Genomic DNA, 57,500 nt, shown 5'->3' on the forward strand with positions numbered 1-57,500 from the left:
TTACAGAGAGATAGGGAGCGTTGTAGGAGCTGGAGGAGGTTACAGAGATAGGGAGCGGTTGTAGGGGCTGGAGGAGGTTACAGAGATAGGGAGGGGTGTAGGGGGATGGAGGAGGTTACAGAGATAGGGAGGGGTGTAGGGGGATGGAGGAGGTTACAGAGATAGGGAGGGTTGTAGGGGGCTGGAGGAGGTTACAGAGAATAGGGAGGGGTGTAGGGGGATGGAGGAGGTTACAGAGATAGGGAGGGGTGTAGGGGGATGGAGGAGGTTACAGAGATAGGGAGGGTTGTAGGGGCTGGAGGAGGTTACAGAGATAGGGAGGGTAGTCGGGGCTGGAGGAGGTTACAGAGATAGGGAGGGTTGTAGGGGGCTGGAGGAAGTTACAGAGATAGGGAGGGTTGTAGGGGGCTGGAGGAGGTTACAGAGATAGGGTTGTAGGAGCTGGAGGAGGTTACAGAGATAGGGAGGGTTGTAGGAGCTGGAGGAGGTTACAGAGATAGGGAGGGTTGTAGGAGCTGGAGGAGGTTACAGAGATAGGGAGGGTTGTCGGGGGCTGGAGGAGGTGACAGAGATAGGGAGGGTTGTAGGGGGCTGGAGGAGGTTACAGAGATAGGGAGGGGTGTAGGGGCTGGAAGAGGTTACAGAGATAGGGAGGGCTGTAGGGGCTGGAGGAGGTTACTGAGATAGGGAGGGTTGTAGGAGCTGGAGGAAGTTACAGAGATAGGGAGGGGGTGAGCACCATGGAGGGAGTTGAAATTGAGGGTGAGAATTTTAAACATGAGGTGTTGCTGGACTGGGAGGCAGTGTAGGTCAGCGAGCACAGAGGGTGACGGGTGAAACGGACTTGGTGAGAGTTGGAACACAGGGCAGCTGAAGTTTACAGAGGGTGGAAGGTCGCAGGTTGGAGGTCAGTCGAGAGTAACAATGAGAGTTTCAGCAGCAGAGGAGCTGAGGGAGGGCTGAGGTGGATGATGATATGGAGTTGGAAAGAGGTGGTCTTGCTGATGAGGATATGGGATCGGAAGCTGAGCTCAGTCTGATTGGATGCGGCTGTTGTGGACAGTCTGGAGTTTGGGAAGGCAGGTTTGAGGCTCTGATTCCTGTCCCCTGGCCATGTTACAGGCTGACCCGAGACCCTTCGTCCTTCATCTTGCACCACGCAGGTAGGCCCTACAGGGAAGCCTCCCAGACAAGTGTAAAGAGCAGACCCAGAAGCTGTGCTGGAACCTGCGGGTGTGAGCTTGGTCACTGGCCTCTGCCTTACTCTCTGGATGATGGCAGTGAGAAACATTTGGAGAGGGGTTTGTGTGTCTGAGCGTTACCCAGACACGGACACAGAATGACCCCCCTCCCCTGTCTGGGATAGGTGACACCTCCCTGACTGGGCGGGCCAAGGGGTCTGCAGCCACTTTAAGATATGACTCTCGCCCCTTGCCTGACGGAAATCTAATCTCTTGTTTCTCGTTCAGGAGGCAACTCACAGACAGCTATGATTGCAGCTCTCAGTCCGCTGACATTAACTACGAGGAAACCCTCAGCACACTCAGGTACACGCGCATCATCGTAGCCCAGCCCATAATAGTCTCTGCACATCCCTCGTCTCCCCCAGGACAGGGGTCGCTGGGGAGTGTGTGTCAGCGGGTGGGGAAGTGGGTCCAGGAATGTTTGATTTGAATTAAAGCTGTTGTATTTCTTGTTCAGATACGCAGACCGGGCGAAACAGATCAAATGTAACGCAGTCATTAATGAGGATCCGAACGCCAGGCTGATCCGGGAGCTGAAAGAGGAGGTGGCCAGACTCAGACAACTTCTCTGTGCTCAGAGACTCGGCATCATGGACAGTAAGCACCAGGGGACTGTTAATGGGGACAGCTTTATAGGGACTCCAACAGAGGGAGCTTTACTCTGTATCTAACCCCCGTTTTTTTTTGATGGGGACAGTGTAGAGGGAGCTTTACTCTGTATCTAACCCTATGCTGTACCTGTCCTGGGAGTGTTTGATGGGGACAGTGTAGAGGGAGCTTTACTCTGTATCTAACCCTATGCTGTACCTGTCCTGGGAGTGTTTGATGGGGACAGTGTAGAGGGAGCTTTACTCTGTATCTAACCCCGTGCTGTACCTGTCCTGGGGAGTGTTTGATGGGACAGTGTAGAGGGAGCTTTACTCTGTATCTAACCCCCCGTACTGTACCTGTCCTGGGAGTGTTTGATGGGACAGTGTAGAGGGAGCTTTACTCTGTATCTAACCCCCCGTACTGTACCTGTCCTGGGAGTGTTTGATGGGACAGTGTAGAGGGAGCTTTACTCTGTATCTAACCCCCCGTACTGTACCTGTCCTGGGAGTGTTTGATGGGACAGTGTAGAGGGAGCTTTACTCTGTATCTAACCCCCCGTACTGTACCTGTCCTGGGAGTGTTTGATGGGGACAGTGTAGAGGGAGCTTTACTCTGTATCTAACCCCCCGTACTGTACCTGTCCTGGGAGTGTTTGATGGGGACAGTGTAGAGGGAGCTTTACTCTGTATCTAACCCCCCGTACTGTACCTGTCCTGGGAGTGTTTGATGGGACAGTGTAGAGGGAGCTTTACTCTGTATCTAACCCCCGTGCTGTACCTGTTCTGGGAGTGTTTGATGGGTTTTGTGCTGCTGGATCTAGTTGAATATTTAATGTTTTAATTTCTTTGATTGCTGTTTGATTTTTTCCGCTCTGTGACTATCTGCTAACATTTTGATTTTCTTTCTCTCTCTCTCCCACTCTGTCGACCTCCACTGGCCAGGTTTAAAATTCGAGGACAATGCTAATCTGCAGCCGAGCACTGGACCAGTGTTGATTGATGGGGTTGAACATTTCCCATTAGCTTCGCACTCCAGTGGAGATGGGAATGTTGTGCCCTGGTCCAGCCCCGAGCACTGCTGTTCCCGGGAGGAGATTGAGAAACAGCTTTACTCAGAGCAGCTCAATGGTCACATCCTTTCGAGTGAGGAGGCAATGGACCGTCTCCAGGTGAGATCAGGGTGACCGCCATTGTCCCCACGCTATCCCCAGCTTCCCGCTCACGCTGGACCCCAGCCCGGCGACCCCCCCCTTCACCCCGGCCCCCCCCCTTCACCCCGGCCCCCCCCTTCACCCCGGCCCCCCCACCTTCACCCCGGCCCCCCCCACCTTCACAACGGCCCACCCCCCCCCCCCCCTTCACCCCGGCCCCACCCCTTCACCCCGGCCCCACCCCTTCACCCCGGCCCCACCCCTTCACCCCCGGCCCCACCCCTTCACCCCGGCCCCACCCCTTCACCCCGGCCCCCCCCCTTCACCCTGGCCCCCCCTTCACCCTGGCCCCCCCCTTTACCCTGGCCCCCCCTTTACCCTGGCCCCCCCTTTACCCTGGCCCCCCCTTTACCCTGGCCCCCCCTTCACCCCGGCCCCCCCCCCCCTTCACCCCGGCCCCCCCCCCCCTTCACCCCGGCCCCCCCCCCCCCCTTCACCCCGGCCCCCCCCCCCTCACCCCGGCCCCCCCCCCCCTTCACCCCGGCCCCCCCCCCTTCACCCCGGCCCCCCCCCCCTTCACCCCGGCCCCCCCCCCTTCACCCCGGCCCCCCCCCCCTTCACCCCGGCCCCCCCCCCTTCACCCCGTCCCCCCCCCCCTTCACCCCGGTCCCCCCCCCCCCCCTTCACCCCGGTCCCCCCCCCCCTTCACCCCCGGTCCCCCCCCCCCTTCACCCCGGTCCCCCCCCCCCTTCACCCCGTTCCCCCCCCCCCTTCACCCCGGTCCCCCCCCCCCCCTTCACCCCGGTCCCCCCCCCCCCCTTCACCCCGGTCCCCCCCCCCCCCTTCACCCCGGTCCCCCCCCCCCTTCACCCCGGCCCCCCCCCCTTCGCCCCCTCCCCCCTTCACCCCGTCTCCCCCCCCCTTCACCCCGGCCCCCCCTTTCACCCCCGGGTCCCCCCTTCACACCAGACCCCCCTTCACCCTGGCCCCCGGCCTCCCCCCCCCTTCACCCCGGCCTCACCCTCCATCACCCCAGTCCCCCCACTTCACCCCAGCCCCCACCCCCCCTTCACCCTGGCCCCCCGGCCTCCCCCCCCCTTCACCCCGGCCTCCCCCTCCATCACCCCCGGTCCCCACTTCACCCCAGCCCCCCCCCCCCCCCTCCACTTTACCCCAGTGGGACCCTCCCCCCTTGCTGGGAACGTCTCCTCGGTAACGGACGATATTCTTGCTCCGAATATAGGAAACTGAGAAAATCATCGAGGAACTGAATGAAACCTGGGAAGAGAAACTGCGAAAGACGGAGGCAATTCGAATGGAGAGGTGAGGTCAGGGGTCAGTCCGGAATCGGGAGGCGAGGTGAGGGGTCAGTCAGGAACTGGGAGGCGAGGTGAGGGGTCAGTCAGGAATCGGGAGGCGAGGTCAGGGGTCGGTCTGGCATCGGGAGGCAAGGTCAGGGGTCGGTCTGGCATCGGGAGGCGAGGTCAGGGGTCGGTCCGGCATCGGGATGCGAGGTCAGGGGTCGGTACGGAATCGGGGTTGACGGGATGCAGGGTGTTGATCGGATCGATGGTGAGATGAGAGAAGATGGGGAAGGGGAGGAGAGACTGAGGGACAAGACGGAGGGATAGGGGTGAGGGAGGACGGGGACAGGCTGGTGTGGCAGAAGCGGCTGGGGAGAGGGGCGGGGTGTTGGTGGGGGAGGGGCGCGGGAGGGCGGCTGTGGCACAGGGGGCCGCGGAGAGGGGCACAGTGATGGGTGCTGTCACTCGGTAACGTGCCCTCTATCTTTTGGTTTCAGAGAGGCCTTGTTGGCCGAGATGGGAGTGGCCACCAGGGAAGATGGAGGAACTGTCGGCGTCTTCTCTCCCAAAAAGGTCAGTTGAGGTCAACTCACTGCCCCCAGGGGCGAGGAACAGGGTCCCCACACTCTCTTAAACTGGGCATGGATTTATTCGAAATAACAGGAGCGGCTTGTGTGGGAGGCTCTGATCTTATGACAGTGGGATGGGTCTGATCCTGGGGTGGGGGTGAAGGTCAGAGTTGGGCTTTGCTGCCTCAGTCCCCCTTTGCTCTGACGTTGTTTCTCATTGCAGACGCCACACTTGGTAAATTTGAATGAGGATCCACTGATGTCAGAATGTCTGCTGTATTACATCAAGGATGGAATAACAAGGTAAATCCCGAACCAGAGGGTGAACAGTTTACAGCCCGTACCCCAGTGAGAGTCAGTGTGTGTGGAACTATACCCCGGTGCGGCTCAATGGGCGTGGAGCCCCTCCCCTGGCGCAGCTCAGTGGGCGTGGAGCCCCTCCCCGGCGCGGCTCAGTGGGCGTGGAGCCCCTCCCCTGGCGCGGCTCAGTGGGCGTGGAGCCCCTCCCCTGGCGCGGCTCAGTGGGCGTGGAGCCCCTCCCCTGGCGCGGCTCAGTGGGCGTGGAGCCCCTCCCCTGGCGCGGCTCAGTGGGCGTGGAGCCCCTCCCCTGGCGCGGCTCAGTGGGCGTGGAGCCCCTCCCCTGGCGCGGCTCAGTGGGCGTGGAGCCCCTCCCCTGGCGCGGCTCAGTGGGCGTGGAGCCCCTCCCCTGGCGCGGCTCAGTGGGCGTGGAGCCCCTCCCCTGGCGCGGCTCAGTGGGCGTTGCTGCTTGTTGCAACTGGCTCTGTGTTTGACTGGTTGTGTTTCTCATTGTGTTGCCAGGGTTGGACAGGGTGTGGTGGACATTAAACTGAGTGGACGCTTCATCAAGGATGAGCATTGCTTGTTCCGCAGTGAAAGTAATGAGAGTGGAGAAGGTGAGTGCAGGCAGTGAACACACCAGTGGCTGAGCCTGGGCTCCAGGGCAGGGAACCACTCAGCTTCCTTTGTTAATCCCACAGCCCCTTCACTCACTGTCTGTCGAGTGCTGTCCCAAACGAAACCTCTGTCGCCCAGTGAATGACACACTCCCCACACAGACCACTGATTCTGCTCCTGTTTGAGCAGCTCGGTGTGCTTTCAAAACCCCACCCTCGCAGCTGCTGCTGAAGCTCATAATTGGTAAAATGATCAAGGCTATTGCATTGTGATTGTGTGGACACTCGCGATACCCTTGTTGCAGCTGGACCCTGGCTACACCCTAGAGTGACTCTGTTGCCTGAGCTGATCAGTAGCGGGTGCTACATTCAGCCTCAGTTCCCGTGTTTGAGAGGGGAAAAATCAGCCAGTGAACATCAACGCAAGCTTGAGGAACAGCATCTCATTTACCGATTAGGCACACTACAGCCTGCCGGACTGAACATTGAGTTCAACAATTTCAGAGCATGACAGCCCCCCATTTTACTTTCATTTTTAGTTATTTTTCTTCCTTTTTTTTAACATTCTTTTTACATTTTTTACAATCTTTTTTGTATTTATTTCATTTCATCTTAGTTTGTTCAGTTTGCTTACTCACTGTTTTTTTTCAGGTTTGCACTTGCTGCTGTTCAATATTCAGTGCATTAACACCTAATCTGTACTAATGCTTTGTCTTTCAACACACCATTAACATATTGTTTACCTTTGCTCCGTGACCTTTTGGTCAGCTATGTGGCCTGGTCCAATCTACACCTCCTTTGTTATCTCTTGCCCCACCCCCACCTCACTTGCTTATAACCTGTGACTTTTCTAATATTTGTCAGTTCCGATGAAGGGTCACTGACCCGAATAGTTAACTCTGCTTCTCTTTCCCACAGATGCTGCCAGACCTGCTGAGTGGTTCCAGCATTTCTTGTTTTTATTTCAGATTTCCAGCATCCGCAGTATTTTGCTTTTATTCCTGCTCTTGATCACTGTCCAGTGACCTCTGGGTTAGAGAGAGGAGAAATCAGCCAGGGTTCCTGCTCCTGATCACTGTCCAGTGACCCCTGGGTTAGAGAGAGGGGAAATCAGCCAGGGTTCCTGCTCCTGATCACTGTCCAGTGACCCCTGGGTTAGAGAGAGGGGGAAATCAGCCAGGGTTCCTGCTCCTGATCACTGTCCAGTGACCCCTGGGTTAGAGAGAGAGAGGGGAAATTAGCCAGGGTTCCTGCTCCTGATCACTGTCCAGTGACCCCTGGGTTAGAGAGAGGGGGAAATCAGCCAGGGTTCCTGCTCCTGATCACTGTCCAGTGACCCCTGGGTTAGAGAGAGGGGAAATCAGCCAGGGTTCCTGCTCCTGATCACTGTCCAGTGACCCCTGGGTTAGAGAGAGGGGAAAATCAGCCAGGGTTCCTGCTCCTGATCACTGTCCAGTGACCCCTGGGTTAGAGAGAGGGGGAAATCAGCCAGTGTTCCTGCTCCTGATCACTGTCCAGTGACCCCTGGGTTAGAGAGAGGGGGAAATCAGCCAGTGTTCCTGCTCCTGATCACTGTCCAGTGACCCCTGGGTTAGAGAGAGGGGGAACTCAGCCAGGGTTCCTGCTCCTGATCACTGTCCAGTGACCCCTGGGTTAGAGAGAGGGGGAACTCAGCCAGGGTTCCTGCTCCTGATCACTGTCCAGTGACCCCTGGGTTAGAGAGAGGGGGAAATCAGCCAGTGTTCCTGCTCCTGATCACTGTCCAGTGACCCCTGGGTTCGAGAGAGGGGGAAATCAGCCAGTGTTCCTGCTCCTGATCACTGTCCAGTGACCCCTGGGTTAGAGAGAGGGGGAACTCAGCCAGGGTTCCTGCTCCTGATCACTGTCCAGTGACCCCTGGGTTAGAGAGAGGGGGAACTCAGCCAGGGTTCCTGCTCCTGATCACTGTCCAGTGACCCCTGGGTTAGAGAGAGTGGGAACTCAGTCAGGGTTCCTGCTCCTGATCACTGTCCAGAGACCCCTGGGTTAGAGAGAGGGAAAAATCAGCCAGGGCTGCTGCTCCTGATCACTGTCCAGAGACCCCTGGGTTAGAAAGAGAGAGAGGTGGAAATCAGCCAGGGTTCCTGCTCCTGATCACTGTCCAGTGACCCCTGGTTTAGAGAGAGGGGGAAATCAGCCAGGGTTCCTGCTCCTGATCACTGTCCAGTGACCCCTGGTTTAGAGAGAGGGGGAAATCAGCCAGGGTTCCTGCTCCTGCTCACTGTCCAGTGACCCCTGGGTTAGAGAGAGGGGGAAATCAGCCAGGGTTCCTGCTCCTGATCACTGTCCAGAGACCCCTGGGTTAGAGAGAGGAGAAATCAGCCAGGGTTCCTGCTCCTGCTCACTGTCCAGTGACCCCTGGGTTAGAGAGAGGGGGAAATCAGCCAGGGTTCCTGCTCCTGATCACTGTCCAGAGACCCCTGGGTTAGAAAGAGAGTGGGGAAATCAGCAGGGTCCTGCTCCTGATCACTGCCCAGTGACCCCTGGGTTCGAGAGAGAGGAGAAATCAGCCGGGGCGAAGTGATTTATGACTTTAACCCCTTATTGGGACTAAACCAAGTCAGGAGTACATCCCTATGGATCTCCTTTAATCAAGTTCAAACTAGACAAATTCTCATAGACACTTATTTGGGTTCAAATAATTGTACTAGCTTTCCCTCAAGACAAGATAACCAACAGAGAATATTACCATCATTCAGATAGCCTATTTTTAATAATTATGGCTAAGTCATAAATATCCCAGATAAGAGTCTTGGAACTCTCTTCAATACATATCTCTCCACTTAGAGATACGGAGAGGGGGTTCTTTGTAGTTGTATACAGAATGCTACATGAGATGATTTATTAACTTTTATAGACTTATTAAAGAATTTAACATGCAATAGACTTCTAAGTGGATAATTATATCACAATAGCAAATATTACTAAAAGATGTAACACATAATCTTATTTCTAACATAGAATCCAAAAGTTTAACCTTGCTAATGTTACAGCAAAAATATCTTAGAATATCCATCAAAATTTAAAGTAAACTTTTTACCTTAAATTCCCCTTAGTTGGGAAGCATTGTTTGAGGATTCAACACTTTTCTAATCTTTGCTTCAGAAACCTCTCATGTTTATACTGTTTCTGAAGTGTCCTCTGATTTTTAGCATATAGATGTGATCTTCCTGTGTGTATTTATCTTCCTTTTAAAATCCATATATTTAATTACCATATCCACTTAATGATTTACTGGAATTCCTTTGCTTTTGAAGTTGTGAGCATTTATTTGGTCAAAATTTTTATAATTGTGTTTAATAATCCTGTGAGTACGTTCCATATATTGTTAATTGCCCTTTTTATGGCACCCCAAAGCAACCTCCGGAGCTGACCTGTCTGCACAAACCAATTAAGTTTATTGCTACCTCTTATTGACAGGATATTTCAATGTGTGTGTTTATTTTCCAAGCTCCCGACAACAGAGACACAAATGGATTTCCCTACTTGTTCATAACAGGGAACTTAAAATTTTCTAACTCTACCTTCTTAAAGGGAATGTTAGTGAGTTCTAAAAACTGACCATTTATTCAATCTCTAACTCTAAAAGGCATCATACAGTAACTATTTTCAAATTCTACTTAATTAAGCCTATTATACCTATATTCCATCACAAGGGTTCCTGCTCCTGATCACTGTCCACTGACCACCTGGGTTAGAGAGAGAGAGAGGGGGAAATCAGTCAGGGTTCCTGCTCCTGATCACTGTCCACCTGGGTTAGAGAGAGAGAGAGGGGGAAATCAGCCAGGGTTCCTGCTCCTGATCACTGTCCACCTGGGTTAGAGAGAGAGAGAGGGGGAAATCAGCCAGGGTTCCTGCTTCCGATCACTGTCCAGTGACCACCTGGGTTAGAGAGAGAGAGAGAGGGGGAAATCAGTCAGGGTTCCTGCTCCTGATCACTGTCCAGTGACCCCTAGGTTAGAGAGAGGGGGGAAATCAGTCAGGGTTCCTGCTCCTGATCACTGTCCAGTGACCCCTGGGTTAGAGAGAGAGAGGGGAAATCAGCCAGGGTTCCTGCTCCTGATCACTGACCACCTGGGTTAGAGAGAGAGAGAGGGGGAAATCAGCCAGGGTTCCTGCTTCCGATCACTGTCCAGTGACCACCTGGGTTAGAGAGAGAGAGAGAGGGGGAAATTAGCCAGGGTTCCTGCTTCCGATCACTGTCCAGTGACCACCTGGGTTAGAGAGAGAGAGAGAGGGGGAAATCAGTCAGGGTTCCTGCTTCCGATCACTGTCCAGTGACCACCTGGGTTAGAGAGAGAGAGAGGGGGAAATCAGTCAGGGTTCCTGCTCCTGATCACTATCCAGTGACCCCTGGGTTAGAGAGAGAGAGAGGGGGAAATCAGTCAGCGTTCCTGCTCCTGATCACTGTCCAGTGACCCCTGGGTTAGAGAGAGAGAGAGGGGGAAATCAGTCAGGGTTCCTGCTCCTGATCACTATCCAGTGACCCCTGGGTTAGAGAGAGAGAGGGGAAATCAGTCAGGGTTCCTGCTCCTGATCACTGTCCAGTGACCCCTGGGTTAGAGAGAGGGGGGAAATCAGCCAGGGTTCCTGCTCCTGATCACTGTCCAGTGACCCCTGGGTTAGAGAGAGGGGGGAAATCAGTCAGGGTTCCTGCTCCTGATCACTGTCCAGTGACCCCTGGGTTAGAGAGAGAGAGGGGAAATCAGCCAGGGTTCCTGCTCCTGATCACTGTCCAGTGACCCCTGGGTTAGAGAGAGAGAGGGGAAATCAGCCAGGGTTCCTGCTCCTGATCACTGTCCAGTGACCCCTAGGTTAGAGAGAGAGAGGGGAAATCAGCCAGGGTTCCTGCTCCTGATCACTGTCCAGTGACCCCTGGGTTAGAGAGAGAGAGAGGGGGAAATCAGTCAGCGTTCCTGCTCCTGATCACTGTCCAGTGACCCCTGGGTTAGAGAGAGAGAGAGGGGGAAATCAGTCAGGGTTCCTGCTCCTGATCACTATCCAGTGACCCCTGGGTTAGAGAGAGAGAGGGGAAATCAGTCAGGGTTCCTGCTCCTGATCACTGTCCAGTGACCCCTGGGTTAGAGAGAGGGGGGAAATCAGCCAGGGTTCCTGCTCCTGATCACTGTCCAGTGACCCCTGGGTTAGAGAGAGGGGGGAAATCAGTCAGGGTTCCTGCTCCTGATCACTGTCCAGTGACCCCTGGGTTAGAGAGAGAGAGGGGAAATCAGCCAGGGTTCCTGCTCCTGATCACTGTCCAGTGACCCCTGGGTTAGAGAGAGAGAGGGGAAATCAGCCAGGGTTCCTGCTCCTGATCACTGTCCAGTGACCCCTAGGTTAGAGAGAGAGAGGGGAAATCAGCCAGGGTTCCTGCTCCTGATCACTGTCCAGTGACCCCTGGGTTAGAGAGAGAGAGGGGAAATCAGCCAGGGTTCCTGCTCCTGATCACTGTCCAGTGACCCCTGGGTTAGAGAGAGAGAGGGGAAATCAGCCAGGGTTCCTGCTCCTGATCACTGTCCAGTGACTACTGCTGGAAAGATTGTGGAGGTGGACAGGATCGGGGTGGGCTGTGATGCCCCTGAAGTTGAATAGCCAGTCAACATTCACCATCTGGGCTGACAGATGGAGAATGGCCACATTGGGGAACGTACTGAGGGTGCTGTTTGTCTGAACCTTACCTGAGTGTATGGAATCCTCCCACACACTGGCCCCCATGTAGAGAACTTCTCCCGTGGGTATCGATGGCCGCACAGGGGGTAGGAGATGGCGCCTGCAGTTATCACCGTGGCTAACTCGTCCTTCCCTCTTGTGCTGCAGTAATTGTGACCTTGGAGCCTTGTGAAGACGCAGACACTTACGTCAACGGAAAGCAAGTGACCGGCCCCTTGGTACTGCGACAAGGTAAATGGGTACTGGGGGGTGGAGGACGATCACCCGTGTTCTGGGGGGCATCAGAGGGACCCATGGGAAACTGAGAAACTAACGTTCATGTTTCAAAATGGCGGCTGCTGTAAAAGCTTGAGTTTCGAAGGCGATTGAGTCATTGCCTGATTGGTGAATACTTTGGGGTTTAACCTTTGACCCCTCCCTCCCCGACAGGTAACCGTGTGGTGATGGGCAAGAGCCACGTGTTCCGTTTCAATCACCCAGAGCAGGCGAGGTTGGAGCGTGAACGGGCGCCGAGCGTGGGAACGCCTGCGGAGACTGTGGACTGGAGCTTCGCCCAGAAAGAGCTGCTGGAGAATCAAGGCATTGACATCAAGTTGGAAATGGAGAAGCGGTGAGGCTTGCGGTCTCCTGTCGGGTGGAGGGCTGCGCGAGGGAAGGACCTGGGCACCTAGTGCTGGGGGTGGGTGAAGGGTCTCACAGGCTGTGCCCTGACCTCCTCTCCCTGGTCTGGCTGGACCTGTCACTGCCCATTCGTCCAGCTGGCTCGAGCTGGTGCTGAGACCGTCCCGTGCTCCTCAGGCTGCTCAGCTGAGGCAGTGAGACACTTGAGGAAGCGGTGATTGGAAGCGCGGGGTCAGTGTGCCTCAGGACCACTCGGTACACATTCCCTGTCAGCTGCTCGGTCTGCACCTGCTTGGTGAGCACGAGGTCATTAACAGGACTGGTTACAACAGGAACTCTGGTGGAAGGTCCGATGGATGCTGGGTTCCACCTAGAACCTGAACTTTAACCTGTCCCTTCACCACCAATTAGAGAGAGACTCCGTGCTGGTGGCCTGCTCTGATTGGCTGTACGTTTGTGCCCACAGGCTGCAGGACCTGGAGAACCAATACCGCATGGAGAAGGAGGAGGCCGATCTACAGCTCGAACAGTCGAGGCTGGTAGGTGATACTCTCACCCCCCGAACCCCCCACACTGGGGTACAGTTCCACACACACAGACTCTCATTGGGGTACAGTTCCCCACACACTGACTCTCACTGGGGTGCAGTTCCACACGCACTGACTCTCACTGGGGTACGGTTCCACACACACTGACTCTCACTGGGGTACAGTTCCCCACACACTGACTCTCACTGGGGTACAGTTCCACACACACTGACTCTCACTGGGGTACGGTTCCACACACACTGACTCTCACTGGGGTACAGTTCCCCACACACTGACTCTCACTGGGGTACGGTTCCCCACACACTGACTCTCACTGGGGTACAGTTCCACACACACTGACTCTCACTGGGGTACAGTTCCCCACACACTGACTCTCACTGGGGTACAGTTCCACACACACTGACTCTCACTGGGGTACGGTTCCACACACACTGACTCTCACTGGGGTACAGTTCCACACACACTGACTCTCACAGGGGTACAGTTCCCCACACACTGATTCTCACTGGGGTACAGTTCCACACACACAGACTCTCATTGGGGTACAGTTCCACACACACAGACTCTCATTGGGGTACAGTTCCACACGCACTGACTCTCACTGGGGTACAGTTCCCCACACACTGATTCTCACTGGGGTACAGTTCCACACACACTGACTCTCACTGGGGTACGGTTCCACACGCACTGACTCTCACTGGGGTACAGTTCCACTCACACTGACTCTCACTGGGGTACAGTTCCACACACACTGACTCTCACTGGGGTACAGTTCCACACACACTGACTCTCACTGGGGTACGGTTCCTCACACACTGACTCTCACTGGGGTACAGTTCCACACACACTGACTCTCACTGGGGTACAGTTCCACACACACTGACTCTCACTGGGGTACGGTTCCACACACACAGACTCTCACTGGGGTACAGTTCCACACACACTGACTCTCACAGGGGTACAGTTCCCCACACACTGATTCTCACTGGGGTACAGTTCCACACACACAGACTCTCATTGGGGTACAGTTCCACACACACTGACTCTCACTGGGGTACAGTTCCACACACACAGACTCTCACTGGGGTACAGTTCCACACACTGACTCTCACTGGGGTACAGTTCCACACACACTGACTCTCACTGGGGTACAGTTCCACACACACTGACTCTCACTGGGGTACAGTTCCACACACACTGACTCTCACTGGGGTACAGTTCCACACACACTGACTCTCACTGGGGTACAGTTCCACACACACTGACTCTCACTGGGGTACAGTTCCACACACACTGACTCTCACTGGGGTACAGTTCCACACACACTGACTCACTGGGGTACAGTTCCACACGCACTGACTCTCACTGGGGTACAGTTCCACACGCACAGACTCACGGGGTACAGTTCCACACACTGACTCTCACTGGGGTACATTTCCACACACAGTGACTCTCACTGGGGTACAGTTCCACACACAGTGACTCTCACTGGGGTACAGTTCCACACACACTGACTCTCACTGGGGTACAGTTCCACACACACAGTGACTCTCACTGGGGTACGGGTCCCACACACACTGACTCTCACTGGGGTACAGTTCCACACACACTGACTCTCACTGGGGTACAGTTCCACACACACTGACTCTCACTGGGGTACAGTTCCCCACACACTGACTCTCACTGGGGTACAGTTCCCCACACACTGACTCTCACTGGGGTACAGTTCCCCACACACTGACTCTCACTGGGGTACAGTTCCCCACACACAGTGACTCTCACTGGGGTACGGGTCCCACACAGACTGACTCTCGCTGGGGTACAGTTCCACACACACTGACTCTCACTGGGGTACAGTTCCACACACACTGACTCTCACTGGGGTACAGTTCCACACACACTGACTCTCACTGGGGTACAGTTCCACACACACTGACTCACTGGGGTACAGTTCCACACGCACTGACTCTCACTGGGGTACAGTTCCACACGCACTGACTCTCACTGGGGTACAGTTCCACACACACTGACTCTCACTGGGGTACAGTTCCACACACACTGACTCTCACTGGGGTACAGTTCCACACGCACTGACTCTCACTGGGGTACAGTTCCACACACACTGACTCTCACTGGGGTACAGTTCCACACACACTGACTCTCACTGGGGTACGGGTCCCACACACACTGACTCTCACTGGGGTACAGTTCCACACACACTGACTCTCACTGGGGTACAGTTCCACACACACTGACTCTCACTGGGGTACGGTTCCACACACACAGACTCTCACTGGGGGACAGTTCCACACACACTGACTCTCATTGGGGTACAGTTCCACACGCACTGACTCTCACTGGGGTACAGTTCCACACGCACTGACTCTCACTGGGGTACAGTTCCACACACACTGACTCTCACTGGGGTTACAGTTCCACACACACTGACTCTCACTGGGGTACAGTTCCACACGCACTGACTCACTGGGGTACAGTTCCACACACACTGACTCTCACTGGGGTACAGTTCCACACACACTGACTCTCACTGGGGTACAGTTCCACACACACTGACTCTCACTGGGGTACGGTTCCACACACACAGACTCTCACTGGGGTACGGGTCCCACACACACTGACTCTCACTGGGGTACAGTTCCACACACACTGACTCTCACTGGGGTACAGTTCCCCACACACTGACTGTCAGAGATTTAGGAGTATCTAAAATTAGAAGGGGATAGACAGTGAGGTGAGATTAAATTGTTGAGTAGAGTCATAGGAGACATTGTGTGGTAGAAGTGGGGCTCTACCTCTCTACCTCACCTCCACGCCACCCTTCCCCCCCCCCCTCCTCCACCCTCATCCCCCCCTCTCCCCCCCCCCACTCGGCCTTCTCCCCCTGAGCTCTTCCCCCTCTCCCCTCCACCTTTTCCCCCCCCCCCACTCTCTCCCCCCTACCCCCTCCGCCCCCCTCCTGTTCTGATCCTGTTTACTGTTCAGTATGTAGATTCGGACAGTGGTGATGACTCTGACAAGCGGTCGTGTGAAGAGAGCTGGCGTCTGATTGCTTCACTGCGGGAGAAACTCCCAGCCAATAAGGTGCAGAGCATCGTGAAGAAGTGTGGGTTGCCGAGCAGCGGGAAGAAACGGGAGCCAATCCGTGTGTACCAGATCCCCCAGCGACGACGCATCAGTCAGGATCCCAAGTGGCTGACCATGGCAGATCTGAAGATGCAGGCAGTGAAAGAAATCTGCTACGAGGTGGCACTGAACGACTTCAAACACTCCAAGCAGGAGATTGAAGCGATCGCCATTGTCAAGATGAAGGAACTTTCTCGCATGTACAGTAAGAAAGATCCCAATGAGAAGGACACATGGAGGGCAGTGGCCCGAGATGTTTGGGACACAGTGGGTGTAGGAGAGGAACAGGGAGAGGATTCTGAAGTCAGGGGTCATCGTGATGTGGATGATCTTCGCACTCATATTGATAAACTGACGGACATACTGCAGGAGGTGAAATTACAGAATAACATGAAAGACGAGGAGATTAAAGCTCTGAGAGACCGGATGTTAAAAATGGAACAAGTCATTCCCAGCATTAATCAGGTAAAGAACACAAAGTTTCTGAGCTCAGCTTCACAGCTTCTCCCGGCACAGAGGCACTAAAGGGAGAAGGTCCTTCCTGTCAGCTCCTGGACAGTCCATGTGTGTCTCAGTGTCAGCTCCTGTACAGTCCATGTGTGTCTCAGTGTCAGCTCCTGTACGGTCCGTGTGTGTCTCAGTGTCGGCTTCTGGACAGTCCATGTGTGTCTCAGTGTCAGCTCCTGTACAGTCCATGTGTGTCTCAGTGTCAGCTCCTGTACGGTCCGTGTGTGTCTCAGTGTCGGCTCCTGTACGGTCCATGTGTGTCTCAGTGTCAGCTCCTGTACGGTCCATGTGTGTCTCAGTGTCGGCTCCTGTACAGTCCGTGTGTGTCTCAGTCTCGGCTCCTGTACGGTCCATGTGTGTCTCAGTGTCGGCTCCTGTACAGTCCATGTGTGTCTCAGTGTCGGCTCCTGTACGGTCCGTGTGTGTCTCAGTGTCGGCTCCTGTACGGTCCATGTGTGTCTCAATGTCGGCTCCTGTACGGTCCGTGTGTGTCTCAATGTCGGCTCCTGTACGGTCCATGTGTGTCTCAGTGTCGGCTCCTGTACAGTCCATGTGTGTCTCAGTGTCGGCTCCTGGACAGTCCATGTGTGTCTCAGTGTCGGCTCCTGGACAGTCCATGTGTGTCTCAGTGTCAGCTCCTGTACAGTCCATGTGTGTCTCAGTGTCGGCTCCTGTACAGTCCATGTGTGTCTCAGTGTCGGCTCCTGGACAGTCCATGTGTGTCTCAGTGTCGGCTCCTGGACAGTCCATGTGTGTCTCAGTGTCGGCTCCTGGACAGTCCATGTGTGTCTCAGTGTCGGCTCCTGGACAGTCCATGTGTGTCTCAGTGTCGGCTCCTGGACAGTCCATGTGTGTCTCAGTGTCGGCTCCTGGACAGTCCATGTGTGTCTCAGTGTCAGCTCCTGTACGGTCCATGTGTGTCTCAGTGTCGGCTCCTGTACAGTCCATGTGTGTCTCAGTGTCGGCTCCTGTACAGTCCATGTGTGTGTCTCAGTCTCGGCTCCTGTACGGTCCGTGTGTGTCTCAATGTCAGCTCCTGTACGGTCCGTGTGTGTCTCAGTGTCGGCTCCTGTACAGTCCATGTGTGTCTCAGTGTCGGCTCCTGTACAGTCCGTGTGTGTCTCGGTGTCGGCTCCTGTACAGTCCATGTGTGTCTCAGTGTCGGCTCCTGTACGGTCCGTGTGTGTCTCAGTGTCGGCTCCTGTACAGTCCATGTGTGTCTCAATGTCAGCTCCTGTACGGTCCGTGTGTGTCTCAATGTCAGCTCCTGTACGGTCCGTGTGTGTCTCAGTGTCAGGTCCTGTACGGTCCATGTGTGTCTCAGTGTCGGCTCCTGTACAGTCCGTGTGTGTCTCAATGTCAGCTCCTGTACGGTCCGTGTGTGTCTCAGTGTCGGCTCCTGTACGGTCCGTGTGTGTCTCAGTGTCAGCTCCTGTACGGTCCGTGTGTGTCTCAGTGTCGGCTCCTGTACAGTCCATGTGTGTCTCAGTGTCGGCTCCTGTACAGTCCGTGTGTGTCTCGGTGTCGGCTCCTGTACAGTCCATGTGTGTCTCAGTGTCGGCTCCTGTACGGTCCGTGTGTGTCTCAGTGTCGGCTCCTGTACAGTCCATGTGTGTCTCAGTGTCGGCTCCTGTACGGTCCATGTGTGTCTCAGTGTCAGCTCCTGTACGGTCCGTGTGTGTCTCAGTGTCAGCTCCTGTACGGTCCGTGTGTGTCTCAGTGTCAGCTCCTGTACGGTCCGTGTATGTCTCAGTGACAGCTCCTGTACAGTCCGTGTGTGTCTCAATGTCAGCTCCTGTACGGTCCGTGTGTGTCTCAGTGTCAGCTCCTGTACGGTCCGTGTGTGTCTCAGTGTCAGCTCCTGTACGGTCCGTGTATGTCTCAGTGACAGCTCCTGTACAGTCCGTGTGTGTCTCAATGTCGGCTCCTGTACGGTCCATGTGTGTCTCAATGTCAGCTCCTGTACAGTCCGTGTGTGTCTCAGTGTCGGCTCCTGTACAGTCCGTGTGTGTCTCAATGTCAGCTCCTGTACAGTCCGTGTGTGTCTCAATGTCAGCTCCTGTACGGTCCGTGTGTGTCTCAGTGACAGCTCCTGTACAGTCCGTGTGTGTCTCAGTGACAGCTCCTGTACAGTCCGTGTGTGTCTCAATGTCAGCTCCTGTACAGTCCGTGTGTGTCTCAGTGTCGGCTCCTGTACAGTCCGTGTGTGTCTCAGTGTCGGCTCCTGTACGGTCCATGTGTGTCTCAATGTCAGCTCCTGTACGGTCCGTGTGTGTCTCAGTGTCAGCTCCTGTACGGTCCATGTGTGTCTCAATGTCAGCTCCTGTACGGTCCGTGTGTGTCTCAGTGTCAGCTCCTGTACAGTCCATGTGTGTCTCAGTGTCAGCTCCTGTACGGTCCGTGTGTGTCTCAGTGTCGGCTCCTGTACAGTCCATGTGTGTCTCAGTGTCGGCTCCTGTACGGTCCGTGTGTGTCTCAATGTCAGCTCCTGTACGGTCCATGTGTGTCTCAGTGTCAGCTCCTGTACGGTCCAAGTGTGTCTCAATGTCAGCTCCTGTACGGTCCGTGTGTGTCTCAGTGTCAGCTCCTGTACGGTCCGTGTGTGTCTCAATGTCAGCTCCTGTACGGTCCGTGTGTGTCTCAGTGTCGGCTCCTGTACAGTCCATGTGTGTCTCAGTGTCAGCTCCTGTACGGTCCATGTGTGTCTCAGTGTCGGCTCCTGGACAGTCCATGTGTGTCTCAGTGTCGGCTCCTGTACAGTCCATGTGTGTCTCAGTGTCGGCTCCTGGACAGTCCATGTGTGTCTCAGTGTCGGCTCCTGTACGGTCCGTGTGTGTCTCAATGTCAGCTCCTGTACGGTCCGTGTGTGTCTCAATGTCGGCTCCTGTAGGGTCCGTGTGTGTCTCAGTGTCAGCTCCTGTACAGTCCATGTGTGTCTCAATGTCAGCTCCTGTACAGTCCATGTGTGTCTCAATGTCAGCTCCTGTACGGTCCGTGTGTGTCTCAGTGTCGGCTCCTGTACGGTCTGTGTGTGTCTCAGTCTCGGCTCCTGTACGGTCCGTGTGTGTCTCAATGTCAGCTCCTGTACGGTCCGTGTGTGTCTCAGTGTCGGCTCCTGTACGGTCCGTGTGTGTCTCAGTGTCAGCTCCTGTACGGTCCGTGTGTGTCTCAATGTCAGCTCCTGTACGGTCCGTGTGTGTCTCAATGTCAGCTCCTGTACAGTCCGTGTGTGTCTCAGTGTCGGCTCCTGTACGGTCCGTGTGTGTCTCAGTGTCAGCTCCTGTACGGTCCATGTGTGTCTCAATGTCAGCTCCTGTACGGTCCATGTGTGTCTCAATGTCAGCTCCTGTACAGTCCATGTGTGTCTCAGTGTCAGCTCCTGTACAGTCCATGTGTGTCTCAATGTCAGCTCCTGTACGGTCCGTGTGTGTCTCAGTGTCAGCTCCTGTACAGTCCATGTGTGTCTCAGTGTCAGCTCCTGTACGGTCCGTGTGTGTCTCAGTGTCAGCTCCTGTACGGTCCGTGTGTGTCTCAGTGTCAGCTCCTGTACGGTCCGTGTGTGTCTCAGTGTCAGCTCCTGTACAGTCCATGTGTGTCTCAGTGTCAGCTCCTGTACAGTCCATGTGTGTCTCAATGTCAGCTCCTGTACGGTCCGTGTGTGTCTCAGTGTCGGCTCCTGTACGGTCCGTGTGTGTCTCAGTGTCAGCTCCTGTACGGTCCGTGTGTGTCTCAGTGTCAGCTCCTGTACGGTCCGTGTGTGTCTCAGTGTCAGCTCCTGTACAGTCCATGTGTGTCTCAGTGTCAGCTCCTGTACGGTCCGTGTGTGTCTCAATGTCAGCTCCTGTACAGTCCATGTGTGTCTCAGTGTCAGCTCCTGTACAGTCCATGTGTGTCTCAGTGTCAGCTCCTGTACGGTCCGTGTGTGTCTCAATGTCAGCTCCTGTACGGTCCGTGTGTGTCTCAGTGTCAGCTCCTGTACAGTCCATGTGTGTCTCAGTGTCAGCTCCTGTACAGTCCATGTGTGTCTCTGTGTCAGCTCCTGTACGGTCCGTGTGTGTCTCAATGTCAGCTCCTGTACGGTCCGTGTGTGTCTCAATGTCAGCTCCTGTACAGTCCATGTGTGTCTCAGTGTCAGCTCCTGTACAGTCCGTGTGTGTCTCAGTGTCGGCTCCTGTACGGTCCATGTGTGTCTCAATGTCAGCTCCTGTACAGTCCATGTGTGTCTCAATGTCGGCTCCTGTAGGGTCCATGTGTGTTTCAGTGTCAGCTCCTGTACAGTCCATGTGTGTCTCAGTCTCGGCTCCAGTACGGTCTGTGTGTGTCTCAATGTCAGCTCCTGTACGGTCCGTGTGTGTCTCAGTGTCAGCTCCTGTACGGTCCGTATGTGTCTCAATGTCGGCTCCTGTACAGTCCATGTGTGTCTCAGTCTCGGCTCCTGTACGGTCTGTGTGTGTCTCAATGTCAGCTCCTGTAGGGTCCGTGTGTGTCTCAATGTCAGCTCCTGTACGGTCCGTGTGTGTCTCAATGTCAGCTCCTGTACAGTCCGTGTGTATCTCAGTGTCAGCTCCTGTACGGTCCGTGTGTGTCTCAGTGTCAGCTCCTGTACGGTCTGTGTGTGTCTCAGTGTCAGCTCCTGTACGGTCCGTGTGTGTCTCAATGTCAGCTCCTGTACGGTCCGTGTGTGTCTCAATGTCAGCTCCTGTACAGTCCGTGTGTATCTCAGTGTCAGCTCCTGTACGGTCCGTGTGTGTCTCAGTGTCAGCTCCTGTACCGTCCGTATGTGTCTCAATGTCGGCTCCTGTACAGTCCATGTGTGTCTCAGTCTCGGCTCCTGTACGGTCTGTGTGTGTCTCAATGTCAGCTCCTGTACGGTCCGTGTGTGTCTCAATGTCAGCTCCTGTACAGTCCGTGTGTATCTCAGTGTCAGCTCCTGTACGGTCCGTGTGTATCTCAGTGTCAGCTCCTGTACGGTCTGTGTGTGTCTCAGTGTCAGCTCCTGTACGGTCCGTGTGTGTCTCAGTGTCAGCTCCTGTACGGTCCGTGTGTGTCTCAATGTCGGCTCCTGTACGGTCCGTGTGTGTCTCAGTGTCAGCTCCTGTACAGTCCGTGTGTGTCTCAATGTCAGCTCCTGTACAGTCCATGTGTGTCTCAATGTCAGCTCCTGTACGGTCCGTGTGTGTCTCAATGTCAGCTCCTGTACAGTCCATATGTGTCTCAGTGTCAGCTCCTGTACAGTCCATATGTGTCTCAGTGTCAGGTCCTGTACGGTCCATGTGTGTCTCAGTGTCAGCTCCTGTACGGTCCATGTGTGTCTCAGTGTCAGCTCCTGTACAGTCCATGTGTGTCTCAATGTCAGCTCCTGTACGGTCCGTGTGTGTCTCAATGTCAGCTCCTGTACAGTCCATATGTGTCTCAATGTCAGCTCCTGTACGGTCCGTGTGTGTCTCAGTGTCAGCTCCTGTACGGTCCATGTGTGTCTCAGTGTCAGCTCCTGTACGGTCCGTGTGTGTCTCAGTGTCGGCTCCTGTACAGTCCATGTGTGTCTCAGTGTCGGCTCCTGTACGGTCCGTGTGTGTCTCAATGTCAGCTCCTGTACGGTCCATGTGTGTCTCAGTGTCAGCTCCTGTACGGTCCATGTGTGTCTCAATGTCAGCTCCTGTACGGTCCGTGTGTGTCTCAGTGTCAGCTCCTGTACGGTCCGTGTGTGTCTCAATGTCAGCTCCTGTACGGTCCGTGTGTGTCTCAGTGTCGGCTCCTGTACAGTCCATGTGTGTCTCAGTGTCAGCTCCTGTACGGTCCATGTGTGTCTCAGTGTCGGCTCCTGGACAGTCCATGTGTGTCTCAGTGTCGGCTCCTGTACAGTCCATGTGTGTCTCAGTGTCGGCTCCTGGACAGTCCATGTGTGTCTCAGTGTCGGCTCCTGTACGGTCCGTGTGTGTCTCAATGTCAGCTCCTGTACGGTCCGTGTGTGTCTCAATGTCGGCTCCTGTAGGGTCCGTGTGTGTCTCAGTGTCAGCTCCTGTACAGTCCATGTGTGTCTCAATGTCAGCTCCTGTACAGTCCATGTGTGTCTCAATGTCAGCTCCTGTACGGTCCGTGTGTGTCTCAGTGTCGGCTCCTGTACGGTCTGTGTGTGTCTCAGTCTCGGCTCCTGTACGGTCCGTGTGTGTCTCAATGTCAGCTCCTGTACGGTCCGTGTGTGTCTCAGTGTCGGCTCCTGTACGGTCCGTGTGTGTCTCAGTGTCAGCTCCTGTACGGTCCGTGTGTGTCTCAATGTCAGCTCCTGTACGGTCCGTGTGTGTCTCAATGTCAGCTCCTGTACAGTCCGTGTGTGTCTCAGTGTCGGCTCCTGTACGGTCCGTGTGTGTCTCAGTGTCAGCTCCTGTACGGTCCATGTGTGTCTCAATGTCAGCTCCTGTACGGTCCATGTGTGTCTTAATGTCAGCTCCTGTACAGTCCATGTGTGTCTCAGTGTCAGCTCCTGTACAGTCCATGTGTGTCTCAATGTCAGCTCCTGTACGGTCCGTGTGTGTCTCAGTGTCAGCTCCTGTACAGTCCATGTGTGTCTCAGTGTCAGCTCCTGTACGGTCCGTGTGTGTCTCAGTGTCAGCTCCTGTACGGTCCGTGTGTGTCTCAGTGTCAGCTCCTGTACGGTCCGTGTGTGTCTCAGTGTCAGCTCCTGTACAGTCCATGTGTGTCTCAGTGTCAGCTCCTGTACAGTCCATGTGTGTCTCAATGTCAGCTCCTGTACGGTCCGTGTGTGTCTCAGTGTCGGCTCCTGTACGGTCCGTGTGTGTCTCAGTGTCAGCTCCTGTACGGTCCGTGTGTGTCTCAGTGTCAGCTCCTGTACGGTCCGTGTGTGTCTCAGTGTCAGCTCCTGTACAGTCCATGTGTGTCTCAGTGTCAGCTCCTGTACGGTCCGTGTGTGTCTCAATGTCAGCTCCTGTACAGTCCATGTGTGTCTCAGTGTCAGCTCCTGTACAGTCCATGTGTGTCTCAGTGTCAGCTCCTGTACGGTCCGTGTGTGTCTCAATGTCAGCTCCTGTACGGTCCGTGTGTGTCTCAGTGTCAGCTCCTGTACAGTCCATGTGTGTCTCAGTGTCAGCTCCTGTACAGTCCATGTGTGTCTCTGTGTCAGCTCCTGTACGGTCCGTGTGTGTCTCAATGTCAGCTCCTGTACGGTCCGTGTGTGTCTCAATGTCAGCTCCTGTACAGTCCATGTGTGTCTCAGTGTCAGCTCCTGTACAGTCCGTGTGTGTCTCAGTGTCGGCTCCTGTACGGTCCATGTGTGTCTCAATGTCAGCTCCTGTACAGTCCATGTGTGTCTCAATGTCGGCTCCTGTAGGGTCCATGTGTGTTTCAGTGTCAGCTCCTGTACAGTCCATGTGTGTCTCAGTCTCGGCTCCAGTACGGTCTGTGTGTGTCTCAATGTCAGCTCCTGTACGGTCCGTGTGTGTCTCAGTGTCAGCTCCTGTACGGTCCGTATGTGTCTCAATGTCGGCTCCTGTACAGTCCATGTGTGTCTCAGTCTCGGCTCCTGTACGGTCTGTGTGTGTCTCAATGTCAGCTCCTGTAGGGTCCGTGTGTGTCTCAATGTCAGCTCCTGTACGGTCCGTGTGTGTCTCAATGTCAGCTCCTGTACAGTCCGTGTGTATCTCAGTGTCAGCTCCTGTACGGTCCGTGTGTGTCTCAGTGTCAGCTCCTGTACGGTCTGTGTGTGTCTCAGTGTCAGCTCCTGTACGGTCCGTGTGTGTCTCAATGTCAGCTCCTGTACGGTCCGTGTGTGTCTCAATGTCAGCTCCTGTACAGTCCGTGTGTATCTCAGTGTCAGCTCCTGTACGGTCCGTGTGTGTCTCAGTGTCAGCTCCTGTACGGTCCGTATGTGTCTCAATGTCGGCTCCTGTACAGTCCATGTGTGTCTCAGTCTCGGCTCCTGTACGGTCTGTGTGTGTCTCAATGTCAGCTCCTGTACGGTCCGTGTGTGTCTCAATGTCAGCTCCTGTACAGTCCGTGTGTATCTCAGTGTCAGCTCCTGTACGGTCCGTGTGTATCTCAGTGTCAGCTCCTGTACGGTCTGTGTGTGTCTCAGTGTCAGCTCCTGTACGGTCCGTGTGTGTCTCAGTGTCAGCTCCTGTACGGTCCGTGTGTGTCTCAATGTCGGCTCCTGTACGGTCCGTGTGTGTCTCAGTGTCAGCTCCTGTACAGTCCGTGTGTGTCTCAATGTCAGCTCCTGTACAGTCCATGTGTGTCTCAATGTCAGCTCCTGTACGGTCCGTGTGTGTCTCAATGTCAGCTCCTGTACAGTCCATATGTGTCTCAGTGTCAGCTCCTGTACAGTCCATATGTGTCTCAGTGTCAGGTCCTGTACGGTCCATGTGTGTCTCAGTGTCAGCTCCTGTACGGTCCATGTGTGTCTCAGTGTCAGCTCCTGTACAGTCCATGTGTGTCTCAATGTCAGCTCCTGTACGGTCCGTGTGTGTCTCAATGTCAGCTCCTGTACAGTCCATATGTGTCTCAGTGTCAGCTCCTGTACAGTCCATATGTGTCTCAGTGTCAGGTCCTGTACAGTCCATATGTGTCTCAGTGTCAGCTCCTGTACAGTCCATATGTGTCTCAGTGTCAGCTCCTGTACAGTCCATATGTGTCTCAGTGTCAGGTCCTGTACAGTCCATATGTGTCTCAGTGTCAGCTCCTGTACGGTCCATGTGTGTCTCAGTGTCAGCTCCTGTACGGTCCGTGTGTGTCTCAATGTCAGCTCCTGTACAGTCCATATGTGTCTCAGTGTCAGCTCCTGTACGGTCCATGTGTGTGTCTCAGTGTCAGCTCGTGTACGGTCCGTGTGTGTCTCAGTGTCGGCTCCTGTACAGTCCATATGTGTCTGTGTCAGCTCCTGTACGGTCCATGTGTGTCTCAATGTCAGCTCCTGTACGGTCCGTGTGTGTCTCAATGTCAGCTCCTGTACAGTCCATGTGTGTCTCAGTGTCAGCTCCTGTACAGTCCATATGTGTCTCAGTGTCAGGTCCTGTACGGTCCGTGTGTGTCTCAGTGTCAGCTCCTGTACGGTCCGTGTGTGTCTCAGTGTCAGCTCCTGTACAGTCCGTGTGTGTCTCAGTGTCAGCTCCTGTACGGTCCGTGTGTGTCTCAGTGTCAGCTCCTGTACGGTCTGTGTGTGTGCCTCAGTGTCGGCTCCTGTACGGTCCGTGTGTGTCTCAATGTCAGCTCCTGTACGGTCCGTGTGTGTCTCAATGTCAGCTCCTGTACGGTCCGTGTGTGTCTCAATGTCAGCTCCTGTACGGTCCGTGTGTGTCTCAATGTCAGCTCCTGTACGGTCCGTGTGTGTCTCAATGTCAGCTCCTGTACGGTCCGTGTGTGTCTCAATGTCAGCTCCTGTACGGTCTGTGTGTGTGCCTCAGTGTCGGCTCCTGTACGGTCCGTGTGTGTCTCAATGTCAGCTCCTGTACGGTCCGTGTGTGTCTCAATGTCAGCTCCTGTACAGTCCATGTGTGTCTCAATGTCAGCTCCTGTACGGTCCGTGTGTGTCTCAGTGTCAGGTCCTGTACGGTCCGTGTGTGTCTCAGTGTCAGCTCCTGTACGGTCCGTGTGTGTCTCAGTGTCAGCTCCTGTACGGTCCGTGTGTGTCTCAGTGTCAGCTCCTGTACAGTCCATGTGTGTTTCAGTGTCAGCTCCTGTACGTTCCGTGTGTGTCTCAATGTCAGCTCCTGTACGGTCTGTGTGTGTCTCAGTGTCAGCTCCTGTACGGTCTGTGTGTGTCTCAGTGTCAGCTCCTGTCCGATCCGTGTGTGTTTCAGTGTCAGCTCCTGTACAGTCCGTGTGTGTCTCAGTGTCGGCTCCTGTACGGTCCGTGTGTGTCTCAATGTCAGCTCCTGTACGGTCCGTGTGGGTCTCAGTGTCAGCCCCTGTACGGTCCGTGTGTGTCTCAGTCTTGGCTCCTGTACAGTCCGTGTGTGTCTCAGTCTCGGCTCCTGTACAGTCCGTGTGTGTCTCAGTGTCAGCTCCTGTACGGTCCGTGTGTGTCTCAGTGTCAGCTCCTGTACGGTCCGTGTGTGTGCCTCAGTGTCGGCTCCTGTACGGTCCGTGTGTGTCTCAATGTCAGCTCCTGTACGGTCCGTGTGTGTCTCAATGTCAGCTCCTGTACGGTCCATGTGTGTCTCAATGTCAGCTCCTGTACGGTCCGTGTGTGTCTCAATGTCAGCTCCTGTACGGTCCGTGTGTGTCTCAATGTCAGCTCCTGTACGGTCCGTGTGTGTCTCAATGTCAGCTCCTGTACGGTCCATGTGTGTCTCAATGTCAGCTCCTGTACGGTCCGTGTGTGTCTCAGTGTCAGGTCCTGTACGGTCCGTGTGTGTCTCAGTCTCGGCTCCTGTACGGTCCGTGTGTGTCTCAGTGTCAGCTCCTGTACGGTCCGTGTGTGTCTCAGTGTCAGCTCCTGTACAGTCCATGTGTGTTTCAGTGTCAGCTCCTGTACGTTCCGTGTGTGTCTCAATGTCAGCTCCTGTACGGTCTGTGTGTGTCTCAGTGTCAGCTCCTGTACGGTCTGTGTGTGTCTCAGTGTCAGCTCCTGTCCGATCCGTGTGTGTTTCAGTGTCAGCTCCTGTACAGTCCGTGTGTGTCTCAGTGTCGGCTCCTGTACGGTCCGTGTGTGTCTCAATGTCAGCTCCTGTACGGTCCGTGTGGGTCTCAGTGTGAGCCCCTGTACGGTCCGTGTGTGTCTCAGTCTTGGCTCCTGTACAGTCCGTGTGTGTCTCAGTCTCGGCTCCTGTACAGTCCGTGTGTGTCTCAGTGTCGGCTCCTGTACGGTCCGTGTGTGTCTCAGTGTCAGCTCCTGTACGGTCCGTGTGTGTCTCAGTCTCGGCTCCTGTACGGTCCGTGTGTGTCTCAGTCTCGGCTCCTGTACAGTCCGTGTGTGTCTCAATGTCAGCTCCTGTACAGTCCATGTGTCTCTCAATGTCAGCTCCTGTACAGTCCGTGTGTGTCTCAGTCTCGGCTCCTGTACAGTCCGTGTGTGTCTCAGTCTCGGCTCCTGTACAGTCCATGTGTGTCTCAGTCTCGGCTCCTGTACGGTCCGTGTGTGTCTCAGTCTCGGCTCCTGTACAGTCCATGTGTGTCTCAGTCTCGGCTCCTGTACGGTCCGTGTGTGTCTCAATGTCAGCTCCTGTACGGTCCGTGTGTGTCTCAGTCTCGGCTCCTGTACAGTCCATGTGTGTCTCAGTCTCGGCTCCTGTACGGTCCGTGTGTGTCTCAATGTCAGCTCCTGTACGGTCCGTGTGTGTCTCAGTCTCGGCTCCTGTACAGTCCGTGTGTGTCTCAGTCTCGGCTCCTGTACAGTCCATGTGTGTCTCAGTCTCGGCTCCTGTACGGTCCGTGTGTGTCTCAATGTCAGCTCCTGTACGGTCCGTGTGTGTCTCAATGTCGGCTCCTGCACGGTCCGTGTGTGTCTCAGTCTCGGCTCCTGTATCTGTACAGCATACAGTGGGTAAAAGGGAATGATTCAGTCTTGTCTGGGAGTGTTTTTACTGACGATCCTCTTCACTTGTCTAAGTGGTGGGACCTGGCCCCTGGTTTGGGCGAGGGTGACCCTGTCCCCAGGTGAGGTCGGGTGGAGTGCGGGGTGGGGGGGGGTGGAATTGTAGGATTGGGGTGGAGGTCTGACCCCTTTGCTTTGTCTGCTTGCAGGAGGAAGGCGAGGTGGATGTGGGGCACAGCGGAGTGGAGGAGGGGCAGCAGGAACCGGTCTGCCTGTTTGTCAGCGAGGGACAGACAGGGAACAGCTACTGGAAGGAGGGTCCGGAGGGGAAGCAGGAACCGGTCACTCACAAGGCAGTACGTATTAGCCGGTTGATGGAGGAGGACCCAGCATTCCGGCGTGGGAGACTGCGCTGGCTCCAACAGGAACAACAACGCTTCCAGAACTTGCAGCAGCAGCAGATTGGCAAACGGCTGAGGAAACACGTGGGGCCCGGGCGCTTCATCCCACCCCAGGACTGCAAGCTGCGTTTCCCCTTTAAGAGTAATCCTCAGCACCGCTACTCCTGGGGGCCCAGTGGTGCCTTCGCTATGTCGGCCTCTCCCTCTGACTCGGGCACAGCCAGCAGCTTGGCTCCGGTGCCAGCTGGGCAGTGCCAGGAGGCTGTGGACCCGGAAAGGCCTCGTGGACCCCAGCGGTTTTGGCAGGGGTACGGTATCCCACCACACCAACATCCCAATCACGGTTATCAGGGCAACCGGCATCGCCATGACAACCACCAGTACCGGCGGAACTCCTTCGATAATGGCGCCGGAAGTCGGGCCAAATTCCTCCGGCAGTCGGTGACCCCTCAAGACCGGCCATTTGTACCTCAGGAACAGTCCGTGCACCGGAGGCATCATCACCGGCACAACCACCAGCGTCACCAAGACCATCGCCACTCTGTCGATGCTGAGTTCACCAACTTTCAGCCACCTGAGCGGCAGGACCGGTTTTACCATCACCAGCCGTACACACCACCTCCCCGCATGAGGAGGCAGCACTCAGCCCCAAACCTGCAGGGGTCTGAAACCCCTGTCTAAACCAGGGGGAATGAACACAGCCCAAAGGAGGGAGGGGAGCGAGTGTGCGGAGGGGGGGGGAGCGAGTGTGCGGAGGGGGGGGGGAGCGAGTGTGCGGAGGGGGCGGAGGGGGGGGGAGCGAGTGTGCGGAGGGGGGGGAGCGAGTGTGCGGAGGGGGGGGAGCGAGTGTGCGGAGGGGGGGGGAGCGAGTGTGCGGAGGGGGGGGAGCGAGTGTGCGGAGGGGGGGGAGCGAGTGTGCGGAGGGGGGGGGAGCGAGTGTGCGGAGGGGGGGGGAGCGAGTGTGCGGAGGGGGGGGAGCGAGTGTGCGGAGGGGGGGGAGCGAGTGTGCGGAGGGGGGGGGAGCGAGTGTGCGGAGGGGGGGGAGCGAGTGTGCGGAGGGGGGGGAGCGAGTGTGCGGAGGGGGGGGAGCGAGTGTGCGGAGGGGGGGGGAGCGAGTGTGCGGAGGGGGGGGAGCGAGTGTGCGGAGGGGGGGGGAGCGAGTGTGCGGAGGGGGGGGGAGCGAGTGTGCGGAGGGAGCTTGCAGAAGGAGAGGGGGAGGGAGAGTGCAGAGGGAGAGGGGAGGGAGGAGGGACAGTGCAGAGGGAGAGGGGAGAGGGGAGGGAGGAGGGAGAGTGCCGAGGGAGAGGGGAGAGTGCAGAAGGAGAAGGGAGGGAGAGGGGAGAGTGCAGAGGGTGGAGGGAGAGGGGAGAGTGCAGAAGGAGAGGGGAGGGATGAGAGAGTGCAGAAGGAGAAGGGAGGGAGAGGGGAGAGTGCAGAAGGAGAAGGGAGGGAGAGGGGAGAGTGCAGAAAGAGAGGGGAGGGAGAGGGGAGAGTGCAGAGGGAGAGGGAAGAGTGCAGAGGGAGAGGGGAGGGAGGAGGGACAGTGCAGAGGGAGAGGGGAGGGAGGAGGGAGAGTGCCGAAGGAGAAGGGAGGGAGAGGGGAGAGTGCAGAAGGAGAAGGGAGGGAGAGGGGAGAGTGCAGAAGGAGAGGGGAGGGAGAGGGGAGAGTGCAGAAGGAGAAGGGAGGGAGAGGGGAGAGTGCAGAGGGTGAAGGGAGGGAGAGGGGAGAGTGCAGAAAGAGAGGGGAGGGAGAGGGGAGAGTGCAGAGGGAGAGGGAAGAGTGCAGAAGGAGAAGGGAGGGAGAGGGGAGAGTGCAGAAGGAGAGGGGAGGGAGAGGGGAGAGTGCAGAAGGAGAGGGGAGGGAGAGGGGAGAGTGCAGAAGGAGAAGGGAGGGAGAGGGGAGAGTGCAGAGGGTGAAGGGAGGGAGAGGGGAGAGTGCAGAAGGAGAAGGGAGGGAGAGGGGAGAGTGCAGAGGGTGAAGGGAGGGAGAGGGGAGAGTGCAGAAGGAGAGGGGAGGGAGAGTGTGTATGAAGGAAAAGTGCAGGTTTCTGGGTTAGTTGGATGGAATTTTGGGAATGACGGGGTGTGTGATGGAGTTATTCCTGGGATGTGGGCTGTGTTTTCGGGAATGATGAGGGGGTGTGTGATGGAGTTATTCCTGGGATGTGGGCTGTGTTTTCGGGAATGATGAGGGGGTGTGTGATGGAGTTATTCCTGGGATGTGGGCTGTGTTGAGTTCCCTTATATCCCCAGCAGGGGCGGTGGTTCCTGAAAGGACAATCGTTTTATTGTGTGTTGTGTTTATTTTGCATCCTGTGGTGCTGACTGTTCAGGAGCACCCAGCTCATCCACTGCCTGTGTCACCAGGCTGCTAACCTCAGCACAGTGCTGTGTGTGGGACATTGTCATAGGAAGTACTTCTGAAATGTAGTCACTGTTGTAATGTAGGAAACGCAGCAGCCAATTTGTGCACAGCAAGATCCCACAAACAGCGATGTGACAATGACCTAGATCAGTTGTCTTTTTTGTGTGATGTTGGTTGAGGGATAAATATTGTTCCCAGGACCCTGGGGAAAACTCCCTTGTTCTTCCAGTAATGGCGGCAGGATCTTTAACATCCACCAGAGAGGTATGGCGGCTCAGCTGAAAGACAGTTCCCTGGTGCCAGGACTGAAGGGGAGCTGCACTGTCAGCTTGCATTACAGGCTGCAGTCTTTTCAGTGGGGCTGGAATGCGGGAGAGTGCACAGGACAGATCCTCAGTGAGATTCCGGTCCGGGAACTCGGGAGAGTGCACAGGACGGATCCTCAGTGAGATTCCGGTCCGGGAACTCGGGAGAGTGCACAGGAAGGATCCTCAGTGAGATTCCGGTTTATTCTCTTCACTTTACCCAGTTTGGAGAGAGGGAGGGAGGGAGCGAGTGAGTTTACACTGGACGAGAATGTCTCGATTACTGCCTTTGGCTCCGTTTACATGTGTTTAAAGGGGCTGGTTTGATTGATTTGAGTGTATGCTGCTTGGGAAAATCATTGGATAAATACTTGAAGGGGAAAAATTTGCAGGAAAGAGCGGAGGGAGTGGGACTAATGGAATAACTCTTTCAAAGAGCTAGCACAGGCACAATGGACTGAATGGCCGTCTCCTGTGCTGTATGATTCTGAGATTCTAATGGGTCCCCCTTCAGCAGAGGGAAGCTGCAATGAGATAGCCGCGAGTGAAAGGTCCCAGATTAGAATTTGAAAAAGATCTTAACTCTTCAATCTTAATCTCCTCCTGCAGGTTCCATTACCAGCTGAGGCCCTGGTCCTGGAGTCTTTCTGTGTAATGGGTATTGGGAATGGGGCATGAGGCAGGTCATGACCTTTTACTCAGAGCCCCATGAGGTCAGTGATAATGTGAGAGACATGGAGGGTGAGCCCTTGGAGTAGGATTCAAGACACTGAGGCCAATGTTGTTCCCTGGGGGTGTGGGCGGGGCTCTCCTGCTCCCAGGGGCTCACTCCCTCCGGGCGGGGCTCTCCTGCTCCCCGGGGCTCACTCCCTCCGGGCGGGGCTCTCCTGCTCCCCGGGGCTCACTCCCTCCGGGTGGGGTTTTCCTGGTCCCCGGGGCTCACTCCTTATCCGGGCAGGGCTCACTCCCTCCGGGCGGGGCTCTCCTGCTCCCCGGGGCTCACTCCCTCCGGGCGGGGCTCTCCTGCTCCCCGGGGCTCACTCCCTCCGGGTGGGGTTTTCCTGGTCCCCGGGGCTCACTCCTTATCCGGGCAGGGCTCACTCCCTCTGGGCGGGGCTCTCCTGCTCCCCGGGGCTCACTCCCTCCGGGTGGGGTTTTCCTGGTCCCCGGGGCTCACTCCTTATCCGGGCAGGGCTCACTCCCTCCGGGCGGGGCTCTCCTGCTCCCCGGAGCACACTCCCACACAGGATGATCCAATTAATTTTTGAGGCTTTAGGATTGTGACAAACAGAGGCACCAGGTGGAGCTGTTTGCAAACATATTTGCGACAATTCAGAATTCAAAAGATTTGAAATGAATTTTAAAATCATTTGTCAGGATTAAACATAACTCCAATGAAGGAGAGAAGATGAATGACTTTCAGGTGACCCCGTTAAATGTGTAGACCAGGATTGGACTGCTTTAAGAATGCTCCAGAATGATTTATTGCACAAACGATTACCTCTACTTTTGGAACTATTTCTTATTCGTGTTATTTCCTTTGGGTTAAACGAACGTTTCGAACAAACTTCCTGCACTAACGTCTCACCATGCAGCTCACAGACTAAACTGACTGGGTAACAGGAGAGGGAATCAACTGCTGTTCCTATCCCTCATCACTGACCACAACCACCACTGCATTCAGTGAGAGAGTCGGTGTGTGTGGAACTGTACCCTAGTGAGAATCAGTGTGTGTGGAACTGTATCCCAGTGAGAGTCTGTGTGTGTGGAACCCGTGCCCCAGTGAGAGTCAGTGTGTGTGGAACCCGTGCCCCAGTGAGAGTCAGTGTGTGTGGAACCCGTGCCCCAGTGAGAGTCAGTGTGTGTGGAACTGTACCCCAGTGAGAGTCAGTGTGTGTGGAACTGTACCCCAGTGAGAGTCAGTGTGTGTGGAACTGTACCCTAGTGAGAGTCAGTGTGTGTGGAACTGTACCCCAGTGAGAGTCAGTGTGTGTGGAACTGTACCCTAGTGAGAGTCAGTGTGTGTGGAACTGTACCCCAGTGAGAGTCGGTGTGTGTGGAACTGTACCCTAGTGAGAATCAGTGTGTGTGGAACTGTACCCCAGTGAGAATCAGTGTGTGGGGAACTGTACCCTAGTGAGAATCAGTGTGTGTGGAACTGTACCCTAGTGAGAATCAGTGTGTGTGGAACTGTACCCCAGTGAGAGTCAGTGTGTGTGGAACTGTACCCTAGTGAGAGTCAGTGTGTGTGGAACCCGTATCCCAGTGAGAGTCAGTGTGTGTGGAACCCGTGCCCCAGTGAGAGTCAGTGTGTGTGGAACTGTACCCCAGTGAGAGTCAGTGTGTGTGGAACTGTACCCCAGTGAGAGTCAGTGTGTGTGGAACTGTACCCTAGTGAGAATCAGTGTGTGTGGAACTGTACCCCAGTGAGAGTCGGTGTGTGTGGAACTGTACCCTAGTGAGAATCAGTGTGTGTGGAACTGTACCCCAGTGAGAGTCAGTGTGTGTGGAACTGTACCCTAGTGAGAGTCAGTGTGTGTGGAACCCGTATCCCAGTGAGAGTCAGTGTGTGTGGAACCCGTATCCCAGTGAGAGTCAGTGTGTGTGGAACTCGTGCCCCAGTGAGAGTCAGTGTGTGTGGAACCGTACCCCAGTGAGAGTCTGTGTGTGTGGAACCGTACCCCAGTGAGAGTCAGTGTGTGTGGAACCCGTACCCCAGTGAGAGTCAGTGTGTGTGGAACTGTCCCCCAGTGAGATGACTTTGACTCGGATACGGTGTAACATTTCCTGCTTTATTTGGGGGTTTTCAGACAGTGAATGTTATTATTCAGCTGAAGTTAAAACCTGTTGCCGAGCGTTTCAGAGCTGGAGTCTTTTGGACCAGCTGAAGTATGTTTAAACAGACTGAGGAACTGGGGGCCATCACACACTCACCACAGTTGTGGAGAAGGCCTTTCAATGATTGTCTTTTCAAATTGTTTCTCCTGGTGTAGCAGAAGCACTGGAGAATGAGTTTGAAAAGTATTTTGGCCAATGTTTAAGCTGAAGAGGCCCCGTCGGGGAGGGAAAGGAATGGAAATGGTGAGGTGAGGCAGGGTCCACAGAGATGGCCTCAGGGTTGGGATTGAAAAGCCTGAAGGAGACAGGAAAGTGAGAGGGTTGGAGTTAGACAGGGAAGGGTGTTATGAATCTTGACGTTCACCCTCAGTGGAGAGTGTGTGTTACATGGGGATTTGGAGAAACCCGAGGAGGGAGTTCAAACATTCCTGCCCAAGAGATGGGCCTGGAAAGGGTGGGTTATTCTCTGCTGGTTCCACTGGCCCAGACCAGGCCTCGGCTGGTTGTTGTGGTAAGGAGTTACTGATAAAGGAATGGGCCTGAGCACGAGCATCATACACAGCTCAGGCCCTCTCCCTGTTTAATTATTTTAAAAAGAACTTTGCATGCAGATTTGAGTTTTAAAATATAACGTTTCTTTCAGTAGTTGACACTATTTGACCTTTCTGACAATTATCTCACTTTCTCTGTGTGTTTCTTGATTGAATGTTGTATGATTTTGAACAGGAGGAGGCTTTTGTGCAGCCCTTGATTCAGAGAGTGTTTGGGGAAAGCAAACTGTTTCAGTGTGACTTGTGTGCAGATTCAGGGAGCAGCTCTTTCTGTCAGGCCTGGTACCAATGACAGATAGACAAAGCTTTTCATTAAAACTGAACTGGACCCTGAAAGAGAAACCGCCTTCTGTTTGCATTTTATTTTTGTTCCAACACAAAGACTCTCAACAGCCAATAGGAACATACACAGCAGTGGGAGTCAGTGATCAGGAGCGCTCCCTCAGTACTGACCCTCCGACAGAGCAGCGCTCCCTCAGCACTGACCATCCGACAGTGCGGAGCTCCCTCAGTACTGACCCTCCGACAGTGCAGCACTCCCTCAGTACTGACCCTCCGACAGTGCAGCACTCCCTCAGCACTGACCCTCCGACAGTGCGGAGCTCCCTCAGTACTGACCCTCAGACAGTGCAGCACTCCCTCAGTACTGACCCTCCGACAGTGCGGCGCTTCCTCAGCACTGACCCTCTGACAGTGCGGCACTCCCTCAGTACTAATCCCCGACAGTGCGGCGCTCCCTCAGTACTGACCCTCCGACAGCGTGGCGCTCCCTCAGTACTGACCCTCCGACAGTACGGCGCTCTCTCAGTACTGACCCTCCGACAGTGCGGCGCTCCCTCACTACTGACCCTCCGACAGTGCGGCACTCCCTCAGTACTGACCCTCCGACAGTGCGGCACTCCCTCAGTACTGACCCTCCGACAGTACGGCGCTCTCTCAGTATTGACCCTCCGACAGTACAGCACTCCCTCAGTATTGACCCTCCGACAGTACGGCGCTCTCTCAGTATTGACCCTCCGACAGTGCAGCACTCCCTCAGTACTGACCCTCCGACAGTGCGGCACTCCCTCAGTACTGACCCTCCGACAGTACGGCGCTCTCTCAGTATTGACCCTCCGACAGTGCAGTACTCCCTCAGTACAGACCCTCCGACAGTGCGGCGCTCCCTCAGTATTGACCCTCCGACAGTGCGGCGCTCCCTCAGCACTGACCCTCCGACAGTGCGGAGCTCCCTCAGTACTGACCCTCCGACAGTGCGGCACTCCCTCAGTACTGACCCTCCGACGGTGCGGCGCTCCCTCAGTACTGACCCTCCGACAGTGCGGCGCTCCCTCAGTACTGACCCTCCGACAGTACGGCGCTCCCTCAGTACTGACCCTCTGACAGTGCGGCGCTCCCTCAGTACTGACCCTCCGACAGTGCAGCACTCCCTCAGTACTGACCCTCTGACAGTGCGGCGCTCCCTCAGTACTGACCCTCCGACAGTGCGGCGCTCCCTCAGTACTGACCCTCCGACAGTGCGGCGCTCCCTCAGTACTGACCCTCCGACAGTACGGCGCTCCCTCAGTACTGACCCTCTGACAGTGCGGCGCTCCCTCAGTACTGACCCTCCGACAGTGCAGCACTCCCTCAGTACTGACCCTCTGACAGTGCGGCGCTCCCTCAGTACTGACCCTCCGACAGTGCAGCACTCCCTCAGTACTGCACTGGGTGTGTCACCTTGAATTTTGTGCTCAGGTCTCTGGAGTAGGATTCGAACTCGTGACCTCCTGAGTGAGGAGTGAGTGTTTCCCCGTTATGTATCAGCTGTAGCTGAATGAGAAATTCAGCTCCTGCTGTGGCTCAATAAGACTATATCAAACTGAACCCTAATCTTTCCCCTCACCCCTGTGCTCTGGGTGAACTGTCCTTTGTGCTGTAACTGGGTGAAGGTTCAAAAACCCGAAATTAAGTTATTTCTCTGTTAAAGACCCAGAGACAAAGGGAAATAACAGAGAGAGGGGAGCAGAAACACAGCCACCAGAATACTGCCACCCAAACTGCTTGTTACTGACAGTACACAGAGTCTTGTCCCACCTTTCCACATACAGCACTTGGCACAGTTACCCTTGTGGGGGGAGAGGGGGTGGTCACACTGTTGGGTTGTCGGGACACTCTCCGGGGTGGATTTGTCTCTGGGCACCATCTGGGGTGTCTCGACACTGTCTCATCACACTGCACAGACACACATTCCCTGTGTAGTCAGTCCATTCACCACTTTTCCTGCTCCACATTCTCGGTCTTGACAGGAACTGTTGCTCGTGAATTTTCTGTCCTTTTTGTTATCTCTGGAGCAGTGCCATTGTGACCAGTCCTGTTTGAAACATAAAGGCTCTCAGAATTCACACACTGTCCCATTTTCCTCACTTTCACTCAGCCATTTATTACTATCATCACATCAAAAAACCACAATTACATCCCACAACTCACTCAATGCATTGGGAAGCAATGGGTAATGGGGCACACCGTACTGGGATAGGGGTCTGTGTCTGTGATTCTCCCACACGGTGATGGGACGTGGGTCTGTGTCTGTGATTCCCCCACACGGTGATGGGACGTGGGTCTGTGTCTGTGATTCCCCCACACGGTGATGGGATGTGGGTCTGTGTCTGATTCCCACACGGTGATGGGACGCCGGTCTGTGTCTGTGATTCCCCCACACGGTGATGGGACGTGGGTCTGTGTCTGTGATTCTCCCACACGGTGATGGGACCTGGGTCTGTGTCTGTGATTCCCCCACACGGTGATGGGACCTGGGTCTGTGTCTGTGATTCCCCCCACACGGTGATGGGACCTGGGTCTGTGTCTGTGATTCCCACACGGTGATGGGACATGGGTCTGTGTCTGTGATTCCCCCACACGGTGATGGGACGTGGGTCTGTGTCTGATTCCCACACGGTGATGGGACGCCGGTCTGTGTCTGTGATTCCCCCACACGGTGATGGGACGCCGGTCTGTGTCTGTGATTCCCCCACACGGTGATGGGACGTGGGTCTGTGTCTGATTCCCACACGGTGATGGGACGCCGGTCTGTGTCTGTGATTCCCCCACATGGTGATGGGACGTGGGTCTGTGTCTGTGATTCCCCCACACGGTGATGGGACCTGGGTCTGTGTCTGTGATTCTCCCACACGGTGATGGGACCTGGGTCTGTGTCTGTGATTCCCCCACACGGTGATGGGACGTGGGTCTGTGTCTGTGATTCCCCCACACGGTGATGGGACCTGGGTCTGTGTCTGTGATTCCCCCACACGGTGATGGGACCTGGGTCTGTGTCTGTGATTCCCACACGGTGATGGGACATGGGTCTGTGTCTGTGATTCCCCCACACGGTGACAAGATGCGGGTCTATCTACGATTTCCCCCACACGGTGAGCTCCTGATTTCAGTTGTCCTGCTCTGGGTATTACCCGTGCGTACCAGGAACTGGCCCTTGTGTAGGCTTACCCGTTCTGTACAGGCTGTCGTTCTGAATATGGTATCGAATACTCACCCAGGACATATGCAGCCACAAGTTTCTGTGTGACTGTAAGGTGCAGGTAGGCAGGGATCAGCTGACTAGACTGGCCAACGAGCGGCAGCATCAGGAAGACAATGCAGGTGATCCCGAGCATGACACAGAGAGCAAAGACAGGTAAGGAAGGCTGCTGAGCTGTGGGAGGCAAGTGTACGGATGAAAGGAAGGGAACACTTTGTCACAGAAAAACACGAGCTCCAATCAGCCCACAGCACTCACAATTTCTATCATCAGGTCCTGTCTCGGTCCCTGCACCAATCGCCTTTGAGGGACGGGGGCGTGGGCCATGGTTAAAGGAAACAATGCCTTACATAGTTGAATAGCTGAATGACAATATCTAGATTCGCACGTGGCTGACACCTCCAGTGCCCTGTCTCCATCAATAACAACTTGCATTTAGTTAGCACCGTTACAGCTGTAAAATGTCCCAAGACACTTTAGATTCAAGCCATATAAGGAGATATTAGGACAAGGGACCAAAAGCTTGGTCACAGAGGTCGGTTTTAAGGTACATCTTAAAGGAAGAGAGGTTTAGGGAGGGAATTCCAGAGCTGAGGGCCCAGGCAGCTGAGGGCACAGCCTGGAGCGATTAAAATCGAGGATGCTCGGGAGGCCAGAATTAGAGGAGTGCAGAGATCTCAGAGGGTTGTAGGGGCTGGAGGAGGTTACAGAGATAGGGAGGGTTGTAGGGGTTGGAGGAGGTTACAGAGATAGGGAGGGTTGTAGGGGCTGGAGGAGGTTACAGAGATAGGGAGGGTTGTCGGGGCTGGAGGAGGTTACAGAGATAGGGAGGGTTGTCGGGGCTGGAGGAGGTTACAGAGATAGGGAGGGTTGTCGGGGCTGGAGGAGGTTACAGAGATAGGGAGGGTTGTAGGGGCTGGAGGAGGTTACAGAGATAGGGAGGGTTGTATGGGCTGGAGGAGGTTACAGAGATAGGGAGGGTTGTCGGGGCTGGAGGAGGTTACAGAGATAGGGAGGGTTGTCGGGGCTGGAGGAGGTTACAGAGATAGGGAGAGGCCATTCAAGGATTGAGAATTTTAAAATGGAGGCAAGGCCAGTCCAGGAGCCAATGTGGGTCAGTGAGCATGGTGGGGTGGAGGGTGGACGGTCAGTGTTCAGGGTGGGGTGGAGGGTGGACGGTCAGTGTTCAGGGTGGGGTGGAGGGTGGACGGTCAGTGTTCAGGGTGGGGTGGAGGGTGGACGGTCAGTGTTCAGGGTGGGGTGGAGGGTGGACGGTCAGTGTTCAGGGTGGGGTGGAGGGTGGACGGTCAGTGTTCAGGGTGGGGTGGAGGGTGGACGGTCAGTGTTCAGGGTGGGGTGGAGGGTGGACGGTCAGTGTTCAGGGTGGGGTGGAGGGTGGACGGTCAGTGTTCAGGGTGGGGTGGAGGGTGGACGGTCAGTGTTCAGGTCTGGGGGAACCAGTGTCCACTGTCTTCAGCCAACTCACCTTTGCACACAGGAACCGGCTGCTGCAAACAGCCCTCGGCCTTTTCCATCAAAGCTTTCCCGGTCTTGCCCCTCTGCGCCCATCCTTTCGTCTGCTGAAGCACGGCTGAAATATTCCTTCTCCCTAAGTGTTTCCCACTGCCGTCTTCATACACTTCAACACGGAACCAGTCCACAATCCCAAACTGGCACTTCCTGATATCCGTGTGTCGAATAATACTGGGAAGGAAATAGAACATCACTATCCATTGTACAACACCCACTGTCCCCATCAAACACTCCCCAGGACAGGTACAGCACGGGGGTTAGATATGGAGTAAAGCTCCCTCTACACTGTCCCCATCAAACACTCCCAGGACAGGTACAGCACTGGGATTGGCTGCTCTCTGATTTGGGAGCCTGAGTGTTGAGAGCCTCAACGAGGTGCAGCTGAGAGTGCTGGTGGCAGTTGGAGGTTGCAGAGGTGGAGAGAGGAGCTGCACTGAGCAAGGGAGAGCTTCTACAAACAAGCAGAGGAAAACTCCAACAACAATCACCTTTAAAAGAGAAGAAAGTGACATTCTTTTTTTGTTGGAAACAAGGCTTTGTCTGGAGGTGGGTGCTGAACACCAGTAATTTACTTTGGACTGTTGGGGGAGGAACAAGTGGCTGGAACAACAAGGGGTGGGGCTGCCAATTCAACAGGAGTCTGTGCTGCTGCAAAAGCACACAGGGAAGCTCCCTCCCCACCCCAATTGCCAAGCCTGGGTCAGCTGAAGCTGCCCAGCTAAACAGACGGAAGGGGATAGATAGTGCCTGGGCAGCTTCAGCTGACCCAGGTGAAGACGACTCCCCCAACCAGAAGACCGGAAGACCAACTTCAAAGACTGTTTGTTTTAAGTGTACTGTGAGCACCACCTCCAGAAAGCAAGTCATCCCTTCCAGCCTGCCTTTGCCTCTCCTCTCTTACCTCAGCCTCTCCACTAACCTGTTGTTTGTTTGTTTGTCTTTTCAAATTTTTCTGTGAATCTGTTATTTAGTGTGCAAGTCCACAATTTGGGGTGGGTTTAGCTCTTGGACCCATGGCAAGCCCTTCATCACCGGTGGCGGGGCCCTCTACTACCTACGCAGCTGCAGCTTCTGTGGCTGCCCACGTGGCCCCGTCACCCTTTAAATTATTGACATGCAGCCATGGGGTGAAGAGCTATCCCCACCCCAACATGTCTATTGAGGCCTGCGTTAAGGCAATGGCCGTGGTTGTCGGCCCCTCGGCCATTGTTGCGGCCTCAAAGATGTATGGGAAGGCTGTGTTCTTTTTGAAGACCGAGCGGGCGGTGTCCCTGGCCCTGAGTAAAGGGCTCACTGTGGGGGGGACCTTCCTGCCAGTGGACCCTCTGGGGGCCACTGCGCATCGGATAATGTTGTCCAACGTCCCACCCTTCATTCCCAGTGAGCTCCTCCTCCCCCACCTGCACCATCTGGGGGAGGTGAGGTCGGGGATCACCCCAGTCCGGCTTGGTCTTCGGGAGCACAGCCTCCAACATGTCTACTCCTTCCGCCGCCAGTTATTTATGCAGCTGGCGCGGGAGGAGGACACGGAGGGCCAATTTAATGTGGAGTTCCAGGGGACGGCCTACCGCGTCTTTTGGACCTCGGACGGGGCGCGGTGCCACGTCTGCAAGGGGGTGGGGCATGTTCGGAAGAACTGCCCCAACCTCCCGGCCGCCAGCTCCACCTCGGCGGCCCAGAGTGGTTCCACAGCACCTCCTCCCACTCCCCCCGCACATCCAACAGACACCGCTCAGTCGGTTCCGGAGGCTGTGGTTTTCACAGCCTCTGGCGGGGAGGGGAGCGTCCGTCCGAGCGGAAGGAAGACGCGGGGAAAAAAGAAACATCGTGAGGCGCGTCCCCTGGACACTTTGACTCAACCCGAGCCTGAGCTCAGCCCAAAGCCCATTCCCATGGAATCCACCTGTCCCAGGGCTGGGCTCAGGCCCAGAGTGACAAAAAAAGAAAAAAGGGTGCGGAGGCGGAGGCCTCTGATGACATGGAGGTCTCTGAATCTCCGCGCCCAAGTGCGAAAAAGAGGAGAAGGCACCCCTCCACAGAAATAACACAGGGCCCTGAGGTGCAGGGCCCATCTGTTGGAGGGGAGCTGCCTCCTGTTTCTGGTCCTCAGGTGCCCCCTACCGCCACCACCAAGGCTGCAAAGTCCGGGCAGGTGCTCCCTATTCCTCAGGATGGAGGGGAGGGGATGGCCCCGGTACGTGAGGCCCCTCCTAAAGGAGTAAGTGGGGCCCTGCTTGTGGTGGGGGAGCCTGGGGAAACCGCCCATTCCGCCACTGCTACTGGGTCGGGTGTCCTGAATGAAGGGGAGGGCGAGGCCCCAGAGGGTCGGGCCTCCCAGCCGGAGTCCACCACCAACCAGGAGACACCCGACCCAGTTATAACTGAGAATGCTGTCCCATCTGCTGGGCCTGTGGGTGCTGGCGGAGCGGGAGATGGCCTCCTCTCGCCGCCTCCAGTCTCGGCTCCGGCTGGTTTCCCGGAGTCCGGAACTTCTGTCTCCCCTGGACCAGTCATTGGCCTGGGGATGGAGGTGGAGGGGGGTCCTGAACCGCTGGCGCCCACAGGCTCCAGTTTCACAATAGAACCCAGAGAGGACTCCTCCGCCATCGATCCTGGGGGTGGGATCGTGACGGAGGCGGGACCAGCTGGCGCGGCCGGGACGTCCGCCCCACAGTGTGTGGTGGATGTGTCGGCCGCTGGCGGTGACGACCCGGAGGAGGATGGGGATTCGGTGCGGGGCACGGAGGATGATCTTGATTCCATCGCCAGTGAGGTGGTGGAGTCCCTCGTGCCTCCCACCGAATCTCCTCTCATCCCCACGGCGGAACTCCGGGATTTCCTCGCGGCTTGCAGAGGTTGCCGCAATAAAGTTCAGCTGGCCCTCGACCGTTGGTCGAATCTGGCGCTGATCATCCAGTCCGTCCGTGCCGCCCTTAAGATAGCGGGCAAGCGCGCGGACGTGAAACTGGTTGAGAGGCGCCGTTTTAATGTGTTCCTCAATGGGTTGCTGGGGGAGTGGAGGGCCAGGTGCACTTCCACTCCCTCCTCACAGTGAGCTGTTGGTGACGGGTTTTAAGTACCTTTGACATGAAGATAACCATAGCCAGCCTCAACATCAACGGCAGCAGAGGGGCTCACCGCAGATTTCACAATCTCTCAGTCCTTAGGGAAGGGAGATACGCGGTGAGCTTTCTGCAGGAAACCCACACCGTTCCGGGAGACGAAGCCACCTGGCTCCTGGAGTGGCAGGGTGGGGTCTACATGAGTCACCTCACCCCTATTTCTAGTGGGGTGGCTATCTTGTTGGCCCCGACTTTTCAGCCGGAGATCTTGGGGGTCAAGGAGCTAGTGCCGGGCCGCTTGCTCCACCTCGCCGTTCGCCTGGGTAGCGTGCCGCTCCACTTTGTGAACGTGTACGCGCCCAGGCCCGGCGCTTTGCAAGCGCGCTTCTTTGAAGAAGTGTCCGCTCTCTTGAGCTCCATCGATAGCGGCGAGTGCATCATCCTCGGGGGGGATTTTAACTGCACCCTCGAGGTGGGGGATCGCTCCGGTCCCCAGCGCGGCCAAGCGTCGGTGGAGAAGTTGAGGGGACTGATCAGCTCCCTTAACTTGGTGGACGTCTGGCGGAATCTCCATCCCGACTCCAGCGCCTTCACGTGGAGGTCTGGAGGAGGGGGGTCGCGAATCGACCGCCTCTACATTTCGCAGGCGTACGTCTCCCGTGTCTCGGCGGCCTCCATGCGGCTGGTGCCGTGCTCGGACCACCGCCTGGTGTGGGCGGAGTTCACTCCGCTCCGCACGCGGGCGGGGTCTGCGTACTGGCACTTTAACAACCGGCTGCTGGAGGACGTGCGATTTCGGGACTCGTTCTGTCGATTCTGGGCCGACTGGAGAAGGAAGCAGGGGGGCTTCCCCTCCTTGAGGCTATGGTGGGATGTGGGCAAGACTCACATCCGCGTCTTCTGTCAGGAGTACGCGAAGGGGTCGACCAAGAGGCGGGAAGCCGAGGTCGGGCGCCTTGAGAGGGAGGTGCTCGACTTGGAATCCCGCCTCGGTCATGCCGTCGCGGACCCGGCCCTGTGGCAGGCGTACAAAGAGAAGAAGGGCGCGCTGAGGAACCTGCAGCTCATAGGGTCCCGAGGCGCGTACGTGAGGTCGCGGATCCAGATCCTGGAAGATTTGGACCGCGCCTCACCCTTCTTCTACTCGCTGGAAAAATGGCGGGGGGTCCGTAAGCAGCTCGTCGAGCTGCTGGCCGACGACGGATCCTCCATCACGGATCCGGAGGGAATGGGCCTCCTGGTCCGGACGTATTACAGTGCGTTGTTCTCTCCGGATCCGTCCAGCGAGGATGCGCGCAGAGTTTTGTGGGAGGACCTGCCGCAGGTCAGCCCGGAGGGCGCCGAAGGATTGGAGGCTCCGCTCACGTTGGCGGAGCTGACTGGCGCCCTCCACCAGCTCTCAAGGGGCAAATCCCCAGGGCTGGATGGGTTGACCGTGGAGTTCCTCAGGGCGTTCTGGGACGTCCTGGGGGACGATTACGCGCGGGTCCTGGGGGAAAGCCTGGCGACCGGGGAGATGCCCCTCTCGTGGCGCAGGGCGGTCATCGTCCTGCTGCCGAAGAGGGGCGATCTCCGCCTGCTTAAAAACTGGCGTCCGGTCTCCCTCCTCAGCACGGATTATAAGATCTTTGCCCGGGCTATGTCTACCCGCCTGGGCTCCGTGCTGGCCCACATGATCCACCCCGACCAGTCCTACACGGTCCCGGGCCGGTCCATCCAGGACAACATCCACCTGGTCCGGGACCTGATCCATCTTTCCCAGAGGACTGGTCAGTCGGTCGCCTTTCTCTCCCTCGATCAGGAGAAGGCGTTCGACAGGGTGGATCACGATTACCTTTTCGGGACTCTGCGCGCTTTCGGACTCGGGCCGCATTTCGTGGCCCGGGTCCGACTTTTATACGCCGCCGCAGAGTGTCTAGTCAAAGTTAACAGGTCCTTGACGGCGCCCCTTCGATTTGGGAGAGGAGTGCGTCAGGGGTGCCCCATGTCCGGCCAATTGTATACCATCTGCGTGGAGCCCTTCCTGTGCCTGCTTCGCAGGAGGTTGACGGGATTGGCTCTGCGCGAGCCGGCCATGCGGGTCGTCCTCTCGGCTTACGCCGACGACGTGCTCCTCGCAATCACAGATCCCGTTGACTTGCGGAGGATGCGCGACTGCCAGCAGACCTTTTCTGCCACGTCCTCCGCGAGGATCAATTGGGAGAAATGTTCCGGACTCCTGGTTGGTCAGTGGCGGGTGGACTCCCTGCCGGAGGAGATGACACCTTTTGCGTGGAGCACCACGCACCTCCTCTATCTGGGAGTCCACCTTAGCCCCGCTGAGGAAGCCTGGCCGGCAAACTGGCAGGAGTTGGAGGCGAAAGTCACCGCTCGGCTGGGGCGCTGGACAGGACTGCTCCGAGTGCTTTCCTACAGGGGCCGAGCGTTGGTCATAAACCAACTGGTGGCCTCCATGCTGTGGTACCGGTTGGTCACTTTGGCCCCGCCCCCTGTATTTGCCACCAAGATCCAGAAGAAACTCGTCGATTTCTTCTGGGGCAAGAGGAAACACTGGGTCTCTGCCGCGGTCCTGAGTCTCCCGATCGAGGAGGGCGGTCAGTCGCTGGTGTGCGTCCGCACCCAGGCTGCGACTCTCCGCCTTCGGACCCTGCAGAGATACCTGTACGTCGAGCGTCCTCCCAGATGGTGTGCGCTGGCGACGTATTGTTTCCGCCAGTGTCACTGCCTTCAAGACGACACGCAGCTCCCGGTGGAGTCCGTTAGCCGCGCCTCTCTGAGGGAGTTGCCTGTCTTTTACCGGGATCTTTTCCGAGTCTGGAACATGGTCGCCTCCAGTCAGGGCGCTCCCCCGCCGGCGGAGGAGAGCGCCTCGGCTGTCCGGGCGGCCGACTCCGGGGACGGTCCGGCGGGCGGAGGAGTAGCCGAAACCCCCGGGGCGCCCCTCACTGCGGGTGGCGAGGGGGCTCGGGAGTGCGGAGCGATCCCGGCCGAGTTGACCCCCGCTCGGCCGGAACTGCTCATCGGACCCAGGCCCCGAAACCCTCCTCGGGAGCCGGTCCCGCACAACCCGAGCCGCCTCTCGGAAATGCCCTCCGTGCCATTCCAATCGGCGCGGAGGGGTTTCCTGTACGGGCTGTTCCTGCACACTCTCCACTTCCTCGCCCTCGTCAGCCGGCCGGACACGCCCTGGCGGTCCGTGTTGCCATCTGGCGGCGAGGGGAAACCCCGATGGAGGTCTCTCTACGCGGGAGTCTTCCCCCTTTACATCGGGGACCTGGGGTGGAGGGTGCTGCACAGAGCAGTCCCGTGCAATAGGCTTTTAAGTAGGTTCACGGACTCCCAGGCCACCTGTACTTTCTGCGGCCTGGACGAGTCCGTGTTCCACATTTATACGGAGTGTGCGAGGTTGCAGCCCCTATTTGAGTATCTGAAGGGGCTGCTCCTCAAATTCTGGCTGCACTTCAGTCCCACGCTCCTGATCTTTGGGTACCCGGTGCGGAGGGGCTCGGGCCGGGGGGAGGATCTCCTTGTTGGTCTGCTCCTGGGCCTGGCCAAGGTGGCAATTCACAGGTCCAGGTTGCGGGCCGTCGGGGGGTCCGTCCTCCCCGATTGCCTGCCCCTCTTCCGCGGTTACGTCCGCGCCCGGGTGTCCCTGGAAAAGGAGCATGCGGTATCCGCCGGTACGCTTGAGGCCTTCCGCGACCGGTGGGCACCGCAGGGACTGGAGTGCATCGTCGACGCTGAGAATGGCATTTTAATTTGAGTTTTTTGTTTATTTATCTGTTTTAATAAAGTTATTTTAAAACTGTAAATATGTACATAAAGGGGGCCTGAGGGATAAAGGCCCCCTCGATGTGAAAAATATAAAAGGGGCCTGGGGTATAAAGGTCACCTTGTAAAAAAAAAACAAAAACAAAAAAAAAAAAAAAAACTGGGTTAGATACAGAGTAAAGCTCCCTCTACACTGTCCCCATCAAACACTCCCAGGACAGGTACAGTACGGGGTTGGCTGCTGCCTAATTGGAGGTGCTGAGTGGTTAATGAGGTTCAGCTGACTGTTGCTGTGTGCAGAGGCTGGAGGTTGTGTGACTGCTGCAAGAGGGAGAGACTGAGATTGAAACAAAGGCTTTTCCACATTGACAAAAAAGGAAGGAAGGCACAGAACCGAAGCTCTTCTGTGAATTTGTTTCATCCTGAAATCTTTTTCATTGTTTGCTGGGGGTGGGGGAGGAAGAGACCTGAAAAAATAAAAACAAGAAATGCTGGAACCACTCAGCAGGTCTGGCAGCATCTGTGGAAAGAGAAGCAGAGTTAACGTTTCGGGTCAGTGACCCTTCTTCGGAACTGACAAATATTAGAAAAGTCACAGATTATAAACAAGTGAGGTGGGGGTTGGGCAAGAGATAACAAAGGAGAAGGTGCAGATTGGACCAGGCCACATAGCTGACCAAAAGGTCACGGAGCAAAGGCAAACAATATGTTAATGGTGTGTTGAAAGACAACGCATTAGTACAGATAGGGAGTTAACGAACTGAAGAGTGAGCAGCAGCAAGTACAAACATGAAAAAAAACAGTGGGTAAGCAAACTGAACAAACAAATGAAATGAAATAAACAAAAGAAAAAAATTGTAAAAAAGAAAAAATAACTAAAAATGAAAGTAAAATGGGGGGCTGTCATGCTCTGAAATTATTGAACTCAGTGTTCAGTCCGGCAGGCTGTAGTGTGCCTAATCGGTAGATGAGATGCTGTTCCTCGAGCTTGCGTTGATGTTCACTGGAACACTGCAGCAATCCCAGGACAGAGAGGTGAGCATGGGAGCAGTGGGGGAGTGTTGAAATGGCAAGCAACCGGAAGCTCAGGGTCCTGCTTGCGGACTGAGCGGAGATGTTCCGCAAAGTGGTCACCCAGTCTGCGCTTGATTTTTTTTTTTAGATTTAGAGATACAGCACTGAAACAGGCCCTTTGGCCCACCGAGTCTGTGCCGACCATCAACCACCCATTTATACTAATCCTACACTAATCCCATATTCCTACCACATCCCCACCTGTCCCTATATTTCACTACCAGCTACCTATACTAGGGGCAATTTATAATGGCCAATTTACCAACCAACCTGCAAGTCTTTTGGCTTGTGGGAGGAAACCGGAGCACCCGGAGAAAACCCACGCAGACACAGGGAGAACTTGCAAACTCCACACAGACAGTACCCAGAATTGAACCCGGGTCGCTGGAGCTGTGAGGCTGCGGTGCTAACCTCTGCGCCACTGTGCCGCCCTCCTGTGCTGCAGCAGCCGCTCCTGTGGCCCTGTCACCATTTAAAATCTTAACAACAAAGCATGGGGTGAAGAGTTACACCCACCCTACCATGACTATTGAGGCTTGTGTTAAGGCATTGGCCGAGGTTGTCGGCCCCTCAGACATTGTGGCAGCCTCAAAGATGTACGGGAAGACTGTGTTCTTCCTGAAGACCGAGCGGGCCGTGTCCCTGGCCCTGAATAAAGGGCTCACTGTGGGTGGGACTTTCCTGCCGGTGGACCCTCTGGGGGCCACTGTACAGCGGATAATGTTATCAAATGTCCCGCCCTTCATTCCCAGTGAGCTCCTCCTCCCCCACCTGCACCATCTGGGGGAGGTAAGGTTGGGGATCCCCGCAATCCCACTCGGTCTTTGGGAGCACAGCCTCCAACATATCTACTCCTTCCGCCGCCAGCTATTTATGCAGCTGGCACGGGAGGAGGTCACAGAGGGCCATTTTGATGTCGAGTTCCAGGGGACGGCCTACCGCGCATTCTGGACCTTGGACAGGACATGTCTGCAAGGGGGGTGGGGCATGTTCGTAAGAACTGCCCCAACCTCCCGGCTGCCAACTGCACCTTGGCGGCCCAGGGTGGCGCCGCTGCACCTCCTCCCACCCCCCACCCCCTCCGAGACCTCCACCAGATACCATTCAGTCGGTACCAGAGGCTGTGGTCTTCACAGCCTCCGGCGGGGTGGGGGGGGTGCCCGTCCAAGTGGAAGGAAGGCGTGGAGGAAAAATAAACATGAAGAAGTGCGTCCCCTGAACACCATCACACTACCCGAGTCTGGGCTCAGCCCAAGGCCCGATCCCGGGGAATCCACCTGCCCCAGGGCTGGGCTCAGGCCCAGGCTAACCAGGCAAAAGGTGGGTGCGGAGGCAGAGGCCCCTGATGACGTGGGGGTCTCTGAGCCTCTGCGCCCCTCCCGAAATATGAGGATGAGACGTCCCTCCTCTGAAGAAGGGCCTGAACCATGGGGTCCATCTCCTGGCGTGGGTCCTCAGCTCCCCCTGCCACCAGCACGATCAGGCCCTCAAGCCCTGAGCGGGAGACCTCCATCCCCCGAGCGGAGGTGCGGGAGAGGCCCCTGTGATCTTGTCAACTCCTGAGGTGGGGGACCCGCCCTTGGTAGGGGAATCTGTGGACCCCACGGGAGAAATCATTCCTTTGGCCGATGGGTTGAGTGTCCTGGGTGAGAGCGAGACCTGTGAGGGGCCGCCCTCCCAACAGACTGACGCTGCCGCCCGGGATGTGCCCGACCCAGAGGCCAATCAGTGTAAGTCCCTATCTGCTGGTCCTGTGGGTGCTGGCGGGGCAGGAGATGACCTCCTCTCTCCGCCTCCGGTCCCAGCTCCGGCTGGATTTCCGGAGTTTTGAACTTCTGTCTCCCCTGGACCGCTGATTGGCCTGGGGTCGGAGGTGGGGGGGGGGGTCCTGAACCGCTGGCGCCCACAGGCTCCATTTCCATCTTAGAACCCAGAGAGGACTCCTCCGCCATCGATCCTTGGGGTGGGATCGTGACGGAGGCGGGACGAGCTGACGCGGCTGGCACGTCCGCCCCAAAGTGTGTGGTGGATGTGTCGGCCGCTGGCGGTGATGACTCGGAGGAGGATGGGGACTCGGTGCGGGGCACGGAGGATGACCTTGATTCCATCGCCAGTGAGGTGGTGGAGTCCCTCGTGTCTCCCACCGAATCTCCTCTCATCCCCATGGCGGAACTCCGGAATTTCTTCGTGGCTTGCAGGGGTTGCCGCAATAAAGTTCAGCCGGCCCTCGGCCGTTGGTCGAATCTGGCGCTGATCATACAGTCCGTCCGTGCCGCCCTCAAGAAAGCGGGCAAGCGCGCAGGCGTGAAACTGGTTGAGAGGCGCCGTTTTAATGTGTTCCTCAATGGGTTGCTGGGGGAGTGGAGGGCCAGGTGCACTTCCACTCCCTCCTCACAGTGAGCTGTTGGTGACGGGTTTTAAGTACCTTTGACATGAAGATAACCATAGCCAGCCTCAACATCAACGGCAGCAGAGGGGCTCACCGCAGATTTCACAATCTCTCAGTCCTCAGGGAAGGGAGATACGCGGTGAGCTTTCTGCAGGAAACCCACACCGTTCCGGGAGACAAAGCCACCTGGCTCCTGGAGTGGCAGGGTGGGGTCTACATGAGTCACCTCACCCCTATTTCTAGTGGGGTGGCTATCTTGTTGGCCCCGACTTTTCAGCCAGAGATCTTGGGGGTCAAGGAGCTAGTGCCGGGTCGCTTGCTCCACCTCGACGTTCGCCTGGGTAGCGTGCCGCTCCACTTTGTGAACGTGTACGCGCCCAGGCCTGGCGCGTTGCAAGCGCGCTTCTTTGAAGAAGTGTCCGCTCTCTTGAGCTCCATCGATAGCGGCGAGTGCATCATCCTCGGGGGGGATTTTAACTGCACCCTCGAGGTGGGGGATCGCTCCGGTCCCCAGCACGGCCAAGCGTCGGTGGAGAAGTTGAGGGGACTGATCAGCTCCCTTAACTTGGTGGACGTCTGGCGGAATCTCCATCCTGACTCCAGCGCCTTCACGTGGAGGTCTGGAGGAGGAGGGTCGCGAATCGACCGCCTCTACATTTCGCAGGCGTACGTCTCCCGCGTCTCGGCGGCCTCCATGCGGCTGGTGCCGTGCTCGGACCACCGCCTGGTGTGGGCGGAGTTCACTCCGCTCCGCACGCGGGCGGGGTCCGCGTACTGGCAGTTTAACAACCGGCTGCAAAAAGTCGAGTGATTCCGGGACTCGTTCTGTCGATTCTGGGCCGACTGGAGAAGGAAGCAAGGGGGCTTCCCCTCCTTGAGGCTATGTTGGGATGTGGGCAAGACTCACATCCGCGTCTTCTGTCAGGAGTACGCGAAGGGGTCGACCAAGAGGCGGGAAGCCGAGATCGGGCGCCTAGAGAGGGAGGTGCTCGACTTGGAGTCCCGCCTCGGTCATGCCGTTGCGGTCCCGGCCCTGTGGCAGGCGTACAAAGAGAAGAAGGGCGTGCTGAGGGACCTGCAGCTCATAGGGTCCCGAGGCGCGTACGTGAGGTCGCGGATCCAGATTCTGGAAGATTTGGACCGCGCCTCACCCTTCTTCTACTCGCTGGAAAAATGGCGGGGGGTCCGTAAGCAGCTCATCGAGCTGCTGGCCGACGACGGATCCTCCATCACGGATCCGGAGGGAATGGGCCTCCTGGTCCGGACTTATTGCAGTGCGTTGTTCTCTCCGAATCCGTCCTGCGTGGACGCGCGCAGAGTTTTGTGGGAGGACCTGCCGCAGGTCAGCCCGGAGGGCGCCGAAGGATTGGAGGCTCCGCTCACGTTGGTGGAGCTGACTGGCGCCCTCCACCAGCTCTCAAGGGGCAAATCCCCAGGGCTGGATGGGTTGACCGTGGAGTTCCTCAGGGCGTTCTGGGACGTCCTGGGGGACGATTACGCGCGGGTCCTGGGGGAAAGCCTGGCGACCGGGGAGATGCCCCTCTCGTGGCGCAGAGCGGTCATCTATGCCCGGGCTGTGTCTACCCGCCTGGGCTCCGTGCTGGCCCACACGATCCACCCCGACCAGTCCTACACGGTCCCGGGCCAGTCCATCCAGGACAACATCCACCTGGTCCGGGACCTGATCCATCTTTCCCAGAGGAGGTTGACGGGATTGGCTCTGCGCGAGCCGGCCATGCGGGTCATCCTCTCGGCTTACGCCGATGACGTGCTTCTCGCAGTCACAAATCCCGTTGACTTGCGGAGGATGCGCGACTGCCAGCAGACTTTTTCTGCCGCGTCCTCCGCGAGGATCAATTGGGAGAAATGTTCCGGACTCCTGTTGGGTCAGTGGCGGGTGGACTCCCTGCCGGAGGAGTTGACACCTTTTGCGTGGAGCACCACGCACCTCCTCTATCTGGGAGTCCACCTTAGCCCCGCTGAGGAAGCCTGGCCGGCAAACTGGCAGGAGTTGGAGGCGAAAGTCACCGCTCGGCTGGGGCGCTGGACAGGACTGCTCCGAGTGCTTTCCTACAGGGGCCGAGCATTGGTCATAAACCAACTGGTGGCCTCCATGCTGTGGTACCGGTTGGTCACTTTGGCCCCGCCCCCTGTATTTGCCACCAAGATCCAGAAGAAACTCGTCGATTTCTTCTGGGGCAAGAGGAAACACTGGGTCTCTGCCGCGGTCCTGAGTCTCCCGATTGAGGAGGGAGGTCAGTCGCTGGTGTGCGTCCGCACCCAGGCTGCGACTCTCCGCCTTCGGACCCTGCAGAGATACCTGTACCCCCGCCGGCGGAGGAGAGCGCCTCGGCTGTCCGGGTGGCCGACTCCGGGGACAGTCCGGCGGGCAGAGGAGTAGCCGAAACCCCCGGAACGCCCCTCACTGCGGGTGGCGAGGGGGCTCGGGAGTGCGGAGCGATCCCGGCCGAGCTGACACCCGCTCGGCCTGAACTGCTCATCGGACCCAGGCCCCGAAACCCTCCTCGGGAGCCGGTCCCGCACAACCCGAGCCGCCTCTCGGAAATGCCTCTCGGCACGGAGGGGTTTCCTGTACGGGCTGCTCCTGCATACTCTCCACTTCCTCGCCCTCGTCAGCCGGCCGGACACGCCCTGGCGGTCCGTGTTGCCATCTGGCGGCGAGGGGAAACCCCGATGGAGGTCTCTCTACGCGGGAGTCTTCCCCCTTTACATCGGGGACCTGGGGTGGAGGGTGCTGCACAGAGCAGTCCCGTGCAATAGGCTTTTAAGTAGGTTCACGGACTCCCAGGCCGCCTGTACTTTCTGCGGCCTGGACGAGTCCGTGTTCCACATTTATACGGAGTGTGCGAGGTTGCAGCCCCTATTTGAGTATCTGAAGGGGCTGCTCCTCAAATTCTGGCTGCACTTCAGTCCCACGCTCCTGATCTTTGGGCACCCGGTGCGGAGGGGCTTGGGCCGGGAGGAGGATCTCCTCGTCGGTCTGCTCCTGGGCCTGGCCAAGGTGGCAATTCACAGGTCCAGGCTGCGGGCCGTCGGGGGACTCCGTCCTCCCCGATTGCCTGCCCTTCTTCCGCGGTTACGTTCGCGCCCGGGTGTCCCTGGAGAAGGAGCATGCGGTGTCCACCGGTAAGCCTGAGGCCTTCCGCGACCAGTGGGCACCGCAGGGACTGGAGTGCATCGTCGACGCCGAGAATGGCATTTTAATTTGAGTTTTTTGTTGATTTATCTGGTTTTAATAAAGTTATTTTAAAACTATAAATATGTATATAAAGGCGGCCTGAGGAATAAAGGCCCCCTCGACGTGAAAAAAAAACGGGGGTGAGATACAGAGTAAAGCTCCCTCTACACTGTTAGTGCAGTCGGGGGTGGAATCTCCAGCTTTGTGAAGGAAGGATATGGGAGCAGAGTGTGGGGGTGCCCTCAGATCTGTACCTGGGCTGGCAGGGGAGATGGTGCCCATGGGGGTCCTACCCTTGGACATGCCTAAGGGGTCTCCACCCCAGTGACCATCAGCGCCTTCAGTGGAGAAGGAAGGAATCTCAGGGCTGAAACTCACATGTCGAGGCAGGACTGAGGTTTGACACATCCGTCAGATTCCAGTACCTTGTATCTGTGAGGAACTGTACACAGCACTGGGGAGAAAGCACAAGAGGTCACAGACAATCAGAGATAACGGGGTAAGTCCCTCAGCCCCAACCTCTCACCCATTCCCCAACCCCTCGTCCAGAGCACTCAACCCTGGCCCCTTGTCACATCCCCCACCCTTGATTCCTAACCTTCCCCCCCACCCCCAACACCCACCCTCAATCCAATCCCATTCCCTCCCGAGATCCAGATGGTCAGTACTGAGGGAGTGCTGCACTTTCAGAGGGTCAGTACTGAGGGAGTGCTGCACTGTCGGAGGGTCAGTCCTGAGGGAGTGCTGCAATGTCGGAAGGTCAGTACTGAGGGAGTGCTGCACTGTCAGAGGGTCAGTACTGAGGGAGTGCTGCACTGTCGGAGGGTCAGTACTGAGGGAGTGCTGCACTGTCGGAGGGTCAGTACTGAGGGCGTGTCACACTGCCGGAGGGTCAGTACTGAGGGAGTGCTGTAATGTCGGAAGGTCAGTACTGAGGGAGTGCCTCACTGTCGGAGGGTCTGTCCTGAAGGAGCGCTGCACTGTTGGAGGGTCAGTACTGAGGGAGTGCCGCACTGTCGGAGGGTCAGTACTGAGGGTGCGCTGCACTGTCGGAGGGTCAGTACTGAGGGAGCGCTGCACTGTCGGAGGGTCAGTACTGAGGGAGCGCTGCACTGTCGGAGGGTCAGTACTGAGGGAGGGCCGCACTGCCGCAGGGTCAGTACTGAGGGAGGGCCGCACTGCCGGAGGGTCAGTACTGAGGGAGGGCCGCACTGCCGGAGGGTCAGTACTGAGGGAGGGCCGCACTGCCGGAGGGTCAGTACTGAGGGAGGGCCGCACTGCCGGAGGGTCAGTACTGAGGGAGGGCCGCACTGCCGGAGGGTCAGTACTGAGGGAGGGCCGCACTGCCGGAGGGTCAGTCCTGAAGGAGCGCTGCACTGTCGGAGGGTCAATACTGAGAGAGTGCTGCACTGTCGGAGGGTCAGTTCTGAGGCAGCGTCGCACTGTCGGAGGGTCAGTACTGAGGGAGGGCCGCACTGCCGGAGGGTCAGTCCTGAAGGAGCGCTGCACTGTCGGAGGGTCAATACTGAGAGAGTGCTGCACTGTCGGAGGGTCAGTACTGAGGCAGCGTCGCACTGTCGGAGGGTCAGTACTGAGGGAGGGCCGCACTGCCGGAGGGTCAGTACTGAGGGAGGGCCGCACTGCCGGAGGGTCAGTACTGAGGGAGGGCCGCACTGCCAGAGGGTCAGTACTGAGGGAGGGCCGCACTGTCGGAGGGTCAATACTGAGAGAGTGCTGCACTGTCGGAGGGTCTGTCCTGAAGGAGCGCTGCACTGTCGGAGGGTCAGTGCTGAGGGAGTGCTGCACTGTCGGAGGGTCAGTACTGAGGGAGTGCTGCACTGTCGGAGGGTCAGTACTGAGGGAGTGCTGCACTGTCGGAGGGTCAGTACTGAGGGAGGGCCGCACTGCCGGAGGGTCAGTACTGAGGGAGGGCCGCACTGCCGGAGGGTCAGTACTGAGGGAGGGCCGCACTGTCGGAGGGTCAGTACTGAGAGAGTGCTGCACTGTCGGAGGGTCTGTCCTGAAGGAGCGCTGCACTGTCGGAGGGTCAGTGCTGAGGGAGTGCTGCACTGTCGGAGGGTCAGTACTGAGGGAGTGCTGCACTGTCGGAGGGTCAGTACTGAGGGAGTGCTGCACTGTCGGAGGGTCAGTACTGAGGGAAAATGTAGCTCCTGCTGATTGTTATGGACATATCTGGAACAGTGGTTCAGTATTTGCCACCTCGGGTCCAGGGGCTGTTCCTCTCTGTAGTTAAATCCTAATCTCACCGAACCCAGCACTGACTCCAGCCTGTTAAACCCCCCTCACCTTTGAATTTCAGCCTGAAGGTGTAGGGATTGTACAGAGTTAACACCTGCTTGTGGCTGCTCTGGTCATCAGCCTGGAAGGTCAGTTTTCCAGGGATGATGAAAACTGGGATTCTGCCCTGGGGATTGGTGGAAAGAGGCTGTGTCCATCCGAACCTCCTTATCAAGCTGAGCCTCTGCTCCTCCTGGCACTCCTGCCCCTCACTCTCAGTGTGCTGAATCCTGCGGGGCATCCTACTCTTGCTGCAATGTGATGACTGAGCATATCTCCCAGGAAATCTGGGAACAGACGGGTCAATCTGGGAATAGGCAGCTGGACCAGGAATGTGGGGAGATCTAGGAATGCAGAGGAGAACCTGGGAAGAGATGGTTAATCCGGGGATTCCGTGACCAACAGAACCTTAAAGAGAAGACGTTAAAAATTTTAAAAACTCAAAGCAATTTCCAGAATTCTCCAGTGACAAACAATCCCATCCTGATCCAATCCCCCAATCCGGATCCAATCCCCCCATCCAGATCCAATCCAATCCGGATCCAATCCCACCATCCGGATCCAATCCCCCCATCCGGATCCAATCCCCCCATCCGGATCCAACCCCCAATCCGGATCCAATCTCCCCATCCGGATCCAATCCCCCCATCCGGATCCAATCCCCCCATCCGGATCCAATCCCCCCATCCGGATCCAATCCCCCCATCCGGATCCAATCCCCCCATCCGGATCCAATCCCCCCATCCGGATCCAATCCCCCCATCCGGATCCAATCTCCCCATCCAGATCCAATCCCCCCATCCGGATCCAATCCAATCCGGATCCAATCCCATCCGGATCCAATCCCCCCATCCGGATCCAATCCCCCCATCCGGATCCAATCCCCCCCATCCGGATCCAATCCCATCCAGATCCAATCCCCCAATCCGGATCCAATCCCCCTATCTGGATCCAATCCCCCCATCCGGATCCAACCCCCAATCCGGATCCAATCCCCCCATCCGGATCCAATCCCCCCATCTCCCAACCCACTCCCATCCGGATCGAATCCCCCCATATCCCAACCCACTCCCATCCGGATCCAATCCCCCCATCCGGATCCAATCCCCCCATCTCCCAACCCACTCCCATCCGGATCCAATCCCCCCATCCGGATCCAATCCCACCATCTCCCAACCCACTCCCATCCAGATCCAATCCCCCCATCTGGATCCAATCCCCCAATCCGGATCCAATCCACTCCCATCTGGATCCAGTCCCCCCCATCTCCCAACCCACTCCCATCCGGATCCAGTCCTCCCCATCTCCCAACCCACTCCCATCCGGATCCAGTCCTCCCCATCTCCCAACCCACTCCCATCCGGATCCAGTCCTCCCCATCTCCCAACCTACACCCATCCGGATCCAGTCCTCCCCATCTCCCAACCCACTCCCATCCGGATCCAGTCCTCCCCATCTCCCAACCTACACCCATCCGGATCCAGTCCTCCCATCTCCCAACCCACTTCCACCCGGATCCAGTCCTCCCATCTCCCAACCCACTTCCACCCGGATCCAGTCCTCCCATCTCCCATCCCACTTCCACCCGGATCCAGTCCCGGTCCTGTCTAACACAGGTCCTGATCCCAGGTCATTCTGAGTCACTGATATTGGGGACAGTCCTCGGAGCAGCCTCATGGACTCAACAGTGTCACTACTCTCATGTCGACTGACTTGGGAAATACAGCAGTCACTGTGGTCCTGAGGCACACACAGCAGGTGCTGGCTAATGGCGCTCAGACTTGGCTAAAAGAATTCTCCCCCTCACCCACCCCCGTCCACCCCACATCCCTCCAAACTGGACACAATCCTTCAACTGGGACCGAATCCACATTCACCAAAAACCTCCTTGTTTTTATACTCTGTGCCTCAATTTATAAATGTAGGCTTTGTGTTCCTGATTCCTGTCCAACGACCCCAGATTCCTCCCTCTCATTCCCCCACTCTCTTTCCTCTCTCTCCTTCTGTCTTTCATTCCCTCTGTCTCTGTCTCTTTCTTTCATTCCCTCCTTCCCTCTTTCTCTCATAGCCTCTCTCTAGCTCTCACTCCCCCTCTTTCCCTCTCCCCCATCACCCCTCCCTCCCTCTCCCTCTTTCATTCTCTCTCTCCCCCTCCCATTCTCACTCTCCCCCTCCCATTCTATCTCTCCCCCTCCCATTCTATCTCTCTCCCTCTCATTCTATCTCTCTCCCTCTACTTCCCTTCCCTCCCTCTCCCCTCCCTCTCTCCTCTCTCCCTCCCCTCCCTCTCCATCTCCATCTATCTCCCTCCCGCTCCCTCTCCATCTATCTCCCTCCCGCTCCCTCTCTCTCCCTCCCTCCCCTCCTTCTCCATCTATCTCCCTCCCTCTCTCCCTCCCCTTCCTCTCCAT

General features: G+C 56.6%; 2 protein-coding genes across 2 annotated transcripts; one reads left to right on the top strand and one right to left on the bottom strand.

Moving 5' to 3' along the window:
* The first annotated feature begins 976 nt into the window (after nucleotides 1–976).
* On the top strand, nucleotides 977–28,913 carry LOC137363889 (kinesin-like protein KIF1C). Its single transcript, XM_068027399.1, has 13 exons — nucleotides 977–1,233; nucleotides 1,470–1,547; nucleotides 1,702–1,841; nucleotides 2,777–3,003; nucleotides 4,229–4,308; nucleotides 4,787–4,862; nucleotides 5,082–5,161; nucleotides 5,678–5,772; nucleotides 11,629–11,712; nucleotides 11,911–12,091; nucleotides 12,569–12,641; nucleotides 15,654–16,259; nucleotides 27,996–28,913. The coding sequence occupies exons 1-13, from the start codon at nucleotides 977–979 to the stop codon at nucleotides 28,866–28,868; spliced, it is 2,850 nt and encodes a 949-aa protein (XP_067883500.1). The 3' UTR covers nucleotides 28,869–28,913.
* A 7,271-nt stretch (nucleotides 28,914–36,184) lies between these two features.
* On the bottom strand, nucleotides 36,185–55,535 carry LOC137363888 (motile sperm domain-containing protein 1-like). Its single transcript, XM_068027398.1, has 5 exons — nucleotides 55,099–55,535; nucleotides 53,170–53,245; nucleotides 39,250–39,467; nucleotides 37,779–37,937; nucleotides 36,185–36,599 (listed from the first exon to the last, which is right to left on the bottom strand). Exons 1-5 carry the CDS (start codon nucleotides 55,328–55,330, stop codon nucleotides 36,568–36,570), a joined length of 717 nt encoding a protein of 238 aa, XP_067883499.1. The 5' UTR covers nucleotides 55,331–55,535; the 3' UTR covers nucleotides 36,185–36,567.
* Between the last annotated feature and the right edge of the window lie 1,965 nt (nucleotides 55,536–57,500).

The sequence above is a fragment of the Heterodontus francisci genome, unplaced genomic scaffold (assembly GCF_036365525.1).
Source record: "Heterodontus francisci isolate sHetFra1 unplaced genomic scaffold, sHetFra1.hap1 HAP1_SCAFFOLD_1600, whole genome shotgun sequence".
Lineage (NCBI taxonomy): Eukaryota > Metazoa > Chordata > Chondrichthyes > Heterodontiformes > Heterodontidae > Heterodontus > Heterodontus francisci.

What these genes read in the sequence shown, in the direction of transcription:
- LOC137363889 (XM_068027399.1), top strand. Translation starts at nt 977, where the DNA reads ATGGAGTTGGAAAGAGGTGGTCTTGCTGATGAGGATATGGGATCGGAA. An exon ending in GAAACCCTCAGCACACTCAG is followed by an intron (nt 1,548 to 1,701) that starts GTACACGCGCAT and finishes TTTCTTGTTCAG; the next exon opens with ATACGCAGACCGGGCGAAAC. An exon ending in CCCCTTGGTACTGCGACAAG is followed by an intron (nt 11,713 to 11,910) that starts GTAAATGGGTAC and finishes CCTCCCCGACAG; the next exon opens with GTAACCGTGTGGTGATGGGC.
- LOC137363888 (XM_068027398.1), bottom strand. Translation starts at nt 55,330, where the DNA reads ATGCCCCGCAGGATTCAGCACACTGAGAGTGAGGGGCAGGAGTGCCAG. An exon ending in CCTCAGTCCTGCCTCGACAT is followed by an intron (nt 39,468 to 53,169) that starts GTGAGTTTCAGC and finishes TTTCCTTCCCAG; the next exon opens with TATTATTCGACACACGGATA. An exon ending in GCCGGTTCCTGTGTGCAAAG is followed by an intron (nt 37,938 to 39,249) that starts GTGAGTTGGCTG and finishes TGCCTCCCACAG; the next exon opens with CTCAGCAGCCTTCCTTACCT.